This window comes from Dendropsophus ebraccatus, chromosome 3 (assembly GCF_027789765.1).
Source record: "Dendropsophus ebraccatus isolate aDenEbr1 chromosome 3, aDenEbr1.pat, whole genome shotgun sequence".
Lineage (NCBI taxonomy): Eukaryota > Metazoa > Chordata > Amphibia > Anura > Hylidae > Dendropsophus > Dendropsophus ebraccatus.
In genome coordinates this window covers 25,341,318-25,413,406 of record NC_091456.1, presented here as the reverse complement: position 1 = coordinate 25,413,406, position 72,089 = coordinate 25,341,318, and the positions used below count along the sequence as shown (strand labels likewise).

The window sequence follows — 72,089 nt, the reverse complement described above, 5'->3', positions numbered from 1 at the left end:
AATCTCTGGGGTGGATCCTGAACATGGAGAAGTCAAATCTAACTCCCAGTCACGAAAAAGTCTTCCTGGGGACCCTGCTAGACTCCCGTCTCCAGATGTCCTTCCTGCCAGCAGAGAAGCAACCAAACCTTCAAAGTCTCATAAGAAAGTTTGTATCTCAAAAAACTTGCCCGATACGTCTAGCCATGTCAGTTCTGGGTCACCTGACATCCTGTATCCAGTCGGTGGCATGGGCCCAGTTCCACTCAAGGCCACTCCAGAAGTTAATCCTGTCCAAGTGGGACAAGAAACAAACGTCCCTCGACAAAATAATTTGTCTTCCAAAAGACACGAAGTTGTCTCTTCGTTGGTGGCTTCTAAAGGAAAATCTAGAGAAGGGAGTACACTGGCATCAACCCGACCTAATCGAGATAACGACCGACGCAAGTGCCACAGGATGGGGAGCTCATCTACCAGGTCTGTCGCTTCAAGGAACATGGAGCCAGTCGATTCAAGAAAGATCCTCAAACTTCAGGGAGCTAATGGCGGTATGGAAGCAACTAAAAGCATCAGAACATCTCACAAAAAATCATGTTCTGATACATTCCGACAATGTGACGACAGTGGCATTCATTCAGCATCAAGGAGTGGCTCGTCACAGTCCACTCCAAGATCTAGCACAGAAAATGTTCGAGTGGGCAGAACAAAACCTAATATCCCTCAAAGCGGTTCACCTAAAAGGGTCTTGGAACCTAGAAGCGAACTTCCTCAGCCGTCAGACCATAGACCCAGGGGAGTGGTCCCTAGCCCCTTGGGCCTTCGACATGATAAAGGTAAAATGGGGATTTCCGATACTCGACCTGTTTACCACAAAGAAAAATGCAAAGGTAAAACTGTTCTACTCCCTCAATCCAAGGGACTCTCCAGCAGGGATAGATGCGTTAAATCAACAGTGGCCGCAGGGACTTCTATATGCATTCCCTCCGATTCCACTAATATCCCGAGTACTAGCAAAGTTCAGGACTCAAAAGACCACGCTAATACTGGTAGTACCGGCTTGGCCAAAAAGAGTGTGGTATCCTCTTCTAAAAAGCCTGGCGACAGAGGATCCCATATTGTTTCCAGCAAAACAAGACCTTCTCATGCAAGGCCCGGTCCATCATCCCTCAGTCTAGAGCAGTGTTTCTCAACCTTTTCAGGCCAAGTACCCCCATGTGACAAGATGCTCCAGCCGAGTACCCCCAACGATGCCATCCATTAATAACATTGCCCGGGGTAGATTTACATGTACGTTTCACAGCAAAATCCACTGCGATACTCTGTACTGTTATGGCCTATGGCTCTGCATTCTCACAGAGGATTTCAATCTGCTGCGAGAATGTAGCCGCTGCCTATTTACCTAATTAGCTGCCGGCCCCTAACAGATCCTGCTTACCTGCCTGTACTTCCACCTGCTTCTCTGGCTCCCAGCTCACTGACAGCCCGCTCATCCAATCAGTGGCTACGGTGGGACTGTGCACTGATTGGCTGAGCAGGCTGTCAGTAAACCGGGTGCCAGAGAAGCAGGTGGGATATATCCCACAGAGATGGATATGTCCCCCTGGAGCCAGATACCTCCCCCCATGTAGTCAAGAGGCCTTCTTCTATGTAGCCAGATATCTCCCCCATGTAGTCAGATACCTCCCCCATGTAGTCAAGAGGCCTTCTTTTATGTAGCCAGATATCTCCCCTATGTAACCAGATACCCCTTTTATGTAGCAAGATATCTCCCCATGTAGCCAGATACCTCCTCCCCATGTAGCCAGATAGCTCCCCCCATGTAGCCAGATAGCTCCCCCCATGTAGCCAGATAGCTCCCCCCATGTAGTCAGATACCTCCCCATGTAGCCAGATACCTCCCCCATGTAGCCAGATACCTCCTCCCCATGTAGCCAGATACCTCCTCCCCATGTAGCCAGATACCTCTCCCCATGTAGCCAAATACTTCCTCCCATGTAGCCAGATACCTCCCCCATGTAGTCAGATATCTCCCCATGTAGTCAGATACCTCCCCCTATGTAGTCAGATACCTACCCCCTTGCAGCCAGACATCTCCCCATGTAGTTAAGATACCTCCTTCTATAGCCAGATACCTCCCCATGTAGCCATATATCACTTTTCCTTTTCCTCTCTATCTTGCCCAGACCACCATGATGATTTCTTGCAGCTACAATTTACCTCTTGCCAGAGAACCTGCCAAACATCTTAGGCATGGTGAGGATAGTTGATCCGTCACCTATTGGGAGGTAATAATTAGTTGTGAATCTAAATCTGCCGTGGCAGAAAAAAACCTAAGCAACATAAGAACTAAGACGGAAACAAGTATCGCCCGTCACATGAATGCACAACACAATGGAAATCCAAAAGGCCTTATCTTCTGGGGTATACAACAAATCAAGTTGGGACCCAGAAGAGGCAATTTAGACCTAAAACTGTTACAAGAAGAAGCGAAGTGGATACATAGACTGAAGACCTTATCCCCAGGCGGCCTGAACGAAGGCTTTACCTACACCCCTTTTCTATAAAAGATGCAGCCAATACATACAGTATAATGGAAAGTCATCACTGGAAAGTATAAATACCAATATATTGCATTACCACTATAACAATGTACAACAAGTACAACGATGTACAATAACGCACAACATTAACATACAACATGTGCAACTATTACAATAACGTAAAATTACAATATGTAGTGTATCTGTAGAACAAAATATGATATATCTGCATAAAATGTGGTACATTTACAGAACAAAATGAGGTACATCCATACCAACATCCTTATCATCCACACCAAAAGGCTAATCTCAACTCATCTGTATCAGCTGATCTTGCCACCATAAAAATAAAAATAAATAAAAGAACAACTATCTTCAGAATACACGTGAAGAAAAGATATGTGATAAACTAGTCATAACAACATTAGATCTCTCACAATAGATCAGTATAAAAACACCAGATTACGTATAATCATATCATCATAATGCATCACATCATACCACACCATATCATAACTAGATCATACTGCAATCACATTACCACAATGTATTAGAATTAAAACATCGGATCATGTAAAATAAATATATTCATATTACTACGATCTACCCAGGATTGTTGAGCCCCTCCAAACAAAGTACCTCGAAAACGTGAGCAAATACATCCATAAATGAGCAGTGCATCATCCGTATCACACAAAGAACGACTAAAGCGAAGTCTCAATGAGTTTAAGTTCTCTAACATGCGAAGTAAGCACAATCAGGCGTATTTCCAAACGTATAAGTACATTGTCATGCGCAGAAGGATGAAAGCACTCCTCTCAAAAATCTAAGTCCTCAGTCATGCGCAGAAGAATGAAAGCACTCCTCCAAAAAATCTAAGTCCTCGGTCATGCGCAGAAGAGTGAAAGCACTTCTCCAAAAATTCTAAGTCCTCTGACATGCGCAAATACCGCGGATTTCGGACATGCGCAATAGAGACCGTAACTTGAAACTTAAGAGGCGTCCCTTTTCACCTTCTGGCGCCATTTTCAAACGGACACTACTTCAATTTGCTCCAATCAACTACAGACACCACCACAACAACCAAGCCTCATTATCAACACCAAACACAATAGGCAAACCCAGTGATGACCGGGGGTTACCGACAAACAACAATCTTATAAATAAGACAGATAGCTCCACCCCCTCCCAGATGCCTCCTTGAAAAAGCCAGGGTCACTGGCGAAACTAGTTGGGTCTCAAAGGCACGACTTTTAATAATAGTTTTCAAAGATGACAGCTCACTCCAAAATGAAATGATTAATGAAAATATCATATATAGACAGGTAGAGGTCTGACTACATAAGCGAATAGCCAAGCAGCTTAAAGCATTACAGGAGCAGTTAGCTCCGATAGAACATATAAAAAACTAAATAGCGCTGAGTCCGGTATTAAAGCGGGACGCATCACCGCATTAATCCATCTTACGGACCCACTGCCAATATCGCGATATAATACAGTGTACCTGAGCAGAGTATACAAATAGCGATAAATTATATATCTGTCTGGCGCCACCGTAATAAGAGTCCGGTGAAAAAGCGGGACGCACCGCCGCATCAATTCACCTTACGGACCTACTGTCAACATCGCAATATAATACAGTATACTGGAGCAGAATATACAACAGCGATAAAACTATATACCTCTCTGGCGCCACCGCAAATAGACAGTATACTAATGCACAGTACACAATAGCGACAAATCACGCTTCATTCAGCGCTACCGCAACTAGGGCTAGAGAAAGCGCGTGTACACACCGCAAACTAGCCATATAACAATAGGCGAAATATACATCGCCAATAACCGACATGCAACAGACCAACATCTGAGAGAGATAGATGCAGTGTTGCCGGCACCTGCATCATAGTACTCCTTAGTGAAAGCCTAATCTGAACTAATAAATGAGACATTGAAACTACTGTTACTACTTCATACCTGTCTACAAACACGTTGTGATATAAGTACTTTGCAGTCATCAAGAAACTATTTTTTACCATAACACTGTATATAGTAATCTGCACCCAATTGTTTAAATCCCAATAATAAATAAAAGTTAAGTTTTATCCCTATGGGAAAAAAAGGTTTTTTTCTGCCACGGCAGATTTAGATTCACAAACATCTTAGGCATCACAGTTTTCCTTTAACTTCCCTCCCTTTTTCCTACCTATAGGCTCCCATACAGTAATAATTTCGCTGTTTGGTGTAATGCGCTGTAAAGTGAGTAGGTGTGTGGGTTGTCCCCGTATTTAGGATCCCTCATTTAAAAATAATATCCCCTTCTATGACCCCCCATATAGTAATAATGCCTCCTGCCCTGCCCCCATAGTAATGCCCACCATTCTACTCCCTCCCCCTCCTGCCCCAACAAACAAACAAAAAATCATACTCACGTTATCCGCCCATGGAGGGGATCTTCCTCTATTCTCCAGCCTCTGAGCCACAAGGAGATTAAGGGGAGAGTAAGGTCTGAGGGGGAAAAGAAGGAAAGAGGAGGATAGAGGAGGTAAAGAGGGAGAGGAAGAGAGAGAAGGTGAAGGGGGAGAGGAAGAGAGAGGAGGTGAAGAAGGGAGAGGAAGAGAGAGGAGGTGAAGGGGGGAGAGAAAGAGAGAGGAGGTGAATGAGGAGAGGAAGACAGGGGAGAAAGGAGGTGATGGGGGAGAGGAAGACAGGGAAGAGAGTAGGTGATGAAGGGAGAGGAAGAGAGAGGAGGTGAAGGGGGGAGAGGAAGACAGGGGAGAGAGGAGGACAGAGGAGGAGAGCGGTGATGGGGGTGAGAGAAGGTAATGGGTGATGAGAGGTGAGAGGAGGTGGTGGGGGTACAGAGGAGATGATGGGAGTAGGGAGGAGATGATGGTGGCAGAGAGGTGATGATGGTGGTAGAGAGAAGGTGGAGGGGTACAGAGGTGATGATGGGGGAAGAGAGGTGATGATGGGGTACAGAGGTGATGATGGGGGTACAGAGGTGATGATGGGAATAGAGAAGAGGTGGAGGGGGGAGAGAGCTGATGATGGGGGTACAGAGGTGATGATGGGGGTAGAGAGGTGGTGGAGGGGGGAGAGAGGTGATGATGGGGGTACAGAGGTGATGGGGGTACAGAGGAGGTGGAGGGGGAAGAGAGGTGATGATGGGGGTAGAGAGGAGGTGGAGGGGGGAGAGAGCTGATGATGGGGGTACAGAGGTAATGATGGGGGTAGAGAGGAGGTGGAGGGGGGAGAGAAGTGATGATGGGGGTACAGAGGTGATGATGGGGGTAGAGAGGTGATGATGGGGGTAGAGAGGAGGTGGAGGGGGGAGAGAGTAGGTGGAGGGGGGAGAGAGGAGGTGGAGGGGGTACAGAGGAGGTGGAGGGGGGAGAGAGGTGATGATGGGGGTAGAGAGGAGGTGGAGGGGGAGAGAGGTGATGATGGGGGGAGAGAGGAGGTGGAGGGGGGAGAGGTGATGATGGGGTAGAGAGGAGGTGGAGGGGGGAGAGAGGTGATGATGGGGGAGAGAGGTGATGATGGGGTAGAGAGGAGGTGGAGGGGGGAGAGAGCTGATGATGGGGGTACAGAGGTGATGATGGGGGGAGAGAGGTGATGATGGGGGAGAGAGGTGATGATGGGGTAGAGAGGAGGTGGAGGGGGGAGAGAGCTGATGATGGGGGTACAGAGGTGATGATGGGGGTAGAGAGGTGGTGGAGGGGGGAGAGAGGTGATGATGGGGGTACAGAGGTGATGATGGGGGTAGAGAGGTGGTGGAGGGGGGAGAGAGGTGATGATGGGGGTACAGAGGTGATGGGGGTACAGAGGAGGTGGAGGGGGAAGAGAGGTGATGATGGGGGTAGAGAGGAGGTGGAGGGGGGAGAGAGCTGATGATGGGGGTACAGAGGTAATGATGGGGGTAGAGAGGAGGTGGAGGGGGGAGAGAAGTGATGATGGGGGTACAGAGGTGATGATGGGGGTAGAGAGGTGATGATGGGGGTAGAGAGTAGGTGGAGGGGGGAGAGAGGAGGTGGAGGGGGTACAGAGGAGGTGGAGGGGGGAGAGAGGTGATGATGGGGGTAGAGAGGAGGTGGAGGGGGAGAGAGGTGATGATGGGGGGAGAGAGGAGGTGGAGGGGGGAGAGGTGATGATGGGGGAGAGAGGTGATGATGGGGTAGAGAGGAGGTGGAGGGGGGAGAGAGGTGATGGGGGTACAGAGGAGTTGGAGGGGGGAGAGAGGTGATGATGGGGGTAGAGAGGAGGGGGGAGAGAGGAGGTGGAGGGGGAGAGAGGTGATGATGGGGGGAGAGAGGAGGTGGAGGGGGGAGAGGTGATGATGGGGGAGAGAGGTGATGATGGGGTAGAGAGGAGGTGGAGGGGGGAGAGAGGTGATGGGGGTACAGAGGAGTTGGAGGGGGGAGAGAGGTGATGATGGGGGTAGAGAGGAGGGGGGAGAGAGGTGATGATGGGGGGAGAGAGGAGGTGGAGGGGGGAGAGAGGTGATGATGGGGGTAGAGAGGAGGTGGAGGGGGGAGAGAGGTGATGATGGGGGTAGAGAGGAGGTGGAGGGGGGAGAGAGGTGATGATGTAGTGGTGCGCTGGGTTACCCCGCCGGGGGCTTCTGCTGCACTGGATTGTGGACCGGGAGATGGGGCACACCACTTCCACAGGCAGCAGCGTCAGCCGTAGGGGAGAAGCGGCGGCAGGTGGACATGGGGGCCGCCCTATATCCTGGTCCACAATCTACTGCAGGAGCCGCGGACAGGGTAGCACCACTACCCCCTCGCAACTCACTGAGGCCCTGCTGGTCCGGCCGCCTGCGGGGACATCAGCCTGCCGCCGCCGCCGCATCTCCTCTCGCCGGGTCACCTCAGGCAGCCTGTTCGGGATTCGTCCCCATGTTGCCGTATATCCTCCTGGAGCCCCCGGCTGGACGCTGCAACCCGATCCGGCAGCCGCGGGGGAAGAGCGTGAGGCTGCCGGATCGGGTTGCAGCGTCCAGCCGGGGGCTCCAGGAGGATATACGGCAGCCTGGGGACGAATCCCCAACAGGCTGCCTGAGGTGACCCGGAGGAGAGGAGAGGAGATGTGGCGGCGGCAGGCTGATGTCCCCGCAGGCGGCCGGACCAGCAGGGCCTCAGAGACAGTCAGTTGAGAGGCTGCTGGTTTTTGACCTCGGACTTCATCCTTCCCCCAGCAGCCTCACCATGTCCTGTACCCCACAGAAAGCTGGTAAGGTTGCTGCTGGGGGAAGGATATGAGAGCAGCGGCGGGGATAGGTGCCGGGACACTGCTGGCACCCAAAATATTTTTTTTTTCCCACGTCCCGGCGTACCCCCTCAACCTGCGGTGCGTACCCCCTGGGGTACGCGTACCGCAGGTTGAGAAACACTGGTCTAGAGGATGCACCGATCAGCATGGCTACTGAAAAATCCATACTAAAAAGGAATGGATTCTCTACAAAGGTTATTAATACCCTTCTCCTCAGCCGCAAGGACTCTACCAAGAAAATTTATTTAAAAATCTGGAAAAAATATTCTTCCTGGTGTGGTCCAAAATTCTCCCTTGACTCTCCAGATATCCCACTCATTCTGGACTTCCTCCAATCAGGCTTGGATCTTGGTCTTGCCCCAAGTACTTTGAAGGTGCAAGTATCTGCTCTAAGTGCCCTATACGATTCTAAGCTGTGTGAAATCTCCTGGGTAACTAGATTTCTGAGGGCGGCAGAACGCATCAGACCCAGAATCAGGAATCTTCATCCCCCATGGAATCTCAATACGGTTCTGTCTGGTCTATCTAGCCCCCCCCTTTGAACCAATAGATTCCATTTCACTCAGACAACTTACCTTAAAAACTATATTTCTGGTAGCTATTACGTCGGCACGTAGAGTAAGTGAACTCCAGGCCCTCAGCATTCAAGAACCCTTCTTGAGAATTCTGGATGACAAACTAGTCTTTAAATTAGACCCTAACTTTTTACCTAAAGTAGTGACATCATTTCACAGGTCCCAAGATATTGTGGTCCCCTCCTTCTGCCCTAACCCAAAAAATGAAAAAGAAAGGTCTTTTCATAACTTGGATGTTAGAAGGGCTGTACTACAGTACATAGAAGCTACCAAGTCCTGGAGGGTAGATAAGAATTTCTTTGTCCAGTTTGCGGGGGTGAACAAGGGGAAAAAAGCATCTAAGAGCTCCATCTCCCGATGGATTCGCCTCGCTATATCTGAAGCCTATAGTGTCATGAAACAGACCCCCCCTATTTCAGTCAGGGCCCACTCTACCCGTGCAATGTCCACCTCTTGGGCAGAAAAGGCTTCAGCCTCAGTTGAACAAATTTGTAGGGCAACTACCTGGACGAATTTGCACACTTTCTCTAAGCATTATCGTCTAGATGTCTCTTCTGCTCATGACACGGCTTTTGGACGTAAAGTCCTTAGTGCTGTTGTCCCACCCTAGGTGTTTCTCTGTTAGTTCTCAGGTGTGCTGTCGTGGAGACGAGGAGGGAAACGGTGAATTATACTCACCGATAATTCTCTTTCTACGAAGTCTCCACGACAGCACCCTAACATCCCACCCTATTCACTTGGTTACGGTTTTCATTTAATATTATAATTCACGTCTTCCTTCTCGGTGTTCTTCTTTAAAATACACTGGTGTTTGGAGGAAGGGGTGGGGTTTTTAACCTCTCTGGTGTTTTTCCTGTCCCTGATGAGGAGGAGGCAGTCTCAGGCAGGGATCTTGGGATGCACTGATCGCTTCGATGTTCCGCCCGCACAGTGAGCGGGCGGAACATTAAAGCGATCAGAATGCAGGAGCAGGACCTGCCAGCGTCGTCCTCCTGTATTCTCTCCCATAGGCTGCCGGCACTTCATGCCAGCAGCCTATGGGAGGCCGGGCCGTGACCTCTCCGGCAGGCGTGATGATGTGACGTCATCACGCCTGCCGGAAGTCCCGTCCCTGCGGCTCGCGGATTAGGTGAGTAGGATGTTTGTTTTTTTAGGGGCACCTCTGGGGGCATTATTAGTGTATGGGGGCACCTCTGGGGGCATTATTAGTGTATGGGGGCACCTCTGGGGGCATTATTAGCTCATGGGGGGCACCTCTGGGGGCATTATTAGTATATGGGGGCACCTCTGGGGGCATTATTAGTGTATGGGGGCACGTCTGGGGGAATTATTAGTGTATGGGGGCACCTCTGGGGGCATTATTAGTGTATGGGGGCACCTCTGGGGGCATTAGTAGTGTATGGGGGCACCTCTGGGGCATTATTAGCTCATGGGGGGCACCTCTGGGGGCATTATTAGTATATGGGGGCACCTCTGGGGGCATTATTAGTGTATGGGGGCACCTCTGGGGGCATTATTAGTGTATGGGGGCACCTCTGGGGGCATTATTAGTTCATGGGGGCACCTCTGGGGGCATTATTAGTATATGGGGGTACCTCTGGGGGCATTATTAGTATAAGGGGGCACCTCTGGGGGCATTATTAGTATATGGGGGCACCTCTGGGGGCAATATTAGTGTATGGGGGCACCTCCGGGGGCATTATTAGTGTATGGGGGCACCTCTGGGGGCATTATTAGTGTATGCGGGCACCTCTGGGGGCATTAGTAGTGTATGGGGGCACCTCTGGGGGCATTATTAGTTCATGGGGGCACCTCTGGGGGCATTATTAGTATATGGGGGCACCTCTGGGGGCATTATTAGTATATGGGGGCACCTCTGGGAGCATTATTAGTATATGGGGGCACCTCTGGGGGCATTATTAGTTCATGGGGACACCTCTGGGGGCATTATTAACTCATGGGGGCATTATTAGTGCATGGGGGTACCTCTGGGGGCATTATTAGTTCATGGGGGCCACCTCTAGGGGCATTATTAGCTCATGGGGGCACCTCTAGGGGCATTATTAGTTCATGGGGGTACCTCTAGGGGCATTATTAGCTCATGGGGGCACAGCAGGGAATCCTACATACAGGGGGCATCCCACACAGCGCAGTTACTATGGGAGTCTACAGGGGGGAGAAAGGAAAGGAAGTTGCTAGAAATGTGCGGAGCCTAAATTGTTTGTCTCGCAGGTTCTAAGGGGATGAAACGTATCTGGAAGGACTCATCATGGAGGTCTGGGCCGGATAGAGAGGAAAAGGGAAAGTGACGCCTCAGATCAAAGAAGACGTCACCTGTGAGTCCCTGTATGACACTTTTCTTATTTTGTAGAACATCATTTAGTAGGGGCGCCCCGAGGTGACAGCTACTACATTATCTGTACTCAGAGATATCACTGTGTTATCTGTTGTGTTACATAGGACTGCAGGTGACTACTACATTATCTGTACTCAGAGATATCGCTGTGTTATCTGTGGTGTTACATAGGACTGCAGGTGACAGCTACTACATTATCTGTACTCAGAGATATCACTGTGTTATCTGTGCTGTTACATAGGACTGCAGGTGACATCTACATTATCTGTACTCAGAGGGATATCACTGTGTTATCTGTGCTGTTACATAGGACTGCAGGTGACATCTACTACATGATCTATACTCTGAGATATCACTGTGTTATCTGTGCTGTTACATAGGACTGCAGGTGAAATCTACTACATTATCTGTACTCAGAGATACCACTGTGTTATGTGGTGTTACATAGGACTGCAGGTGATATCAGGTGATTTCTCCAGGTTGCAGAAGTTCAAACTTCATCGTGCCCTGGTGTGCTGGTGTCTGTATGTCTGTATACATGTGTGCTGGTGTCTGTATGTCTGTATACATGTGTGCTGGTGTCTGTATACATGTGTGCTGGTGTCTGTATGTCTGTATACATGTGTGCTGGTGTCTGTATACATGTGTGCTGGTGTCTGTATACATGTGTGCTGGTGTCTGTGTGTGAGATCAATTCTAGAGAACTGGCTCATATATCCCATTTTCCCCAGTGGCTTAAAATGTAACCTCTGTTATACAGTTATAAAATTGTAGAACCTAAATGTGAACAAGGTGCAATTCAAATAGACACTTACTTGTATAGCTGCCTCTTGTGCTCTGTATGCAGTGCATTATATTCACCCTTGCAACGTACAATTTATAGCGTGTCTACAAGCCCAGGGGGGCTCATTATGATGGAGACTAAAACTTATACAAGAGTGGGGTAGGGGTTCCCCTGTATTCAGAATGCTGTTGAGTGCTAGGCAATGCCCCGTCTGGGATTATTGAATTTCGAGGGTCTATGCAGAGCAGGATAAAGACACCTCTGCTGCACAAACAGGATCTCCTAGAAAGCGTTCTCACCGCCATGTATTCGCTATCACTGTCTTGGGTGAGCTAAACTAGTCTGCCTGGGGGGGGGGGTGATTTGTATATGCTCACTAACATGGAAAAGCCTCATTATATTAGCCTTATCAACATATTCTATGTTAGTGAGCATACCGGGGGGGGGGGGGGATATTGGTGAACATATACAAATCAAACAGCCCCCCAGACCCTCGAAATTCAATAACCCCAAACGGGGCATTGCCTAGTACTCAACAGCATTCTGAATACAGGGGAACCCCTACCCCACTCTTGTATAAGTTTTAGTCTCCATCATAATGAGCCCCGCTGGGCTTGTAGACACGCTATAAATTGTACGTTGCAAGGGTGAATATAATGCACTGCATACAGAGCACAAGAGACTGCTATACAAGTAAGTGTCTATTTGAATTGCACCTTGTTCACATTTAGGTTCTACAATTTTATAACTGTATAACAGAGGTTACATTTTAAGCCACTGGGGAAAGTGGGGTATATGAGCCAGTTCTCTAGAATTGATCTGAACCAAATTATACCTCCCAGCAAGGCGTGGGTCGAACACACAATTTTTTTTATTTTTTATTAATGTCGGGGGCCCAGACACTTTGGTTGTATGGGGCCCCGAAATTCCTGATGGCGGCCCTGGTCTCAGGTGTGCTGTCGTGGAGACTTCGTAGAAAGAGAATTATCGGTGAGTATAATTCACCGTTTAGATACATCTCCATCTTATCTAACGCATAGAATATAAGCAGACCTATATAACTAAGGACATATTGTGAGATACCAGCCTCAGGCAGCTGCGGGCAGCAGTACATCTTTAGAAACCCTGAGCTCAGATCAGCTGTCACTGACAGGGGAAGTTACACACATCCTGTAATGAATGTGACACTACTGAAAAACAAGCTGGCGTTTTCCGCAACCATGAAACATGATATGCAGCGCAAATGTCCGATTTTTCTTTTTCTATTTTTATTAGCTTGCCTTGTTCGAACAGCGTATTTTTGGTCAATTACATCTTAATTAAACATACTTATAAATCTGCCCCAATGTACGCTACACAAATACAGTGATACCTCTGCACTCAACCACTATCCATTCTGGAAGGCTGATTGCCTTATAGTAAGTGTGTTTTATTGGTTTTGGCATCCACCATCAGCCCCCCATCCTGTATACTGCACCACTACCTCACCCCGGGGTGTGGGGGCATTTTCTGCATTATGAAGTATAGAGGGTAAAATAAGCACAATTCCACCATGCTCCAGTCTAATCGTTCACCTTTTGAACATCAGTGGCTGAAGAACTTGGATGCAGTCCTAGGGAGTCTGGGAAAACATGGATACAGTAGACTTTTGGGGGGAAGATTTATCAAACAGTTGTAAAGTAAATTCTACTTTACACTACTTTGATAAATCTCCCTCTTTATGTTTTCCTGGGTTCCCCATGATTCAAATGGTGAATAATTGGACTGGCACATGTCCAAGTTGTGCACACCTGTAATAGAGAGGGTAAGGGCCCTATTCCACAGTAATGATAATCGGGCGGATCGGCCCCATTTGGCCGATTATCGTTCGGTGAAATAGAGAGAACGATCGGCCGATGATCGTGTCATCGGCTGATCGTTCATTTAGGGCCAGACCTAAAATCATCGTTCCCCCATCGCGCATCGCTACGGTTGAATAGCGGTGCGCGGCGGGCGGCCGACGTTTTGACAAGCAGCAGCAGCATACATTACCTGTCCAGGCTTCTTCTCCGCGCTGTCTTCATCCCCGGTTCCCGTGCGCTCTATCTTCAGAATGGCCGGTCAGCTGACGGAGCGCTCAGCCAATCACAGGCCGGGACCGCCCATTCTGAAGATAGAGCGCGCGGGACCCGGGGATGAAGACAGCGCGGAGAAGAAGCCTGGACAGGTAATGTATGATGCTGCAAGGACATCGGTAACGATGACATTGCAGCCCTCGCTCAACGATCATCGGGCCGAATAGGCCCAGTAAACGAGCGGCGATCTAGCAGATCGCCGCTCGTTTACATTGTTGATCGGGCCCTCCTCGGCTTGTGGAATAGGACCCTAAGGCTGCATTCACACACATTCAGATGCCTGTAACGGTCAGCATCTGTGATATGATGCTGAGAGCGGGGGAACTGTACAGATATGCGCAGCGCTGTAATGAATCAGCCGCGCGGTGTTGTCATTACAGTGCGGCGCATATCTGTACAGTTCCCCCGCTCCCAGCATCTTATCACAGATGCCCGGGCGGGGGGAAAAGTCAGTTTCTGGCCTTCCTAGCCCACGTTCCATGCAGAACACGGAAAGTGTATATGCAGCCAAATGCTACGTTTACACGGAACAATTATCGGGCGAATTTTCGTGATAACGATCGAATTCGAACGATAATCATACGTGTAAACGCGGCGTTGCGTGTAAACAGTCGTGCACTGATTTTACCTAAGTGTGAGATAGGCTTAAGCGATCGCAAAGCGAATTTTCTGTACAATATATCGTTCCATCTAAACGCTGATCGGTATAAAAGAAAAAAATCGTTACTTCGAAATCGTTAATCGTACGATCGGGCCAATTATCGCTCCGTGTAAACTTAGCATAAGGGTCCATTTACACAGGAAGATTATCTGCCAAAGATTTGAAGCCAAAGCCGGAAACAGACTATAAACAGAGATCAGGTCATAAAGGAAAGCCTGAGATTTCTCCTCCTTTCAAATCCATTCCTGGCTTTGGCTTCAAATCTTTGGCAGATAATCTGTCAGATAATCTTTCTGTGTAAATGGACCCTTAGGATGTGTTTAACACCCCCAAGATTATCCTTTACAGTGTAAAACCTCAACCACTCCCCATTTTTTCTGTTGCAGCATTATGATACATGCGTTCACCTGCCCAATGCCATTTCCACTATGAAAAGTTTGCTAGATGTGTAGCTGCTGCCAGTGTCGGACTGGAGTGCCTTGGCCCACCAGGGGAAATCATTCTTGGGGCCCACCCTTCTGCCACCACACTTATCTATGGTAACATTAATAAGGGTCCATTAACACGGCGTGATATGGGGCAGCATAGGGCTGCAAATGATTGCTAATCAGCAGGGCAGGAATATATAGAGATGTGCAGCCGACAGCAATGATCTTAGCCGCACAAAAGATCAAATCAGCCGACTATGGGGCATTTGCTTGCATGTCAGCCAATCTCTGGCACTTTTACATGGGCCGATCATCGGCTGAATAGACTTCCTAGGAGCACTTGTTACCGATTATTGGCCGGTGTAATCGCGCTATAAGACAATTTTCTTTGCATGATAACACTGTATGCTACCAATAACACCAGTATATAAAGAGCAAATATCCCCACACATATTACCGCTATACTGTTACTGACCAAATCCTGTATACTGAGACCAAAATTACCAGTACACAAGGGGGAAATATTACCGCCACACCACAACCATCACCACCATATTGTTACTGACCAAATCTGGTATACTAAGACCAATGAACACCGCACCAGATTACAAGTAACAAATAATACCCCCACATACTGACTAACACCCCCACATACTGACTAACACCACAGCTGCTACTGAATAAAATCCTCTGAACAAAGATCAATATCCCCTCATACAGTCATATAGAGGTGGCCCCAGCTCTACACCATATACATTACGGTGCACATAGATTTAGTGACTCACAGGGGACGTCTTCTCTGATCGGAGTTCTTCCCTTTTCATCTACTTCTCCATCTGCCCTGGGCCGTTATGAGAACTTCTCCGAGCCACGAATCCACAGAATCTGCCAGACAGACATATTAGGCTCCTCACTCTGTCACCATCCTCATCTCTCTACAAACTGCACATCTGTATTGGCCTCTTTACACCTTCTCTCAGTGGTTAGCCCTGACTATTGTGTGTGTGTGTGTTCATATATATATATATATATATATATATATATATATACATATATATATATTGTGCACACACCTTGTAGATGGCCCCTTGTTCAGTCCTCCATATAGATGGCCCTGTGTCCCTGTGTGCCTCTACTATAGTAGAGATCCCCCTCTGTGTAATCCCTTTATAGTAGATGACAACCTCTGTGCATTCCCTATTATCAGGGGTAGGGAACCTTGGCTCTCCAGCTGTTGCAAAACTACAACTCCCTTCATGCCTGCAACAGCTGGAGATCCAAGGTTCCCTATTCCTGCCCTATAGTATATGGCCCCCTCTGTGTAGTCCCCTTATAGATGACCCCTCTGTGTAGTCCACTAAAGTAGATGCCCCCTATAGCCTATTGTATACACACCGCACCCAGTATAGTTAACCTTATAGATGCCCCCCATTGTTGTCCCCCTCTGTGTAGTGCCCTTTATAGATGCCTCCTCAGTGTTGTCCTCCTTATAAATTGCCCCCATCCAGTGTCCCTTATAGATGGCTCCCTGTGTTATCCCCCTTATAACTGGCCCGCATGTGTTATCCATCCCCCCATATAGATAGCCCCCTTATGTTGTCCATCCCTACCCCCCATATAGCCCCTTATGTTGTCTATTCCCCCGTATAGCCCCCTTATGTTGTCCTTGCCCCATATAGCCCCCTTAAGTTTTCCTTCCCCTGTATACAGCCCCTTATGTTGTCCTCCCCTGTATACAGCCCCTTATGTTGTCCTCCCCCTGTATACAGCCCCTTATGTTGTCCTCCCCTGTATACAGCCCCTTATGTTGTCCTCCCCCTGTATACAGCCCCTTATGTTGTCCTCCCCCTGTTTATAGCCCCCCTTATGTTGTCCCCCCCCTGTATACAGCCCCTTATGTTGTCCTTCCCTGTATACAGCCCCCCTTGTGTTGTCCTCCCCCTGTATACAGCCCCCCTTATGTTTTCCTTCCCTGTATACAGCCCCCCTTATGTTGTCCTCCACCCTGTATACAGCCTCCCTTATGTTGTCCTCCCCCTGTATATAGCCCCCCTCATGTTGTCCTCCCCCTGTATACAGACCCTTATGTTGTCCTCCCCCTGTATATAGCCCCCCTTATGTTGTCCTCCCCCTGTATACAGCCCCTTATGTTGTCCTCCCCCTGTATATAGCCCCCCTTATGTTGTCCTCCCCTGTATACAGCCCCCCTTATGTTGTTCTCCCCCTGTATACAGCCCCTTGTTGTCCTCCCCCTGTATATAGCCCCCCTTATGTTGTCCTCCCCCTGTATACAGCCCCCCTTATGTTGTCCTCCCCCTGTATACAGCCCCTTGTTGTCCTCCCCCTGTATATAGCCCCCCTTATGTTGTCCTCCCCCTGTATACAGACCCCCTTATGTTGTCCTCCCCCTGTATATAGCCCCCCTTATGTTGTCCTCCCCCTGTATACAGACCCCCTTATGTTGCCCCCCCCCCTGTATACAGCCCCCCCCCCCCCTTATCTTGCCCCCTCTGATAAAAAAAAAACCACAAGACAACTCACCTAACCACACGATCCCCCGTCGGTCGCCGGTGTCCTCTTCTCTGACAGCAGCTCCGATGTGAAGTCCCGCCGGCGCCATCACTGACCTCAGTGTGCGCCGCGGTGGCTGGGACTTCCGGTATGCGCTGCATGAACCGGAAGTCCTAGCCGCCGCGGCGCACACTGAGGTCAGTGATGGCGCCGCCGGGACTTCGCAACGGAGCTTGCGTAACTCTTGTGATCGCAAGCAAATCTCTGCTTGCGGTCACAAGAGTGATTGACAGGGCGGGAAGCCGTAGGCTTCCCGCCCTGTCAATCACAACACTGCTTACATTTAACTGGAAGCGATTGTTGCGATCGCTTCCAGTTAAAAAGGGAGGAGCAGGGGGCCCACTCCAGCTCGGGGCCCACCGGGGGTTTCCCCGGCCCCCCGGTGGCCCAGTCCGAGCCTGGCTGCTGCAGTTTTTACTTAAAGAAGCAGTCCCCCCCCCCCGGTGCAGGCTTGCACATATACTTACCAATGATGACTGGAGTCCTGCAACACGGCTTCAGTCTGGTCTTGCGGTGCTATCCAAGTCCCGCAGGCGCCCATGTTGCCTCAGCTCTGCAGCTAGGGAGACCGGAAGTCAGAGTCTCCAATGCATCTCTATGAGAGCGCTCTTATAGAGATGCATTGGAGACCCAGACTTCCCGCTTTGAATAGCCCTAGAGAAAGAAGGTTATGACCTCACCGGTTGCAGGATTTGAACGGTGCCGCAGGACAAGGATCATCATTGGTAAGTATATGTGCCAGCCTGCAGCAGGGGGACAAATAAAAAAAAATGTCAACTGCTTCTAGGGGTTGTCCAGCGAAAATCTTTTTCTTTCAAATCAACTGGTGTCAGAAAGTTTATACAGATTTGTAATTTACTTCTATTAAAAAATCTCCAGTCTTCCAGTACTTATCAGCTGCTGTATGTCCTGCAGGAAGTGGTGTATCCTTTCCAGTCTGACACAATGCTCTCTGCTGACATCTCTGGCCCAGACAGGAACTGTCCAGAGCAGCAGCAAATCCTCATAGAAAACCTCTCCTGCTCTGGACAGTTCCTGTCTCGGCCAGAGATGTCAGCAGAGAGCACTGTGTCAGACTGAAAATAAAACATTTCCTGCAGGACATACAGCAGCTGATAAGTATAGGAAGACTTGAGATTTTTAAATAGAAGTAACATACAAATTTATATAACTTTCTGACACCAGTTGATTTAAAAAAAAAGATTTTCACTGGACAACCCCTTTAAGCGTGCCCTTTTAACAACTTATACCTCCCACTGTGGTCACACTTTCTACAGGACATTGTGGTATGTGAGGCCGCTGCCAGGATGCAGGATGATACACAGCGGCACTTCACCTCTAGTTTCTGAGACATTTAAGGCGTATGGTGTCAGCAGGAGGAGCCGGCCATTACAGACAATATGGTAAAGTGGGAGTGGGAGGCTTATGTTGCGTTTACATGGAACAATTATCGTTCGAATTTTCCCAATAACGATCGCATTTGAGCGATAATCGTTCTGTGTAAACACAGCAAACGATCAAGCAACGAGCGAAAAATCGATCATTTTGATCTTTCAACATGTTCTCAAATCGTCGTTCATCGTTCGCTAAAAATTTGCAGATCGTTCCGTGTAAGCAATCTTTCAAAGATTCACCCTATGTAAAGGATGGGGTTAAGCGATCTTAAAAACGATCGCAATAACGATTGTTCTTACGATTTTTCTAACGATTTATTCGTCTAAACGCTGATGGTCATAAAAATCAAATCGTTGCTTCAAAATCGTTAAACGATCGATTGGGCGAATTATTGCTTTGTGTGAATGCAGCATTAGGCAAGTGGCAGACAAGAAAGAATACAAAACAGTGCAGCAACAGTAACTCCGACTGCTGTGCGCAATATGTGAGGTGTGTTACAGCATGGCTTTACACAAGACTCTGCATGCTCGGGTGCTCTGCAAGTGGTTGAGCACAGAAACAAACAAAATATACTCAAAAATGTTATATATAAGTACAATACTGTAAATATAACTTATTGCCACCTCCAATTTTGTCTCTTCTAATATCTGGTGATACAGTTTAGCTAAATATGCATGCTGGAAGAGAGATGACAACTCGTGACTTAAAGGGGTTGTCCAGCAAAAATATTTTTCTTTCAAATCAACTGGTGTCAGAAAGTTATATAGATTTATAATTTAAAATCTCAAGTCTTCCCATACTTATTAAAGGACAAGTGCCATGAAAACCTTTTTCCCAGTAATTGGAAGCACATTACAAAGTTATATAACTCTGTAATATGCTTCAATCACATATCTGCCTCCGTTCCCTGTCTTTTCCCCCCTCCACCCCCCACCAGGAAGTGTCCTAACTCACACAGACCTAACGACTGTCGTCACCATCACCAAGCAGCTCCTTCTTGTGAGGATGAGTCATAAGCAGGAGGTCCTGTTACAGCAGCCCCCCCCCCCCCAGTCCAAGTGATGGCTTGCAGTTGTTCAGCCAATGGGAGCTGAGCAAGCTGAGTCACCTGACAAGGAAGGGGAGGGGGGGCTGCTGTAACAGGAGAAGGAGCTGAGAGAAGAGCTTGGTGACGGTGAGACAGTCATTAGGTCTGTGTGAGTTAGGACACTTCCTGGTGGGGGGTTGAGGGGGGAAAAGACAGGGAAGGGAGCCAGATAGGTGATTGAAGCATATTACACAGTTATATAACTTTGTAATGTGCTTTAATTACTGGGAAAAAGTTTTTCATGGCACTTGTCCTTTAACCCCTAGGCGACCTAGGACGTACTGGTACGTCCTGGAAGTCTGTCCCCAGACGACCCTGGACGTACCGGTACGTCCTGAGCTATGAAGCGCGCTCCGGAGCGCGCTTTGCTGCCACCTTTGATAACGCCAGAGTGTCTGGCGAAACTAGTCAGGCTCCTTTAGGCATGTCATTTTAAGATAGTTAGCGTAATGGAAAATCAGACCTATCATTGCTATTAATACTGGTGAGCACACCAGCTAAAATTTGATTACCAGAATTAGTGTTGCCATTAATTTGGAACGGTGTAACTTTACCCGTGCCCGCGGGAGGCATCAACCCCGACCGCCTCCCCACGGAGAAGCTCAACCCGCACTTTATATGCAGTAGCATCTGAACCGCTGTTAATACAGTACTGCTCAAACGAGCCCTGTTACTTTTGCTGTGCAGCACTTCTGGCTGACAGCTATTGGTGTATATTTCAGCGCAAGTTTATTATCGTAGAGCAGAGGAAAGAATCAATCGCGATTACGCGCTATAAACCTCTAATCTGTGCTGCACATATACACACCATTTCCAAACCAGATGCCAGCGCTACACATTGCTCCACTATAAGAGCACAATTGATATAAGACTGGCCGGCGGTCTTATTTAACTGTAAAGTAGCTCAAGTCAACGAGCAGTGTACGCTAGCGTTGTTTCTTGTTTAAGTCACGTATTGTTCATATAGCACCTAAACGCTACACCCGCGGACACCTTACCAGTGCTGTCACGCACGGACCAACGGTGTTTCGTTTGCATGTGAACAACACACAATGACTGATGCACACTAATTCTACTTCTGGGTAATCTGTGTATCCACAGACGCTACTATTTTTACATATAGCACTGTAAATACATTCACTCTATTTTTTTGTAGTTATTAAATGCAGATCATTAAAAGTTAAATTTTAAATTCCATAGGGAAGTTGGTAATCGTTGTATCCGCAACAATATGTCGACTATTCTATATTACCGCCTATTGGGATAGGGATCATTCACACAAGTCAAGGTCCTGGCAGGTGTCTGTCAATACACACTCCCAGTAGTCTGAAAGACCGTTGCAAGTATGTAATGCAGCCACCCCCTTAACCCCTTCGGCTCCCCCGCTGTCTGTATACATTACCTTTCTCCTTGCTGCAAGGGGTCCCGGCGTCCTGCTCTGCCGCCCAGCCAATCAGTGTGTTGCCAAGCCGCGGCCACTAGTTGGCTGGGCGGGAGAGCAGGACGCCGGGACCCCGTGCAGCAAGGAGAGAGGTAATGTATATACAGACAGCGGGGGAGCTGAAGGGGTTAAGGGGCTGCATTACATACTCGCAGCATATTGACAGACACCTGCCAGGACCTTGACTCATAGCGGATCTAGCTGCAAAACCCGCATGTATATGAATGTACCCTAACAGAGTAAAGCAATACAGATGGGGAATTTATATAGAGAGGTTGGTACAAGAGCCTATAATGTTTCTCTGGCAGATTCTGTGCAGACAAGTTGTGGCCTGATGCAGAAGAAAAGGAAAGGTGAGTGACTTTAACCCCTAGACGACCCAGGGCGTATAGTTATGCCATGGAAGTCTGTCTCCAGACGACCTAGGGCGTAACTGTACGCCCTGGGTGTTTCTCCCGCTATGAAGCATGCTCCGGAGCGGAGTGCGCTTCATAGCAGGTGGGGGCTGGCTGCAATTAGCAGCCGGGACCTCACCGGTAATGACACGCTGCAGCGATCGCGCTGCCGCGTGTCATCAACTCCTTAAATGCCGCGACCGCGGCGTTTAAGTGTAAGTGACAGGGGGAGTCCCCTGTCACTTACCGATCGGGACCCCCGCAGTGTGACTGCAGGGGTCCCGATCGGTAAAACGGGCCGCCGGAGGTCTCTCACCTGCCTCCGTGCGGTCCGATCGGCGATCTGCTGCACTAATGGTGCGTTTACACAGAGAGATTTATCTGACAGATTTTGAAGCCAAAGCCAGGAACAGACTATAAACAGGGAACAGGTGATAAAGAAAAGACTGAGATGTCTCCCCCTTTCAAATCCATTCCTGGCTTCGACTTCAAAAATCTGTCAGATAAATCTCTCTGTGTAAACGCACCAGGGGGCTGGGTTCACACACTGTATACTTCAGGCAGTATTTGGTCCTCATGTCAGGTCCTCATAGCAACCAAAACCTGGAGTGGATTGAAAACCCAGAAAGGATCTGTTCACACAATGTTGAAATTGAGTGGATGGCCGCCATATAACGGTAAATAACTTCCATTATTTCAATATAACAGCCGTTGTTTTAAAATAACAGCAAATATTTGCCATTAAATGACGGCCATCCACTCAATTACAACATTATGTGAACAGATCCTTTCTGTGTTTTCAATCCACTCCTTGTTTTGGTTGCTATACAGCCTCAAATATACGTAGTGTGAACCCAGTAAGCCTGCACAGGCAGGCTCAATGAGCAGATCGCCGATAACACTGATCAATGCTATGCCTATGGCATAGCATTCATCAGTGTAGAAATCAGACTAATCTATGTACAAGTCCCCCAAAGGGACTTCAAATGTGTAAAAAAAAAAAGTTAAAAACACTAATACACAACCCCAAAACCCCTCCCCCAATAAAAGTTGAAATCACCCCCCTTTCCCATTATATAAATAAAACATATAAAAATAAACAAATAAACATATAATATACCGTAGCGTGCGTAATTGTCCGATCTATTAAAATATAACAAGCATCATTGCGAACGGTAAACGGCGTACACGAAAAGAGGGAAAAAAGTGCGCGGATTACCGATTTTATGTTACATTATATATAAAAAAAAATTAATAAAAAGTGATCAAAATGTCCGATCTTCACAAATATGGTATTAATAAAAACTAGAGATCATGGCGGAAAAAATGACACCCCATACAGCCCCGTAGGTGAAAAAATAAAACCGTTATAAGCGTCACAATAGGCCCATTTTATTTATAATTAATTGCCAAAAAAAAGGATTTCATTTAAAAAAAAAAATATATAACATTAGAGAATCTGTGTAACCTGCATATGGTTGTGTTCGGACTGACCTATAGAATAATAGTATCATGTCGCTGTTACCATATAGTGCATTACGTAGACACAGGAACCCCCCATACGTTACCATATTGCATTCTTTTTTACGATTTCACCTATTTATATCTTCATAAATAATATATTTGGAATTCCATTATATATGTTATGGTAAAATGAATGACGCCATTACAAAGTACAACTATTCCTGTAACAAATAAGCCATTACATGGCCCTGTAGATAGAAAACTGAGAGTGCTAGAGCTCTTAGAAGGGGAGGAGGGAAAAACGGAAACACTAAGATCAAAATTTGCGCGGTCCACTGGGTCATTTTGGGCCTGGTCCTCAAAGGGTTAATCAGAGAAGATGCCCCCTGCGAGTCACTGGATGTAACTGCACTGTAATCTGGAAAAGTTAAACAAAGAGGCTATGGTCCATAATATCTATTATATTCATACAGTTATCTCAATTATTGGTAACTAAAGTCTGTACCACATATTCCAGAAATAAAACAGATTTTCTGCAGAGCAAATGAGGCAAAACCAGGTGCGGGTATAGAAGAACTGGAGATATAAGAAAAGGTGTTATACTAGTATTTGGGGCGTGGCTACACTATAGGTGGGTGGGGCATATCCATGGAGGCGGGGCAAGTTGCCATGAATGTTCCTCTTTGCTCTCCATAATACTTGTTAGGTCTTGACTATATTTTCTTACATGTTGGTCAATAGAGAACAGCTGTGGTTTCATAGTGTGCAGACTACTATGTATTTCCACACACAATGAAAACAAGTAAACATAACGCACGGTGTGAACGCAGCCTGAGGCACCCAGCGCGCGTTAATGACGCGGCAGGTAATAGGGCGAGGGAATGTCCCGGCTCGGCTTACAAACATAGCTGACCTATATGTGCCCTGTTCTTATAGGAGACAGTGGCCTCAGCGCTCCACACAGGTGCGGACACGTCTGTGCCGCCTGAGGAAGGAACTGAGGGACCGGCCAGAGCAGCCCCGCCCATGGGCGGGGCCTGCCGGGGAGTGATCACAGGGGGGCGGGGCTTACACTCACTGCTTACACTCACAGGAGGTGTCTGAGGGAAACAGGTACAGGATTGAGCCTTACCGGTATCCATACTGTGATGTCACCGGATGATGTCATCGACGGTGTGTGTATGAGGCGGGAGCGGCCGGAGGAGACCGGAGTGCTCGGTAGGTGTGGGAGGAGGTGACACACACAGGGCTATGGCTGCGGGATGGGGTCCTGTACTTTTACACTATTATTGTTGGTGTCAGCCTTATACTTATGTGTTATCCTCATCTACACTGCTGTGCATTAGCATGCAGACTATTGCTCCCTGTTATCAGCCATTAGAGCAAGGGGTAAGGGGCCCAGCTGTTGCAAAACTACAACTCCCATCATGCCTGGACAGCCGAAGGCTGTCCAGGCATGATGGGAGTTGTAGTTTTGCAATAGTTGGAGAGCCAAGGTTCCCTACTCCTGTCTTAGAGGATGAGAAGCAGTGTGAGTCTATAATAATAGTGACAGGGGAAGGTCTATGCCCATCAGCTTCCCTTATTTAGTAGAGGAGCCCTTGAAATCCGATATTAGTGGAGTATCTGTCTGTTCTCTATGATACTTTTAATCCTGATAGTATAGGGAGATTATTTGCCCGTGTTTAGTTGTATGGGGACAGTTTTTGGGTGAGTTTATTTTTGGTGTAAGGGTGCGTGCCGTGTTATGGCGCAGTGTAGCGTTTCATCCTCACTATCGCCTCAACATCCTAGTTTTCAGGAACAAAGTGAAAATCTTGATGTTAGAAATATGTGGTGTCAGCGCCACCTGCTGGTACATTCCTGAGTCACATCAGGTCGGCCAAAAGATAGGCAGGCTATAGTTTTTTTTTTTGTGCTTGTGATTTGTATAGGATGCAGTGCTGGCTTTAGATGACTTTTATGTTATGAAATTACTGCTCATGGTCATAATATGGCCCTGTACAAGCTATGATACGTTACCCCTACGTAGGGCTGGGCGATTAATCGAATTAATTCGATTAATTTGCCCAGAATGTTAGAATCGATTAGATTTTTTTTGTGAAAATTGTAAATTCACAGCGCGGTACAGTGGCGGACGGGCAGTCCAAAGAGGGGCGGTGCGGGTCCAGCGGGGTAGGTGGCGTGTACTTCAGTCCCCCTCAGTCACCCTCAACTGCCTCTTCGGTCACCCCCAGCTGCCCCAGCCCCCCTCGGTCACCCCCAGCTGCCTCAGCTCTCCTCGGTCACCCCCAGCTCTCCTCGGTCACCCCCAGCTCTCCTCGGTCACCCCCAGCTCTCCTCGGTCACCCCCAGCTCTCCTCGGTCACCCCCAGCTCTCCTCGGTCACCCCCAGCTCTCCTCGGTCACCCCCAGCTCTCCTCGGTCACCCCCAGCTCCCCTCAGTCACCTCCAGCTCCCCCCTCAGTCACCCCCAGTCTGCCCTAGTCACAAGGGGAGCACTGTTAAACTGGGAAGCAATACAGTTGTTGTCTCAAACGTCATTAAAATAGTATCTGACGCTGCGAGGAAACTTTTCTGCTTATTTAGCAAAAAATATTTAAAAAAATGTTTTTAAGAACAAAATGGTTTTTGGCCATATCGCCCAGCCCTACCCTATGAGTTCAGTCTGTGGCTTTGTTCACACTGTGTTTATTCTGTAGATAGAATTCCGTGACTTGCCATACATTAGTCATTGGGCATAAGGCAAATATGGTATGCATTTTTTTGTTTAGGTTTTTTTTTTCCTGTTGCATGTGCTGTCTACTGTGTTTTCCTATACAGTGAATAGAAGGCATGCCAATGCATCAGACACCAGGAGGACCCTCTTTTGGCCTCTGTGTTTGCAGTGGACGTCTAAGGGTACTATCACACGGAACTATAATCAGCCGATTATCGCTCTGTGTTATAAATACATAGATCAGCCGATGACAAAGATCATCGACTGATCGTTGATATAGGTTTGAACCTATAATTGTCGGGCGCCTGACGTTATACATTACCTATTCAGGATGCAGGGCTCTTCTTGTGGTCTTCTCCCCTGATCCTGCGCGCTCCAGCTTCAGAGCAGCCTGTCTCAGCTGACAGGCTGCTCAGCCAATCACTGGCCAGGTCCGCTGCGGCCAGTGATTGGCTGAGTGGCCTGTCAGCTGAGACAGGCCGCTCTGAAGCTGTAGTGTGCGCGACCTGGGGAGAAGAAGACCACAAGAGGAGCCCTGCAGCCTGGACAAGTAATGTATAAAGTTAAGCAATTGCTGCAAGGACATCTGTAATGATATGCAGCCCTGCAGCCTTTGTTAAATGATTATCGGGCCGTGTAATAGGCCCAGTAAACTAGCTCCTTTACAGTTATCGGGCCTTCATCGGCCTGTGTAATAACCTTGTTCACACGTCCATCGTTCTGTCTGCAGTTGCAGACAGAACATAGGACCAATATATTTCAATGGCCCTATTCACAGGGGCCACGATCTGTGCCGCAAAAAAAAAAAAAAAAAAAGCATGCTATCTCATTGTTCTCACGGAAGGGGCAGTGTCAGATAAGATCATCCCGGCCGGTACTGCAGTCCTGGCCGGATGATCTTTAGCGCTGCTGAGTTCTGATGCGAGCGCATCAGTGTACGCCCGCATCAGAACTCCCCACTGCACACAGTGGAGCGTGCGGCCGGAGCCGTGCGCTTCATTGTGTGCACTGACAGGTTTTCCGCGGCTACTATTCAATAAATAGCGGCCGCAGAAAACCGACATTTCAGGTTTTTGCGGTGCCGCTAGAGATTCCAGCCGCAGTGTATACTATGTGTATACGCTCCGGGCGGGATTCAATAGACTGCAACGTAACGTATATTTTTGTATTAATCACGACCGTTGTTGCAATCGGCAACAACGGCCGTACTTTTACGAAAATATACATTGTGTGAACATTGCCTCATAGTGCGGTCCGCATAGTGCACTAGGCCTTCAGAGGAGGAAGAGAATAGACTATAGCCGAGAGTTTAGCATGGCCTCTACATCTATACACCCCTCTGGCACCAGCTTCTCTTTTGGCTGCACTTCCTGACATCTACCCTGCGCTCCATAAACCTGCTGGGCCATCTCTCCATGCAGCACATGCGATACCGCCAGCCTCACCTGCTGTGTCCTGAGAGAGCGATGGTGCAGCTATAAGAATAGAGGAGACACTGCAGCCAACTAAGTATGTAGAACAAAGAAGACAGAGAGGAGAGAGATTGGCGTACAGTGCTGCCTTCTCTCTGTGCTCTTTACATTAGTCTCTAGTAGAGAAGACAAGCGATTGCCTGGTATTTTTAGACCACACCCCCCGACCCTTAAAACATACCTGTACTTTCAAAATTATTTAAAAAGTCTTTTTGAATGCAGATAATGGCATATTTGCCTAATAAACCCAATTACAAAGTTTCTTAAAATCGCCTGTACTATTGATTTTGCAAATAAATAAATAAATTAATTTTAAAAAAATGACAGTGACACTTGAAATCTTCTAGTAGAGGAGATGAAGATTTTAGGGCTCTTACTGCTGTTATTGAGCCACTGAGCTCCCTTCATATCTGTTGTTCGCTCCATTTCAGGGGGCAGGATGAGAGGCAGGCTGTTTGCCAGCAGCACACACACCTGGACTTCCTTTCTCTTATGTTTCTGGCCAATCACAGGACAGCATCTATTCTTCTCTTTCATGCCATTACATAGTGCTGGAGAAAGTGAACTGAACCTAACAGACTGAAACTGAGCCGGGGGATGTATTGGTTATTGATGCACTGGCTTTGCAAGGTGCTAGCTATGTAAGCATAAAAGTTAACATTAACAGCTTCACAGCAAAACAAGGGCTTAACCGTATAAGCTGCCCTGATGTAAGCAGTAAGAGACATAAACAAGGGATAGAGGGGATTACAGCAATGTACAGGTTACATCACAAAAGCAGCCCTGGTCTAAGTAACATGATGATGATGACAAGCGAGGGACAGCTGGGAGAACTTCCCGGTCAGTGAAAAGAGGGAGTGTTGACAGGGTGGACCCTCTGGAGTAGGTAGTCATGATCAGCTTGGATTCACACAGTCCTGTGCATAGCAGTAGCTCAGCCCACCACCACTTCCTCTGCCCAAGACAGGAAGGTTTTTCTATGGGGATTTGTTACTGCTCTGAATAATTCATGACACGGACAGAGGTGGCAGCAGAGAGCACTGTGTCAGACTGGAAAGAAAACATCACTTCCTGCAGGACATACAACAGCTGATAAGTACTGGAAGACTTGAGAAATAGAAGTAAATTACAAATCTTTATAACTTCCTGACACCAGTTGATTTGAAAGATTATTTTGGCCAGAGTACCCCTTTAACTTTTATACTTATGTCAGACTTCTGCACCCCTCTTGTCACATGACACACATGGCCTTTACACTGAACATCTTCCTTCTCTGTACAGTAGGAACAGCTGGTAAAGATATCAGTCCTAGCAGATCCCACAGGGATGTAAAGCTGTTTTGCGTAACCAGCACACGTGAGCGACTTACAAGGAAACCACGTGGAACTTCACTTAAACATGTGCAAGACTTGTAAAGCGACCGAAGTCGTGTAACTGGGCAGTATTCCAGGGATGACAGTAACATATGCTGCAGGGGGCAATTATATCCTGGCATGTCAGATGCTATTCAGGAGAAATGTCAGTACATGACAGTCTAGCACAACGTTATATAATAAGCCATGTCCTAAGGCTTCATTCACATGAGGAGATTTCATGGCTCATACTGTAATTAGATGGATCCTAATTCTATTACAGAATTTTTTTTATTTATTTATTTTTTACATTTTTCTTGGTAATGCTAGGTTTACACGGAGCATAATAATTTTAATAGGTTATAATTCGCCCAATCCATCGTTTAACGATTTTGAAGCAACGATTTGGTTTTTAGAACGATCAGCATTTAGACGGATAAATCGTTAGAAAAATCGTTATTGCGATAGTTTTTAAGATGGCTTAAGCCCATCTTTCGCCTAGGATGAATCGTTGAAAGACTGCTTACACGAAGCGATTTGCGATTTTTTTTTTTTTTTTTTTTTTTTTTAACGATCGACCAATGACTATTTGAGAACATGTTGAAAGATCACAATTAAAGATTTCTCGCTCGTCGCTTGATCGTTCGCTGTGTTTACACGAGCCGATTATCGATTAAATGCGATTGTTATTGCGAAAATCCGAACGATAATCGTTCCGTGTAAACGCAGCATATAGGTTGTCAATGTTTGATACTGGAGATCTGACCCCTGCCAGTCAGCACAATGAATGATAGGCAGCTGTGCCGGGTTCTGCATGTATATTTTGCTTGTGTGAAACTGTTATTAAAGAAGGTACTTTGTATGGCTGAAGTATGACGGAGAATGACGGCTCCATTCATTCTCTATGGGCGTCGGACTCATCTCATCGGCGTGCACACACGGCTTCGGGCGCTGATATATTCGTCCCGGGACCGGCTCCAGGAACGGGACTCGTTGGAAAGGGTAAGTACCCGGGGGCTGCACCGGGGGGGTCGGGCGGGCGGGCTCTTTGCCCGCGTCCCCGGTGACAGGTTCACTTTAAAGAGGAACTATCATCAGGTTAGACGAATCTTACCTGCTGACATGTCCCTATTGGCCAGGAGAAGCCGAGGATGAAGATATGTCTCTTACCTTCATCCTCTGCGCCATTCCTGTGCACTTAGGGGGAGATTTATCAAACATGGAGTAAAGTGAAACTGGCTCAGTTGCCCCTAGCAACCAATCAGATTCCACCTTTCATTTTCCAAAGAGTCTGTGAGGAAAAAACGGTGGAATCTGATTGGTTGCTAGGGGCAAATGAGCCAGTTTCACTTTACTCCATGTTTGATAAATCTCCCCCTTTAGTCTTTGCTCCTCCGTCCAGTAAGATCATTAGGAGCACTGCCCCACCCCATAGCAATGATCCAGGCCGGCCCATCCCTGTCATTGACAGAGGTGGCAGCAGAGAGCACTGTGTCAGACTGGAAAGAATACACCACTTCCTGCAGGACATACAGCAGCTGATAAATACTGGAAAGAATACGCCATTGCCATTTGCATAATAATGTGCCAAAAAATTACAGAAAATAGAAAAAAAAATACATTTACTTTAAATTAACAAGCCAAGAGTAGTGAAAGTCCTTTCCTGTTTTGGGGGCTAATGCTGCGTTTACACGGAACGATTATCGTTCGAATTTGCACGATAACGATCGATTTCGAACGATAATTGTACGTGTAAATGCGGCGAACGATCAAACGACGAGCGAGAAATCGTTCATTTTGATCTTTGAACATGTTCTTAAATCGTCGTTCATCGGTCGCAAAAAATTCGCAGATCGTTCCGTGTAAACAGTCGTTCGCTGATTTTACCTATGTGCGAGATAGGCTTAAGCGATCGCAAAACGAATTTCCCGTACGATATATCGTTCCGTCTAAACGCTGATCGTTATTAAGAAAAAATCGTTACTTCGAAATCGTTAATCGTGCGAATTATCGTTCCATGTAAGCGCAGCATTACACAATCCAATTGCCTGTTAGTGTAATTATCGTCTTTTCCTATCACCTCCACAAGGAGGAACAAACCAGGGTGGGGCCGCTGCTGATAACTCATTGCGGCCAGAGGAGAAGCCCTGATTAGCCACATTAGCTTGGACTTTCTTAAGTTGTTTCCTTTCCCATGAGATCTGTATCCTCACATGCTGCAGGAACGGCCTCCATGCTTCCCCCCCTCTGCCGAGAGCAGGGGGTCTAGGGGTCAATGGCACATCCATCCCTTGTCTGTGCCAGAGATCCTCTCCTGTGAAGACCCATCCCTGAATTATATTCCTGACCCCTGGACTTAGCTGGATGTACACTGATGCAGAAAAAAAGAGGATGAAAACTGTCCTGGCCTTTAAGGGGTTAAATAGACCTAAAGGAGCCGGAGGGACATTGACATGTTTTTCTCCTTGTGTACGATTAATAGTCCAGAACGCATTGCCTTGACCGCTTATGTTTGCAGAGGAAGGATTAATAAAGCTTGAAAGTATTTTATGGAGCTAAGAAGTCTTACTGAGTTTTTATTCCTTTTGAAGAAGGAAAAAAATAGGTGACTTTAACTATAAGAAGGAGCTTGAAGGGGTTAACCAGCGAAAATCTTTTTCTTTCAAATCCACTGATATCAGAAAGTTATATAGATTTGTAATTTACTTCTATTAAAAAATATCAAGTCTTCCCATACTTATTAGCTGCTGTATGACCTGCAGGAAGTGGTATTTTTTCCCAGTCTGAAGAGCAGGAAAGGTTTTCTATGGGGATTTGCTGCTGCTCTGCACAGTTCTTGTGATGGAAAAAGATAGCAGCAGAGAGCACTGTGTCAGACTGAAAAGAATACACCACTTCCTGCAGGACATACAGCAGCTGATAAGTACTGGATGACTTGAGATTTTAAGATAGAAGCAAATTACAAATCTGTATAACTTTCTGGAATTGGTTGTTTTGAAGGAAAAATATTTTCGCTGTAGTGTCCCTTTAAATACTAGTACTTTAGACATTCACATGGTCACATTGAATGCTTTTTTGGACTGTAACTGTAAGCCCCATATTAAACCATCCTGGAGGATAGGATTGCTTCCAGACCTCGTCCTTCTTCTTTTCCCAAGGGTAATGCCACAATTTTCCCTTCCTCCCTTCTGTGCTTAAGCAATCTCCTGAGAAGACGTGATAAACCCATATGCTGGACATACAGAGATGTGTTCTCACTTAACTTCAAAGATCCAAGGAATTTAGAAAGCCTGACCTACTGCCCCCCTTCAGTTTTAGGGTAGAAACAGAAAGTTATATAGATTTGTAATTTACTTCTATTTAAACATCTCAAGTCTTCCAGTACTTATTAACTGCTGTATGCCCTGCAGGAAGTGGTGTATTCTTTCCAGTCTGACACTGTGCTCTCTGCTGCCACCTCTGTCCCAGACAGGAACTGTCCACAGCAAGAAAGTATTTCTATGGGGATTTGCTACTGCTCTGGACAGTTCCTGTCTCGGACAGAGGTGGCAGCAGAGAGCACTGTGTCAGATTGGGAAAAAAACAACATGACATACAGCAACTAATAAGTATGGGAAGACTTGAGATTTTTAAATAGAAGTAAATTAAAAATCTATTTAACTTTCTGAAACCAGTTGATTTGAAAGGAAAAGATTTTCGCTGTACCCCTTTAATAAATACACATTCACTACTTTTCAATATCTGGCTTCTGTAAAAAAAAGTACCGTAGCAGCAGAACTATCAAACCTGAGCATAATAAAAAAAAAAGTGCCCTTTTGGGAGTGTTATGGCTTTTTCATTATTATATCGATGTTTTCTCTGCAGAACAGCAGCTTCTTTGTTTCACCATTAAGCTAAATTTAAAACACACATGTTTACTTAGTTTTTCATTTCCAGCCTGCTCTGACCTCGGGATGTCAATAGATTCCCTCATAGATATAAGTAAATGACCTCTGAGCAGGGCGTATGTCTGCTCTATACATAACTGGGCCAGGTTCACATTAAAGGGAATGCGTCACCTACATTTTCTTTTACTGATTAGAGTCAGACACTTGTTCTTTTTATTCTAATTTGTTTCTATTTTATGACTGTAATTTTGTTTATTTCACTTATTGCACGTTGTTATGGGGGCTGCCATATTGCCTGGGCTGCTGTTAAAGGGAACCAATCCCCTCCAAAATGCATATATAGCTTTTTAAATGTGCTGTTAGAGCCCACAGCACACTTTCCATACATGTTTCTATATACTCCCTGCCTCCCCCATGTAATCCATAAAGTAACTTTATAAAACTGGCGCCCGGTATGCAAATTACATCAGGTAGTCACCTGGGCGGTGTTCGGCTAGATGGTAGTCACAGTCAGTCCGGGTCCCCTGGGCGTTCTTCGGTGGTAATCACGCCCCTCTGGGCGTGATTCAAATCACCCAGTAGCTCTGACATCACTCGGGAGCACGACGTCAGCGCGCCTACGTTCTTACGCCGACGCGCATGCGCAGTACAGCCGCTCCCATTCTGGCTGTACTGCGCCTGTGCAGAATAGCCTTGAACTCCGGCTCACACTGAGTTTGCGGCTGTACTGCGCATGTGCAGCAGCCTAAGAACGTAGGCGCGCCGACGTCGCGCCCGGCGCGCTCCCGAGTGACGTCGGAGCTACTGGGTGATTTGAATCACGCCCAGAGGGGCGTGATTACCACTGAAGAACGCCCAGGGGACCCGGACTGACTGTGACTACCATCTAGCCGAACACCGCCCAGGTGACTACCTGATGTAATTTTCATACCGGGCGCCAGTTTTATAAAGTTACTTTATGGATTACACGGGGGAGGCAGGGAGTATATAGAAACATGTATGGAAAGTGTGCTGTGTGCTCTAACAGCACATTTAAAAAGCTATATATGCATTTTGGAGGTGATTGGTTCCCTTTAACAGCATTTAGTGACATGCTTTACAGCAAGCCTCATGGACATAGACTAAAATAGACAGAGTCTGTCCCCTTGAAATGAATATAAAACATTCCTGAGTGCGCTCTGTGACCTGTGAAGAGGTCATTCCCCAGGGAGCTGCTATTGTCTCCTCTATCTACTGGGGTCACATGACACTGCAATGCTGTACAGATCACTTTACAGCAGCCTCCTCTTATCACAACAGACACAACAGCAAATCTCGCCTTAGGTTTATCCCCAGTGGTGAGAATGAAAACTGCAAGATTTTAGGATTATTTTATAATAAAGAAAAATGGAAAATTAGAAAAAATGTCAAAATGTTTAACATAAAAACATTATTTAAACAGTAAGTCATTTTTCATGACACATTCCCTTTAAGGCTGAGTGTCCTGGCCTGGCTCTGGGATTAACTCACTGGAGCTTGGTTGCCTCATAACAGCCATAGATACCAGAAACGGAGAAACCTCTGATCCTGGTAGTTTAACCCCTTCAGCCACATAAATACATCAGTATCCTATATCTGAGAAATAACATGCAAAGGCATCAAAATACAAAAATAATGCCGTGGCTTGTGTAAGGCCCCATTCACACGTCCGTAATTTTATCTTGATTTCTTATCAGGAAATCCAGGTAAATTTCCAGACCCATAGGATTCTATTGGGCATGGATACCCTTCAGGATTTTTAGTGAAGGGTGTCCATGCTGTAACATAGAAAATATAGGACATATATTTTGTCCAGAATTCCGGCATTGATGCCTCATAGAACCTATGAGGGGGAACCAAAATTTCGGACAGCTCCAGATCCATTGCATGGCAGCCCAGTCAGGTGCTGGAGCTGGCCCTTTAACTGTATGCGTTCCTAAGAAGCACATACAGTTAAATGCGTTGCTGTGATTAACCAGGCTTCCGAACCTGTCAGTCACTCTTGTGGCCGAAGGTAGTATTTTATCTCTGGCCCCAAGAGGCCGCTAACCCCCCCCCCCCCCCCCCCAGCTTTGTAGTGCACGGAAGCTAGAGGAGGAAACTGCTGCAGACTGTAACCGGTGAGTATGTTTATTTGTTTGTTTTGGTTTCGTTTTTTTTACTCCTCCATCCATCCACTGGATGGTCTCCTGAAACCGCCTTTAAGCTATGTTCACACTGCGTATATGTCCGGCCGCATATTTTCACGGCCGGACATATACGCGTTAAACTCCGGCCGGGGATTTACGCTACTTGCGGCCGGCTACGTACAGAGCGCGAACTTACGCCCGCAGTCTATTTGCGCTTCCCGAGCGCCCTACGTAGCGATCTGACAGCGGTCTTTTACTTGGAAATCTTCGCCTAGCCTTGGACACCCCACAGAACCTTTTGGATCGGCACAAAAAGCTTGAAAAATGAAGAAATCACCACTACGTACGGGAGCGCATGTTACGCTACGGGCGTAAGTTACGGCATTTTCGTCCTCAAACAATGGTCTGGTTCATTTTTTATGGCGCCGCGTACGATCCTGGCGTAAGTTCTTATGTAGTGTGAACTGTGCAGCCGTATATTGTATACTGTCTATTGTACGCAAACTACGTAAGTCTCCGGCCGCTTATTTACAGAACGCGCTACGTCCGAAGACTTACGTAGTGTGAACATAGCCTTAGGGTACGTTCACACTTACCAGATCCGCAGCTGATTTCATTTAAATAACTGAACATAGCATCAAATCTGCTGTGGATCCTGTAGGTGTGTACGCACCCTAAAGGCTTTTTCATCAGTTTTCCAGACAGCCAGAAGTCATCTACTTGCAAGACATAGGGCGGGTTCACACTACGGAATTCTCGCAAACAATGTCCGCGGAATTCCGTCAGCTGCCCGCCCGCACATCTGGGCGCCTTTCTGCCGGCCCCATAGACACCATTCTATGGGCCGGCGTATTCCGCTATACGCTGAAAGAAGTGTCATGCCACTTCTTTTAGCGGATCGCGGAATACGCCGGCCCATAGAATGGTGTCTATGGAGCCGGCGGAAAAGCGCGTGCCCGTGCGGGCGGACAGCTGACGGAATTCCGCGGACGTTGTCCGCGAGAATTCTGTAGTGTTAACCCGCCCATAGAATGAAAATATAGGGTTGTTATTTGCATTACCAGGGAAAAAACAGATCTGATTTCCTCTTTTGTTATCTGCAGAACACCTCTGTCTTGGCTCAGATAAATAGCTTGAATGAGATCCAGCATAGCAGAGCCTGACCTCATCTAGGAGGTTGAATGAGACGCCTCCTCTGTACGATGGGGACAGATTAGAAAGCTGGGGACACAGACCATGTCAGAAATACACTGCTGACAGCTGCATTTTTTATCCCTTTTATGAGTCAGCCTGTATAAGGCCGGGTTCACTCAACGTTTTTGCAGTCCGTTTAACAAATCCGTTTTCAAATAGTTACATTTAATGTACACAAAAGTGTGGCCACGTTCTTTTGTATGCTAAAAAAAAAGCATCATTTTAAATCCCTTTTTTTTTTTTTTTATAATGGAAGTCAACAGCAAAACGGATCCTAAGGGATAGCATACGTTACCCGGTCTGTGTTCCGGCTTGTTTTGTGGCTCCCAGCGTCCTGACATCCCACTCAGTGTGCCAATCAGTGGCTGTCCCGAATGCGGCTGAGCGGGGCATTCAGACGCCAGGAGCCACAGAGCAAGCCAGAACGCAGACCAGGAAATGTTTGCATCGGGCCGGGCTAAGAGGGTTGCCGCTTACATACTCGCAGTGGGTTGACAATTCCGCTACCAGTATGTGACAGGAGGGAAATCGCAGCGGTTTTCGCATAAAAACCTCAGCAATTCCGTTACGTGTGAAGCTACCCCTAAAGGGATATCCCCCTTCCTGTAAAAATATAATGCATTTAGAAATCTGCATAAGTGCACTTTTTGTACTACAGTAATACCTCTGTTCTCAAACGCAATCGGTTCTGGAAGGCTATTCTAGAACAGAACTGTGTGTTCGCATAGGGAACAATGTAAATGTGTTTCATTTGTTTTTACACTCAATGGGTCAGGTGCAGAGCACCTGGTTGACACCATAAAGAGTTAAGTGGTGATGCAATAGCATCACCACTTACCTCTCTGGACTAGCAGTAAGTAGTTTTTCATTGTGCACCGCTGCTTACTTTAAAGGAATCCCTGCTCTAAATGGGTGTTCCCCACCGCAGAGGCGGGGAGTTAGGCTGGGGCGGGCGGCTGGTTGAACTGGCCACTGTTAGAACTCATCATCCTTATCCTATCCTGCCCTCTCAGTGGGAGAATAGAACTCCTGGTAATAGCGCCCTTCCCCTGTGTCATTACTGTATACCCATCTTTAAAAAAATGATGAGGTATACCAGCCGCAGCAGGCTTTAGGACCATGTGGGATCCCGGCTTGAAAAGGGCGCAGGTGTCCGATAAACCACAGATTAAGGCGGTTGTTTCATGGAAAGGATATTTATTAGGGTCACGACGCGTTTCGGCCGCCAAGTAAAAGGTGGCCTTTCTCAAGTTTTAGAGTACCCTTTTAACTATATTTACTGAGCATAAAAGATCTATTGTACAAACAGTGCAGACAGATAGCAAAGTACATGTCAACCAAGAATGGTTACAAAGTTGACATATGTAAGCGAAAGGGCACAGACTTGAGAAAGGCCACCTTTTACTTGGCGGCCGAAACGCGTCGTGACCCTAATAAATATCCTTTCCATGAAACAACCGCCTTAATCTGTGGTTTATCGGACATCTGCGCCCTTTTCAAGCCGGGATCCCACATGGTCCTAAAGCCTGCTGCGGCTGGTATACCTCATCATTGACTGTACGACTCCCTTGGACGTACCCCGGCAGGAGCTGCGGTGTTCTACCTATTATGCCTGATATAGAGTTGTGCCTATAATTCAGCACAACTCTACTAGGTGAGTGCTACACCTTTCTTTCCTTGTGTTTGCTACTCTTATCATCTTTTATTGCACCAGGAGGCGCCCCCACCCCTCCCCTTCTTCTTTCATCTTTAAAAAAATGTATAGAAATAAAGAATTAAAAGAAAATTTGAATAAGTGCAACTATCCTTTGTACTTTGCAACCATCTGTGAATGTCTGTGCCCTTTCGCTTACATATGTCAACTTTGTAACCATTCTTGGTTGACATGTACTTTGCTATCTGTCTGCACTGTTTGTACAATAGATCTTTTATGCTCAGTAAATATAGTTAAAAGGGTACTCTAGAGAAAAATATTTTTTGACTCAACTGGTGTCAGAAAGTTATACAGATTTTGTATTTTTTTATTTAAAAATCTCTAGCTGCTGTATGTCCTGCAGGAAGTGGTGTGTTCTTTCCAGTCTGACACAGTGCTCTCTGCTGCCACCTCTGTCCATGTCAGGAACTGTCCAGAGCAGGAGCAAATCCCCATGGAAAACCATTCCTGCTCTGGACAGTTCCTGACATGGACAGAGGTGACAGCAGAGAGCATTTTAAAGAATAGAGAGACTGGAAACAATGCACCACTTCTTGCAGGACATACAGCAGCTGATAAGTACTGGAAGACTTGAGATTTAAAATCTTACATTTACACATCTGTATAACTTTCTGATACCGGTTGATTTCAAATATTTGTCTTAAGTACCTCTTTAAAATGAATGATGCAATGGGTTGTAAGTCTGCTCGTCATGCTTGTTACCTACATGGTATTCAGTGTTGGGTATATAATTAAATACATGTGTAATATGTTGCTCAATAGATGTTACAGGCCCTGCTGTTAGTGTTTTATGTGCAGGTTAATAAGTTCACTGGTGTACATCGCCAATTTTTTGCCATCTTCAGCAGTCAGTTTAGGCTAGATATGGGTAGTTTTATATGTCACCTATAGGTCAGCATATGAAAAGCCTTTCTGTGGGCTTTTTATTCTCTTGTAATATATTTTATTTATTTTAATAGGTTTTTATTTTATTTTTTTCTTTTCTTTTTTATTTTCCTTTTTTTCTTTTTTTTTTTCTTTTTTTACATTGCCTGAGCTGTTTTTAACAGCAAGACTTGTGGACATAGACGACAGTAGACAGTGTCTTTCCCCTTGAGATGGATAAGAAACATTACTGAGCATGCTCTATGACCTTTGAAGAGGTCATTCCACAGGGAGCTGCTATGGTCTCCTCTATCTACTGCAATGCTGTAAAGATCACTTTACAGCAGCCTCCTCTTATCCCCACAGACACAACAGGAAGTCTCAGCTTAAGGCCCTATTACACAAAGTGATTATTGGTCGATATCGACTATTACGGACGATAATCATTTTGTATAATAAAAGACAACGATGTGTTTCAGCAGGCTAAAATGGCAATGATCAGCCTGTTAACAGACTGCCGCTGTCTCCTGTGGGATGCCTTGATGATCGCGTGGGCAGCCTCCCTGCAGCTTATAAAATATGTTTAACATAAAAATATTATTTAAACAATAAATAATTTTCTGATGACACATTCCCTTTAAGCTGGGAAGACCGATTGGCTATCCGTATGGCTGCCATAACAGTCCCAGATACTTGTGATCAATGGCATGGTGCACTCTCATCTGCTGTGAACAGAAACCAAGCCACAATCTGTACTGGATCACTAACAGGATTAAAGGGAACCCGTCAGCCCAGTTTAGCTCCTATAACCGCCAGCAACACATAAGCTGTTATAAGATTATATTTCTTACCTGAATCAGGCAGTAAAAGCGTTGGCTTAATTCTCCCACTGCACCTGTGCCATAGCCAGCAAGACCTGATGCTTCTAGGTATGTCGGACCTTTGCTGTCCATCACACTTCAATAGGTCGTAAGTACAGCCCAGGACATGGTGACTAAGGGCCCTATTACACCAAACGACTATTGGCCGTATTTGGCCGATAATCGTTTGGTGTAATAAGAACAGCAGCAGACCTCCACTGACTACAATAGGCAGCCTCTCCCGCTGCTCCACGTGTCCCCTCCTGCTCTCTTTGCATGTAATAGCACAGGGAACGAAGGGGAAGCGAGCGCTGATCTGACAGGTCGGCACTCTCTTCCTCCTCTATATCAGCCTTACTTCTCAGAGGTGTTTGCCCGCATGACTAGTTGTTACATACAGTGTGCCACTTGTAAACATTGCTTTCTGTACTCTTATGGATTGGACTTTTTCTATTTGGAAAACAAATTGGTTCTGGTGCTGGGGGTTATATGAAAATAAACATGCTATATTTGCCTCCTTTGGTTCCCTGAAGGTGCTAAGCTGACAATCTGGTCTGGTCCTTCCCTGGTCTCTGCTTCTTCTTGTTGTTTCCTGTCCCGCCCCCACAGGACCTGCCTGCTCAACCAATCAGCGGCTGCAACAGTGTCCTGCACTAGTCACTGATTGGTTTAGCAGGCAGGTCCTGCCTGATTGGGACAATACAGAACCTGGAAGTAGCAGAGACCAGTGAAGGACCAAAAGCATTGGCACTGCAGGAGCCCGGAGGTGAGTATAGCACATTTATTAATTTTATAAACAAGCCCCATTAGACTGCTTATGTGTTGGTGCTGATTATACAAACTGAATTAGACTGACAGAAAAGCTTATTCTGCTTACATGTTCAGAAGTGGTTTTAAGCGAACTCCCCGAACTGTTCGGTAATGTTCTCTGGACCTGAATGCTCAGCATTTGACCTCCAAAGTTGGATGTTGCCCCTAGGGCTGCAGGAAAACATGGATACAGCCATAGGACTAGGGTGGCATCCAACTTCTCCAGCCTTCGGGAGTCAAATGCTGAGCGCTTGAGTCCGGAGAACATTAAGGCCAAGCAATTACACCAAGCAATTATTGGCTGTATTTGGCCGATAATTGTCCATTACAGACGATAATTGTTCGGTGTAATAGGTAGTGTTAGAAGCCAACGATCAGCCGTCATAGACAATGTCGGCTGCTCATTGTCTTTCAACACCTTGAAATAAAACGATGCCGACAGCGACTGTCTGCTGGCCGTTGTTCGGTGTAATAGGAGTGGCGGCTGCAGACTGTCACTATTTTCTATGGGCCTCCCGGCCTATCATCCAGGCAGCCCTCACGTAGCTCTCCTGCTCGCTGTTGGTGCGTGTAATGGCACCGACAGAGAACGAGGAGCAACCGAACGCTGATCTGACAGGTCGGCACTGGCTTCCTCCTTTTAATATTGGCCGTGTTATAGGGCTTTACTGAACCTATGAGTTCGGCAAGGTAGCTCAACACTATTCAGAAGCCTTAAAGTGTTACTGTCACTAAAAAATGTCCGACGCCCACTGCTCCAGTCATTCTCTACGGGCATCGAACTCATCTCTGGGAACGTGTGCGCGGCTTCGGACGGGGATATCCGCGGCGGGAGCGGGTCCAGGAGCGGGACTTCTCTGAAGTGGAGAGTATATGGGTCTGCATCGGGGGGTCGGCCGGGCTCTGTCCCGACACGGGGGGTGATAGGTTCCCTTTAACTAGTCAAAGGGTTTTTTTAGTGACATTGGACCTCGAACCTTGTCCTATATTTGCCCTCCAGAAAGCCCATCCAGCTGGTTCAGCTCTACATTAAAAGGTGTTGGTAGAAGAACTTCAGTAGTTTTATACAGTAGGTAGGATTCCTGACCACCTGTCCTGCTTCATATAATACTTTCAAGATTTACCATTAAGACAAGCAGATTAATTTCCTGCATACTGTAAACTGAAAACTTTTTTATCCTCAGATTCCTGCAGTGTTTATACCTCTAAACTGACTTGTGCTTCTGCTTACAGGAAGGACACTCTGTAATAACAACAGTGTAATCCCCCAGGATGCAGAAATGGAGGAAAGTGTATCACGGTTAGTGTTTTTACACACAAATCATTAAAATTAAAAGGTCATGCCAAAAACTTTATGTCCCCTGAAAATGTACAAATAACAGCATTAACATGCACCATGCATTGTATACATAAGGCAACTTTTTTGTCATGTGGTCACTTTATATACAGTAAATAACAGGAAGTGAGACAAAGGGTGAGAACATCTGTGAAATATAATATCACAGTAAAATAGTTATAAAAGCCACTTAAAGGGAATCTGACATTGCCCAGTCCCTATCGAGGTGCTGTAGTTGACAGTCCCTCAGTGAGCATGTGAATTTTTGGTAATTTGTCCCTGGATGGGTTATGGGCAATCTCAGGCCTCCCACTGTAATGAAGAGTCAAAGAGTAGCTTGACACAGCATTTGTGCCGCACTCTGGCACTCCTCAACACTCCTTCCTACTCCCTCTTCTTCATGAATAATCTCTGCTGCCTGGCCTCCTGCTCACTCATAAACTTCCTACAGAGGACTGATCTTCAATCAGGTACAGTTGTATCTCCTAAATTAAGTGTGTATGAGCTGTAGTCTAGGGGTAAATCCCTTGTCTAGAGGCTAGCAACAATTTTTTTTCTTGGGGTCATTTCCCCTAATGGAAATGAAATGGTTATTTATTTATTTTTTTTCTTATTGTTGTATGATTTTTAAAAGTGCAAAGAATTCCTAATTAGGCCCAGATTAGTTTTAATATACAGTTTTTAATACAATATTGAGACAAATGAGAAAAAAAAACTTTTTTTATTTCCATTAGAGGAATCAAACCCAGGGAAAAACCTGTTGGTGGTATTAAGACAGATGAGTTATCCCTAGACCACAGCCCCTACACAGTTAGGCTGGGGGATTCAACTATATGTGATTGCAGATCAGTTCTTTTGTAGGCAGTTTATGACTATAATCAACACTTTGAGACACTGGCTAACAGCTGAGCGAACAGGAGGCTGGGCAGCATTGATTATTCATGAAGAAAAGGAAGGAGGAAGGAGTGGTGAGGCGTGCCAGAGTGCGACACAAACACTGAGCCACAACTCTCTTTGACTCTTCATTATAGTAGGAGTCCCAAGATTGCGCAAAACCCATCCCAAAGACAAATTACCTAAAGATAACTTGCTCACTAGGGGACTGCCAGCTACAGCACACTGTCAGCACCTCAGGTAGGGCCTAGGTAAGATACAGTTTGGGAAGGTTGATGCAAGCTCCACCCAAAGCTGACTTTGCAGAAATATTCCCTAAAGTCTGTCGCTGTTTCACTGAGCTAATTCCACTTTAAAGTGACTGTACCACCAGGCCCAGGCTTAAGCACTGGAGGCGGGCCGACCCACCCTTAGTAGGGGGAAACCCCAGCCCCTCTATGGTAGGGTTCCATTGATTCTAACGGAGTCACGTCATGAAGGGGCTGGTACAGTCACTTTTAAGGGGGAGATATGAGACATTCCAGCTTGCAGCTAGTCAGGAGCTTGGAAAAGCTTCTTTCACTCCTAGTACCAGAGAATATAAGCATTTTTCTACATTCTGGAAGCACAGTTGAAATATATGAAAGGTACCATGTGTCTTCTTGTCCTAACAATGTCAGAAGTTTGGAAATGGCAGCCAACAGATTCCCTTTAAGTCCTTAATAGGTGGACTTGTAGACAGTCCTGCTTTGTATGTGTCCCTCACACTGTATACCTGAACATATAGAAGATATTTTCTGAATGAAAGTATAATTGCTTAAAGGAGAAGTCCAGCCAAGGGGAATTTGATAACAAGTAGGAACTCACCTTTCCATGTTCTCACAGTGAGTGGCAGGTCCAGCCTTGGGACCCCTGCTGGAAGGTATTTACCCCCCTAGTTGTGATGATGTCACGACTCGGGTAGGGGGAATGCCTGTCCCGACTGATGGACTGGCCGCTCAGCCAATCAGTGACTGGAGTGGCTTCCCGCCCCAGTCCATCAGCTGGGTTGTGACATGTCAGAGCCGGAGATCCCAGGGCTCCCAAGGCTGGTCCCGACGCTCACCACCGGCATGGGGAGAGGTAAGTTTGTACTTGTAATCAGACTTCCCTGCCGGCTGCAGGATTTTACAACAAGCTGCTGCAAGATGAGGAAGATGCCAGTAGCTTATTTCAGATTTATCAAAATAATTACAACATTCAACATTGTAAGGTTATCCTGTAACGTTCCAAGGAGCAAGCTAAAGGAAATCCTGTGAAATCTCCAAAGGATTTAATCAGAAATGTTGTTGACTGTAAGGCTGAGGCGGTTCAGGTGAGATTTGCTTGTGTTCTCTCCCATCTGTCAGCATCGATAAGTTACACAATCCAAACACACAGCCAACAAATAGGACGTTACAGAATCACTATACTAAAAGTACTCTGGGTCACCTGTGCTCTGTAACCCTGCACCATTTAGGACCCATAGAAGTAGATGAAGAGCGGCTTAATTTTTCAAGCCATCTATGTTCATAACAAGTAAAGATCATAGTTTTGCTGTCTTTTAGGAAGAGAATCTCGGGGTTGAATAATACATGCCAAATAGTTGCACGCTTGTAGATCTTAGAGGAATGGCGGAACAATGGCTGGCAGTCTCCTAGGGAGTCCTTATTCATTGCATGTTTTTCTTTTATGTTACAGGAAGTCTGACTCAACTGGACTCTCTCCTGTGGAGCCCTGGACTGTACAAACCGAGCAATGTGTCAGCTGCAAACTGTGCCTGACAGGACCGGCCATGGTAAACCCTGCCGCCACCACTGGCTACCATTTCTACAATGCATAATTTGATTTCTTCAAGTGCATATCTATCCAAAATCTGAACATTTAAAGTGAATGTACTAATTTGCTTCCTTTTTTTTACACTACCTGGTCGGCGCCCTTGTGGAGAGCCCGGTAGTGTGGTCCATTTTTTGAAATGCCACTCGGTTCCCCTGATCGGCGCAGGTTTCTCCATGTGCACTTCGGCCCACTCTATGCAGTGAAGGTAGTCCCAACGCTCCCAGAGTTATATTCCTATCCCCTCGGTGATGCGGCCAGACTTGATTCTAATGGAGGCGCGTCACTGGGGGAGCTGGGCCCACTTCCAGTGCATAGAACGAGCCAAAGTGCACATGAAGAAATCTACGCCAATCAGGGAAACTGACTGAGCAGCATTTTGAAAAGTGGCCCGTGCCACTGGCATCTCCACGCCGCCACCGACCAGGTAACAAAATAACCTTTAATTCTGCATCTGGGGCTAGGTGAAAGGGCACTTCTCTTCAGGGTTTATTGGAACGTTTCTCAATTTTAAGGAACCAGTTGCAAGTCGCCATGCTGATTCCTCTGTTACCTACAGTATACTCCAGCTCAGTGGATAGGATCGATGATCATTGTAGAAAATATAGCCTGTATGTGCACAACTTTAACATATTTTCTGGAAATAAAAACTAATACCTGCCCAAAATGTTTAAGTAATAAACTTACAGTTCTGTCACTATATTCTATATGCACATTAGGCCGATTGATGCACTGGGGGTGGGACAAGCACCCTTAATGCAGTGGGTTAGCCGCCCCCTCCTAATGTGGCAGTGCTCATCACTGCAGAGCGCCAGATGTATATGCATTAGGAGGGGCGGATCAGTGCCAAACTGCCTGATTTCCTGAAAATGGCGCTCAGGATCCAGGTAAGAAAATTACCTTTATTCTCAGCACCCCGTGCCCTATGGAAACAAAAAAAAGGTGAACACAATAGCTCAGTGTCATTAAGAATACAAATCACTGGGTTTTAGGGGATAGTGATCCCATACATGTTTATGAACTTTGAAACTTTTAATTTTAAAATCACATATGGGATACAGCATATAAATAGTACTAACTGTGGCCTTACATTTTGAACACTGTACTTTTTCTTATTATAAAAATTGTTCTTGTCAGTACAGTGCACTGCTGTGGATTATTACTTAGCAGGTTTAGTGTTAACCTTGTGTTCCTTACGTTTTTGCACTTTCCTTCAGGTTGTGTCTCAGTACAAGTTCCACCCTGAATGCTTCTCATGCTCCGGGTGCCATGCTGTGATTGAGGATGGAGAGTCGTTCAGCTTGGTGGAGAGAACAACTCTGTTTTGGTAAGAACCCTCAGACATTTACTTTGTGAAAGGTTAAGAACCTGTGGCTGACGTAATATCGTGCATGTTTTATAGGTGATACCTTTCTACTTCAAATTATAGATGGTTATAGTTTCATTATCGTTAGGTAGATTAGTCAATGCAATCTAGATAGATACAAATATACACGTCATTGTCTACATAGATAAATATAGTAATGTGAAAGGATTTGCACTAGTGACAAATTAAATTGCCCTTTAAAGGGGTATTCCAACATGGGGTAAAAAACTAAATATACTGTAGAAGCATATAGCATTGCTTATCTGTCAGTCCCAGTTCTAAAACACCCAAACATTCATTTGTTTTGGGGTTATTAGTTCTGTATTTCATGGTTGTACTTCCTGGTTGAGCAGTTGGTCATTACTACTATTCCCAGAATGCATTGCATTCTTTCATTTCTTCATCACAGTCCTCTCACCCCTGCCTACTCCCCTCCTCCAGCAGTCCTGCCAGTTCCCCACCAAAAGTTGCAGAATATCTAATTTCATTGCAGACAACTAGTGAAGTTGCAGCACCTGCTGTATATACTCCCCGTCTGCCTTTTTGGTAGCATCATTCATAGGAAGCATATGATATGATAGCAAACTGGGGAAGTAGGCTGGATGGTGTTAGAGCTCAGAATCAAAATCCAATCAAGCCTCTTGTGACATCAGATGATGATGCGTTGTCTACGGAGAGAGGGAAGAGTCAGGAAGCTGTAGACAATACACCCTTTGTAGTTCTTCTATTGTCATCTTCCTGTCGGGTAATCGAGCAAAACAAGCTGAAGCCAGTCTTATTAGTGATAACACTGTATTATAAATTTATATGTCTTGGGAGAAATAATTTTATTTGGATAGAATTTCTGATACCAAAATAAAGCAGAACGGTTTGCACCTTGTACAGAACTAGCGTGATAGAATAATGTGGTCAGCAAGTAACATGACTTCTGGATAACTCCTCCGCTGTGATAGGATACAGTTTGTCACACTGTACTGTTATATCATCGATGCTTGTTTTATTGGTTTATTGATATTCTCTCCTATGACTTCTCCCTATTTCTAGTGGGCCATGTTACAAGCTGCTGCTTCTGCGACCACAGTTTGAAGGACTCTGCAATGAATCTGCTAAAGAACAGCATCCTCACACACTAACCCTGTTACGGCTGCCTCCTCATGCAGGGGGATGTAGGGGCTTCTTTGTGTCAGTGGAAGACATGAAGGTCACACAGTGAGTTTAGATCACATGTCTGCCTTAAATCTATTAGCCATTTTTAGCGTATCTAGCGTATGTACAAGGAAAAGCTCCCAATATAGACAGTGGTATCTCACCCTGGTCCGACAGTTCCATTTGTTACCACTGTAGTGATAAAGGTTTCACTGTCGTGTTTTGTTTTTTTTTTTGCTTAAATCAATAGTGCAGGCAATTTTCAGAAACTTTCTAGTTGGGTTTATTAGGTAAATCTGCCATTATCTGCATTCAAAAAGTCTTTCCCTAGGTCCCCCCCTCCCCCCTCTCTCTCATTCACTGCTCATCAGGAAATCTTGACTGTTTTACATCAGTCCAGCCCTGTGTAACCTATGGAGGGGGAGGAGGGAGATAAGATGGCAGCAGAGAACAAAGGATTACACAGTGGGAGCTGTGTGAAAGCTGGTATTAAGAGGTCAGAGAGGTTAGTGCTGACTTCAGAGGAGATAGCCCGGTGATGTAGCTGTAAAACTCTTTGTTGTCCTGTTTTGGTGCCTCATCTCCCTCCACCCCTCCCCTCTCCATAGAAAACCATGAAGACAGGGGGGAGAGCTTTAAACTGCTTTTTCATGATTAAAAATGCATTTTTTTTGCTAATAAACCCAATTGCAAAGTTTCTTAAAATCGCCTGTACTATTGATTTCTGCAAAAAGAAATGCAAACAACAGTGACACTTTAAGTAAATTTTGTTTGGCGCCCCGTCTTTCAATCTTGAGTAAAATTATGCTGCAACACATCACTGATCGCACACAATGACACTGACAGGGTGCAGGTGCTGTCAGCGTCACTGTCTCACTGTTGTGCTTTGTGTTTAATACCAGCCTGAGCCCTCTGATCTATTCATCCCTTCTCTTGCATTGTCTGTACAAAACAGTTGATTTAAAAAAAAATTATATTTGTCAGACTGCCCCTTTAAGCATATGATTGATTTCTTTCTTACAGGGTAACAGTTGAAGCTCGTAACATTCTACATCCAGGGGATCACATTTTGGAAATCAATGGCTCTCCTGTCAGTACAATGCCACCAAAGGAGGTAAGGTGTTGTTTTATGGCCTGTTGTAAAGATAAAGGCTCATGTATGTGTTTATAATGGTGTGCAAGCAATAATCGATCAATAATGGAGTGGTTTAGGTGATTTACTGGCTCCTCATTCCTTCACACTTTCCTCAGGCTGATAATTTGCTTAGCTGCACAGACCGGACCCTGCAGCTTCTGGTAGAGCACCACCCCCCACTGACTGTCCCTGTGACTAGAACTGTCCCGAAATCTCCCTCCTTGCACCCACGTGAAGGAAAGGGCATCTCAGAAACTAACGCCAAGCGTGGTTCCATCCGGTTAGACTTCACTCTCCGTTTAATCGCTTTACTGCAGTGTCTAGGCTCAGATTGGCTTCTTTTAGGTTTAGAAACCTTTTAATCCAACTATTTCAGTCTGACTTTTCTAATCCCCTAACTATATTGCTGTCCTCTACTCATGCTCATGCCTCTCCATTCTTGTACATGGATCATATCACTGAATTTTCTTGAGCTGCTTGTATGCTGTCACTCTCTTTCACAGTAACTAGCTGTATTAAAGGGGTTATCCAGCATTAGAAAAACATGGCCGCTTTCCTCCAAAGATAGCACCGCTCTTGTCTCCAGTTTGGGTGCAGGTTTTGCAACTCAGTCTCATTGAAGTATATGGAGCTTAATTGCAAACCGCACCTGAACTGGAGACAAGAGTGGTGCTGTCTCTGGAAGAAAGTGGCCATGTTTTTCTAACACTGGATACCCCTTTGAGGTTTGGCGGTGCATCAGGATCTGTGTACTCTTACATTTTTTGTGCACTTCTTGCTCTCTTCTTTTTTTAAAAGATACTAGTACAGCCTATTACTTTCAGTGAACCCCAAATGTTTTTTTTTCCTTCCGCTGCTTATGCAGGCGTAGTAACAGCAACACTCGCACCCCAGGACCCTGTTCTCCCAAGGACGCTCGGTTTGTTTCTCGGTCAGAGTCACTTCGCTGTGCTGTAGGTGGACCCCAGCAGATCTTTCGGCCATGTGAACTCCTTCACGGTGAAGAACTAGGGAAAGGTTTCTTTGGTCGTGCCATAAAGGTCTGTTTTTAAAGCATTTCCCGTAAAGCTTATTTAGCCTCCTGCAGATACAGCTGCTGTACAATACTATGCACTTTTTGTGCCCACAGGTCACACACAGAGCCACAGGGAAAGTGATGGTTATGAAAGAGTTAATACAGTTCGATGAACAGACACAAAAAACATTCCTTACAGAGGTAAGTAGAATAATAGAAAAACACTGGATAAGACTACATTCACCCGTTCCGTAGTTTTGTCCGTAGTTGCGTATTTGCAGTTACGGACAAGTTTAGTGCCCATTGATTTTAAATAGGCTTTTCACACTGTCCGTATATTTACAGATCCGCAATTTTTGTGGATTGCGGATCTGTAAATATACTGACAGTGTAAAAAATTACTGACAAGCTCTAGTACGCATCGTAATTACCCCACCGATTCTCCCATAGAAGTCTATGGGAGTGTCTGTAATTTTTGCGGACTTTTGCAAATCCGTAAAAGATGCGAGTGAGTAATCATTTTTAACAATACCCACTTAGTTAACTATCACCTTCCTCCTCTTTGCTGATCCGCAAAAAAAATGAAAAATTTTAAATGCATTACGGAAATTTTTTTGCAGATTGCAGACATCATATATGGTTCTGAAAGACTACTGAATGTGTAAATGGAGCCTAAACCTGGACATGGAAAATGACTTCAATATTTTAGTTAACAGTAAATTTAACTGTGACAACCTGGTCAGGGAGGGTCATATGGGTTATTATAAGTGGCCTAGAGGCACACAACAAAAACATAGTTCTGTCACTTGGCAAATCACTAGGCAGAACAGACATGGAATATTATGTACGGTTTTGGGCATCGGTGTTCAAGAGAGACATAGTGGAGCTGAATTGGATTCAAGCCCCTTACTGCACGTGGAGCACTAAGGAGGACGGTATATCTCTTATCTTCCTCCTTGGCACCATTCCTGTGCTGTTAGCAGTATTATCCTTGGTCTGGAGCACCGTTAGGAGCACTGCCCCACCCCCATAGCACTGAGCCGGCCCACTCCATTGATTATCACTATTGGGAAGGGGGAGTGCTCCTAACAGTGCTCCCGACCAAGGAGTGAACTGCTAACAGCATCGGATTGGCGCCGAGGAGGAGGGTAAGAGACATTCCATCCTCCTCGGCGTCTCCTGCACACTAGGGAGCTATCAGCAAGTTAGATTTGTCTAACCTGTTAATAGTTCCCCTTTAATACTAGAGTTCAATAGAGGCCTGGAGTGTAATAATATTACACATTATAGTTACTAGGTTCTGGAGAAGGGTAGTTGTTCCATGGATTTAGTCTCAGTACTAGATTCAGCATCAGGATTAAGTTTTTTTCTTCTCACCTAAAATGAGGAACTACCTCTAGGCATTTTCTGCCTTTCCACGGACTGCAGGATAATGGGCTAAATTGGATCTGACATTGAAGAAAAAATTATTTTTTTCAGCCTTACAAATGATGTAATCCTTAGAAATTGCTGAAATCGTCCATTTTCTGTCTTACAGGTAAAGGTTATGCGGTCCCTAGATCATCCCAACGTGCTTCGGTTTATTGGGGTTCTCTATAAGGATCGGAGGCTGAATCTGCTGACTGAATTTATAGAATGTGGAACCTTAAAGGATTTCCTAAGAGGGGTGAGCCATAGTTAGGTTTTATATAGCTATGGATATTTTATGTTTTAAGGCTAAGAATTTTTGTTTCCTCTCCTCCATCCGGCCTTGTGTAGGACACTTGTCCCTGGCAGCAAAAGGTCTCATTTGCTAAGGACATTGCATGTGGCATGGTAAGTTTCAACTCTTCTGCTATATTTCTATGGTTCGGTAGTACCTCTTTAAACTATTGTTATAAATTATAATGCTAAAAATTAATATATTTTTGCTTTTTTAGGCGTATCTTCACTCTATGAGCATAATCCATAGGGATCTCAACTCGCACAACTGTCTTATAAAACTGGTAATGTTTTAATTTTAACATTATTCTCGAGTTGCCCTCAGTCCTGTATATATATGTGTGTGTATGTGTATATATATATATATATATATATATATATATATATATATATATATATATATATAATGTCTTTCAATTTTTTTTATTGGGTTTCAAGAGATATGCAAATAATTGCAAGTTTTTAAAAATATTTTGGAAGTAAGATATACTTAGAAACAAGTATGAAAATATGGAGTACAGGAGTAGTAACCAGAAGAAAACATACAAGTATGACACATTTAAGAATAGTTGGTTGGTATTTTTACGGATCATTACAGTCGGATAACAGTAAAAACTTACTTTATTACCAATAATGGGCAAGGAGGAAAGTTTATGGCAGATAAGGGCTAAGGCAAATACATGTTATACTTGCATTGGCCGCACTGGTCGGTGGAGATTAAGGCTGTGTTCACACTACGTATATTTGAGGCTGTATGTTTGAGGCTGTATAGCAACCAAAACCAGGAGTGGATTGAAAACACAGAGAGGCTCTGTTCACACAATGTTGTAATTGAGTGGATGGCCGCCATATAATGGCAAATATTTGCTGTTATTTTAATACAATGGCTGTTATATTGAAATAATGGAAGTTATTTACCGTTATATGGCGGCCATCCACTCAATTACAACATTATGTGAACAGATCCTTTCTGTGTTTTCAATCCACTCCTGGTTTTGGTTGCTATGAGGACCTGACATGAGGACCAAATACAGCCTGAAATATACGTAGTGTGAACCCAGCCTAAAGGTGTATGGCCACCTTTAGGACCCATTCACTGGCCCTTTATAAATGGGAAAAGAATGGTAAAGGGAACAAATGTCCCCCCCACCCCCCATGTTTTCATCTAACACACAGGACCAGGAGAGATTTGAACCCCACAATGGGAAAGGATTTCATGAGAGCCAATAGGTTGGGGGGGCTTGCAGGTGGGTACATATTTGCTTTAAAGGGTTTTTCAGATTTAACCTAGCTCTTGTCCCCTATTCACAGGATAGGGGACAAGTTTGAAATCACAGGGGGCGACCTCATTTTTCCCCCAGGCACCCTGTCTTCTTTGTTATGAATTGAGCCACAGTTCTGCGTGTGACCCGCAGCTCCATTCATTCTCTATGGAGCTGCTGCAAAGAGCTGTTTGCTGTACTCTGTCCATAGAGAACAATTGGAGCTTCATTGATAACAAAGGAGCCAGGGTACCGATCTACAGATCCGCAGGGGTCACACAGGTCAGACCACCCCTGCAATCTTATAGATAAGAAACAAGTAAGGAAAACCCCTTTAAGACAGGTGGACCTAAGCCTTCAACCCTACATGTAAAGAAAGATGGTATTCTTCGGCAGACAACCAGTTACATTTTTAATAGATATAATGTGACGGCAACATTAGCTGAGATTTCTTTGGCAGCGGCGTATATTGGCTGGAAGGAGGGTAGGCTGCTGGTTACATTGAGTCAGGCTGTTCAAGTTAGGATTAGAGATGAGCGAACCTCGAGCATGCTCAAGTTCATCCGAACCCAAACGTTCGGCATTTGATTAGCTGGGGCTGCAGAACTTGGATAAAGCTCTAAGCTTGTCAGGAAAACATGGATACAGCCAATGACTATATCCATGATTTCCACATAGCCTTAGGTCTTTATGCAACTTCAGCAGCCCCCGCTAATATAATGGCGAACATTCGGGTTCGGATGAACTTGAGCATGCTCGAGGTTCGCTCATCTCTAGTTAGGATACATCCACAAAGCCCATTGGTCTCCACTGAGTTTATGTAGATAGAGGTGTATCTAGAAGGAGTCTCAGCTTGAAAGCAGTATTTTTAAGGGTAAGAGCCACTGACGTCTGTCACCCTTTCCTTGCCGCCAAGCCATACCTCCGTCTCTTATCTAGTATGTGACCTTTTCTTGTAGGACGGCACTGTGGTTGTAGCAGATTTTGGACTTTCCAGGCTAATTCTGGAAGAGAAACCCAGACCCCCACCAGAAAAACCACCCACAAAAAAGAGAACGCTGCGGAAGACTGACCGCCGGAAACGGTATACTGTGGTGGGCAACCCGTACTGGATGGCACCAGAAATGTTAAATGGTAATGGGAAAGGTTAAGCTATTTGTGCTATAGAGTGAAGAGAAGAACATTTTGCTGATTTAAATCCTATTCTCTATTATTCAATACTAGGTAAACAATACGATGAGAAGGTGGACGTGTTTTCATTTGGGATTGTCCTGTGTGAGGTAAGAATACCGCGGCTGGAAGGGGTAAAAAGCCGGAACATGATCATTTTCATCATGCGAAAACTGTAAAAGTAATTTATATTGCAGTTCAGTTAGAACAGGGGTAGGGAACCTTGGCTCTCTAGCTGTTGCAAAACTACAACTCCCATTACGCCTGGACAGCCAAATCTTTAGAATATTAGAATGTAGCCAATCCAATCCTACTCCCAAAACCTTTGAGATTTGATTATTTAACAAAAAGCCTAAATAAAAACGGAGACAAAGAACCTGTAGACCTCTGCAGGTCTCGGTTCCCTGGTCCTGTCTGTGACGGGAAGATTAGAATTCAGTGGTGTCACATGACATGCATGAAATTCCAAAGAGGTCAGCATCTTTCTGCCCACAGCAAATACCCTGGAGTCGTGACTTAGGGTCCTATTACACGAAGTGATTTTTTGACGATTAACGATAAACGAACTTAAATGACCGATATGGCGAACGACCTGAAATCGTTCACCCAATTACACGGAACATGATCGTTATTGCATTTGTCCTGTCGTCGACACTGCGTTCGCTGCTACTGCGAACTTCCAGACGTCGTCTTATTATTTATGAACGATCAACAATAAAAAATAGGTCCAACTTCTATTAAACGACCAACGATTTCTCGTTGGTCATTTAATCGTTGTCTGCTATTACACTAAACGATTATCATTAAAATCCGAACGATTTTTCGAACGATAATCGTTCCGTGTAATACCACCCCTAGTAACAGAGAAAAAAATGGCATTAGAAAAAGCATTATTTCTGTTAACATATATTACAGGTTTATTATATTGTAAAAGGGTCGCCGATCAGCCGAGGAGTGTGAAAGCGCCCAACCCTCGACTGATCGCATCTTTGTGGCCGGGCTCAAATATATTGCTGTCAGCGGCACATCTCCCTGTGAAAACTGGAGACGTGCGGCCAACAGCAATGTATTTTAGTGTCCGCACGAACGATGCAGGGATCGTTTGTGTGGCCCGGCAGCTTGACTCATCATGCCTTCTGAAGGTCAGTTAGTGCTGATAGTTAGTTAGTGCACAGCCCCATGTCGAGCAGTGTAAAAGGACCCCCCCCCCCACACTCACTGATGTTATTGATGACTTTTGAGGCTGCGTTCACACACATTGGTGTTTTCATTGTAGTATTGCTCTGAAATGATGCAGTAACACAGTGAAATGATGCAGTAACACAGTGAAATGATGCAGTAACACAGTTAAACTACAAAGCCAGGCCTACACTGAAGCTTTGTAATGCTATTAATTGATTTTAACTATCGATATCATTTATTTTTTTTTAACAAATCAATAGGGGTTGTGATTGCAAGCATTTTTGCAATTTACTCTTTTTTTTTAAGTTTTCTATGTTTAAATCAACATTATACATATGGCCACTAGATGTCTCCCTTTTTGTCTACAGTTTATTGCTTTGTCCTTGCAGATATTTGGTCTTTTCTTTGTTAAAAAAAAGACCAAACACAGGAATTCACATTCTGCAGACATGGCTTGCTATTGATTGACAGCCATTTCTAAACGTGCACGGAGCGGGACAAGTCTTCACTGCTACACACTCATATTCAGTAGCTGAGAATCATGGGGGTGCTCACATTGTATGGTCAGCTCTCTGTAACACAGCACCAAAACCTCTGTAACCACACAGTGACATTATACTGGCTGAATTGTTACATAACAAAGAGCATTGTCTCCTGGTAAGCTGCAGAGCTATAATTAGTGAAAGTAAATCAAATAACTAGCCCCAGGTAATTGCTCTCAGTTGATATACAACCTGCAGGATGAACAGGTGTCTTTCCTTTTGTGATCGCCCAAAGGACAGGGACTTCCTGTGTTTGGTCTCTTCTTTTTGAACAAAGAAAAGTATGGAAAGGGCATGGAGCACAGTTTGGCCATAGGTATAACATTGATTTAAACACAGAAAACTTTAAAAAATAATAATAATAATAAAAAGAGTATATCGCAAAACTGCTTGTGATCTCTACCCCTGTTGATTTTTTTAAAACAAATGATTGCGATTGTGCCTCTTTAAGCTCAATTCACTTCAATAGAGCTGAGCAACAAACCCAAACTGAGGACAAGAGTAATGTTGTTTCTGGAAGACAGCCGCCATATTTTTCTAAGCCTGCCACATTGCGTCCATGTGAAATTGGCTTAAAAGTCATATTACATGGCACGATTTCCTGGGAGAAGCGAGAGCCAAGCTGTCAGCTCATCGCTCGCCGCCTGTACTATTACATGCACAGACAGCAAGTGTGAGGGGCTGCCCAAATGATCGTTGGATCGTTCGGGCTGCCCATTGAAGTGAGCGGCTGCCCCAGCTCCTGTTTCACAGAGCAAGGAGCAGCAGACCGTCACTGATATAATTGTTTTTCAACATGCTGAAAGATCAACAGTCTGCTGTTCATTGCTTTTCAACATGCGCTACTATACTGAACAGTCAGTAAGGCCGATAATCATTTAGTATAATAGGGCCTTATGTCTTCACACTCTTATTCCATATGTGTCTGGAGTTAAACCTCCCATGAACAGGAAGGAACATCAGATCAAACTTTTTGTTTTCCAGATTATTGGGCAAGTGTATGCTGATCCAGATTGCCTACCGCGCACCATTGACTACGGCCTCAATGTCCGCCTTTTTTGGGAGAAATTTGTTTCGGAGGATTGTCCCTCAGGATTTTTTCCTCTTGCAACATCCTGTTGTCAACTTGAGCCTGACTTAAGGTAATGGATCCCTTTCCTACCCTCTTCAGTTGTCATACCATTCCACTTCCACAAGCATTAGAATGTTTTTATTGCCTTGGTTTGCCATCTATAACCTTGTTCCTTGTTTGTTCTACAGGCCAGATTTTCCATGTCTACATGATACACTTACAGCAATATCTCTGTTCTTGGGGGAGCTGGCGATCCCTTTACCCTCTGAACTAGAGGTCATGGAGCACAATCTAAGGTTTCAGTATGGTTTGACACGAGAGCCGCCATCTCCAGTGGATAGCATAAGCCAATGATCTCAGAAGATCACTTTATGGAAGCAATGTTTTTATCCACCCTTTTCTTACATGTGAAAATCTTACCTTCTCTTTTTTGTATTGGTGTTAGATATTTTTTTTTATTTGTTGATAAGTTAATTATTAGACAGGTCATGAGTTTGAACTATAGGGTCCAAAGCTATGTGCACATTTCTGCAATCCTTAAAGTGGTATTCCTATCCTGAACAGTTGTGGTATAGCAAATGCCTGAATGCCTATACTCCTCATATAGTCAGATAGCTCCTTCTATAACTCCAATAGGCTTACATATATAGGCCAACCTGCAAGCTTGACTACCTCTCCATTTAGCTGTATGAAGAGTGTGGCAGACAGAAATTGGTGGTCATCAGCTACCTTTGGAATCAGCACCTATGAGGCATTAATAGTATATCCTGCGTATATACCATACATACTTAGGCTGGGTTCACACTACGTATATTTGAGGCTGTATGTTTGAGGCTGTATAGCAACCAAAACCAGGAGTGGATTAAAAACACAGAAAGGCTATGTTCACATAATGTTGTAATTGAGTGGATGGCCGTCATTTAATGGCAAATATGTGCTGTTATTTTAAAACAACGGCTGTTATATTGAAATAATGGAAGTTATTTACCGTTATATGGCGGCCATCCACTCAATTTCAACATTGTGTGAACAGATCCTTTCTGGGTTTTCAATCCACTCCTGGTTTTGGTTGCTATGAGGACCTGACATGAGGACCAAATACTGCCTGAAATATACATAGTGTGAACCCAGCCTTAAAGGGGAAGTCCGGTCTAAATAATTTTAAGATATGTTATTGCCCAACAAAAGTTATAAAAATTACTAATAGACACTTATTATGGGAAACGCACCTACAGTGCATTTCCTCTGCGCTTACTACAGCATGGCTGTTGGTGATGTCATGAACACACCATGCTGTAGTAAGTGCAGAGAAAATGCACTATAGGTGCGTTTCCTATAATAAGTGTCTATTAGTAATTTTTATAACTTTTGTTGGGCAATAACATATCTTAAAATTATTTTGCCTGGACTTCCCCTTTAAGATAGGAATACCCTTTTTAAAGGGGTACTATGGGCAAATGTAAAAGTTCATTCAATGCCTCCTGCTGTTTTAGTAAATAAGTGCATACTTACCCCCCTCGCTTTCCCGCTACTCCTGCTATAAGATCTTCTGCTCCTATAGGGCCGTTGCACACTACGGAAATCACACGGAGCCCTTGCACGCTTGACTCCAGTAGTGTGCAAGCGCTCATACTGTCCAATGGTCATAGAGTTGAACAGGAGCGCAGCCAGGACCAGATGGTGAAACAAGGGGGATGTAATATTGCAAAGTGAAGCAGGAGATTGACTTTGACATTTGCCTGGAAAACCCCTTTTAAGGGGTTATCCCCAATCCTGTAACAAGCTGATTGCTGGGGTCTCACTGTACAGACCACCCACAATCCCGGAAACACAAACGCCCCCTGCAGAGAATGGAGCGATGGCTGCACAGTTGTGCTCCATTCACTGAGGATCGATTGTGTCCCTGTTCTTTGTATCTAAGTGGGGTCCCAGCAGTCAGACCCCCCCCCCCCCCAGAAAACAGCTTGTTATCCCCTATCCTATGTATAGGGGATAACTTCCTCAGATGAGAATACCCCTTTAAAGACATTTAGGCTTCATGCACACAGCGCTGCTATGTGCATGGATCCTTAGTGGCGGCATAGAGAGTCCATATGTACCACTGTATGGTGCCTCTGTGAGACACTGAATTCTTCCCTGGATGAATTACTTGTAGGGAAGAATAAATTGCTCTGTAACATGGCATGCAATGGGGGATGCCATGTTTTTTTTTCTGGCCACAGATTTATTTAGAAAACAAGAGAAAATGAACTGTGCACCAGTATTATGGCTCAGTACTACATGAATCTGTGAAAATCCTAAATGCACGATGCTGTCGTAAGCATATCTCAGGGGGATAGATGTCCTTACCACTTCTACATTCTTACCTATAAAATAAAAAACTTGAACAGATTTCCCCCTTACTGCAGCGACGTAATAGTAGCCGGAAGATTGTTACATATTTATGGAACCAAAATATGTTCATGTGATTCTGCAAGCTAAAAAGATTGAAAACCACTTCTTTTTTTTATTTTTTACATAGCACTTGGTGTAATTGCTGCACTTTTACATACAAACTGGAAATTCAATTTTATATATTTTTTATTGTTTTGTTTTTTTTTTTTTTTAAAGAAATGTAGACTGTATAATTCCTCTTTTTATTATTGTTATAACCTGTGTATGGTGCTTCCCGAGCACCACTGGAATTCATTTGTTTCTTGCCAAACCTGTGCTTGATTTCCCACTTGCTTCCAACATTCATCGGCAACTGGTCATAGAGTTAGACTAAGGGTTAGAATACAGTACTACTGTGATATACATGTGGTGATAGGGTAGTAGATGGGGTACATGGCTGCTGCAGTCTGTAAATGGTAGTTTTCCTCCTGCAAATTTAGCATTATCCATCAGTAAGTTGAGAGACGGATCTTGCGTTTCATGCTTGGAGTTGAATATATTTGTAAAACCAATGGGATTTGGTTTGTAGTTAGTGCAGAAGCCTGCAGCCATTATGGCATGCTGGGAGTTGTAGTTTCATTGCAGCTGTAGGTCATTCTTTTATAGCAGTGCCACCCCTTTGTGAGCTTAGGGTATGTGCACACTGAGGAATAGGCAAGAAATTTGAAAAATCCGCTTTTAATTTCCTCCTGTAATATATGAATAGAGCAATATCGCATTGTGTTCATTGGGATTTCCGCTCTGTTGTTCTGCCGCGGACATGTCAATTATTTGGTCGGATTACTCTAGAGCAGGGATGGGGAACCTTCGGCCCTCCAGCTGTTGCAAAACTATAATTCCCATCATGTCTGGACAGCCAAAGCTAAAGCTTTGGCTGTCCAGGCATGATGGGAATTGTAGTTTTGCAACAGCTAGAGAGCCGAAGGTTCCCCATCCCTGCTCTAGAGGAATCCTATAAGTCAATGGGGCTCAAATTCTGCCAGAGCTGAATAAGGACGCATTCAGACTACGGAATCCACGAGGAGACTCTGCGGATTCCACCGTTGACCCCGTTCGCATCTCCGCCCGTCCCATAGAATCCATTCTATGGTGTGGCGGATTCCGCCGTCCGCCCAAATAAATTGCATGTTAATTCTTTGGGCGGATGGCAAAATGTGAGCGGCGAAATCTGCGGGGGCTTCTCAGTGCGGATTCTGTAGTCTGAACGCGCTCTTACCGAGGAGTTTCAAGCGGAAAATTTTCCTCTTCAATTCCTTAGTGTGCACATACTCTAATAGTGAAGTTTATATTGGTTTTGAGGCTCCTTCTCATGGCAAAATCAGTAGATGAGCACGACTCGAGCACGCTTGAGTCGGATCGCTCAGCATTTGAATACCAATGGCTAGAGAATAGAGATGAGTGAACCTGGAGCATGCTGGAGTCGATCCGAACCCGAACTTTCGGCATTTTATTAGCGGTGGCTGCTGAAGTTGGATAAAGCCCTAAGGCTATGTGGAAATCATGGATACAGTCATTGGCTGTATCCGTGTTTTCTAGACAACCTTACAGCTTTATCCAAGTTCAGCAGCCACCGCTAATCAAATACCGAACGTTCAGGTTCGGTTGGACTCAAACCCGGTTCGCTCATCTCTACTAGAGAAGTTGGATGTAGCCCTAGGGAGTCCACTAAAACATGGATGCATGCTCGAGTTGTGCTCATCTCTAGTAACCAGTTCTAGTAAGAGCTTGATAAACAGGATCAATGACTAAGTACCCCCAACAAGGTGTGTATCATGATTTATAGGAGAGTAGTCAGATTAGTTGTAAGATACTCACACTAAATCTGCCTGGAACACTGACCTTACACTGGTTTTGGGACCAATCGCACGAACATGTGTGTGTATTAGGGTCTCCTGACTACAGATGTTGGGGCAGAGAAGGGGCAGACATGTTGGACTTCAACAAGCCCAATCATTTTGTTCTCAGGGAGATAAGCCACTAACAGGGGTGTCTGGTACTGGTTTTCTCCCCATTTGAAACACATGCACATTGGTCAAACATGCCAGTGTATAGGGAAAGGGTGACAATTAGCTGACTGCTATCTGAAATGTATGGCTAGATTTAGTCCTCATGTTCGGGTGTACCCTCTTAAATATCTAGGACATAGTAGTAAGACACAGCCCAGACACTACGGGGGGGGGGGGGGGGGGCCATTGAAGAGTATCACAAAATCATATCATATATCCATAGGGTAGGTGATAAAAGGCTGATCACTAGGGACCTCAACACAAGCATGAGAAGTTTGAATGGAATGGTGGTCAGTTACATACACTCCTGCCCCGTTCAAGGGGTTATCCAGAGCTACAAAAACATGGCTACTCTTGCACCACTCTTGTCTCCAGTTAAGGTGGGGTTTGAAACTCAGTTCCATTGAAATTAATGGAGCTTGAAGGTGTTATCCAGAACTACAAAAACATGGCCATGTTCTTCCAGAGACAACATGACTCATCTCCAGTTCAGATGTGGTTTGCAATTAAGCTCCATTCACTTCAATGAAACTGAGTTACAAAGCATCACCCAAACTGGAGCCAAGAGTGGTGCTGTCTCTGGAGGAAAGTGGCCTTGTTTTTGTAGTGCTGGATAACCCCTTCAATTGCAAACCACACCTGAACTGGAGACAAGAGTGGGTCAAAAGTGGCCATGTTTTTATAACACTGGGTAACCCCTTTAAGTATCCATGGGGCTGATGGAAACAGCCAAGCGCTTATATCCTTGACCACTACTCCTAAAGGGGTTATCCAGTGCTACAAAAACATGGCCACTTTTTTTCCCTCTCGTCTCCAGATTGGGTGGGGTTTGGAACTCCGTTCCGTTGAAGTAAATGGAGCTTAACTGCAAACCAAACCAGACCTGGAGACAAGAGAGGGAGAAAAGTGGCCATGTTTTTGTAGCGCTGACCTCAGGCTCCCCCCTTTCTAATAATAGTCAGGGCTTCTGCAATCACATTTATTGCCTATCCTGTTAAACCTTCATTGTGGGACAACCTAGCGCATCTTAGGTCAGGATTAGAGATGAGTGAATTTACAGTAATAACTATGCCATATCTCTGCCATCCGCTCATCAGCCAGCTGCCTTATAACTCAGTGCCGCTCCTTCCCGGGTGATGGGAAAAACTGCATCCAGTCCTGGGAAAATTCTCCCAATTTTCCAGGACTAAATCCAGCTTTTCCAAGCACCCACGTAGATGGGCTGATGAGCAGATTGCACAGATAATAAGGTGCTTCACATAGTTATTACTGTAAATTCGGATCAACAATCACTATATATGTTAATAGAGTGGATGGTAAGATTTTGTCACTGTGTGCAACCTCCAAGGCAGACATAGAGAACCTTGGCTCTCCAGCTGTTGCAAGACTACAACTCCCATCATGCCTGGACAGCCAAAGCTTTAGCTGTCCAAGGCATGGTGGGAGTTGTAGTTTTGCAACAGCTGGAGAGCCAAGGTTCCGATTTTCTGCTCCAAGGCAATAGGTCGGTATGTTATATTACAGAAGCTGGGAATAATCATTACTGTTCTGTTCATGAGATGTCTCCACTGGATTTACATTAGACCGATGTGATGGCCAGGCACTGCCTGAATTTTTTTTTATTTAAAAGAAACAAAAACACTTATGTACAAAAAAAAAAAAAATAATAAACAAATTTCTTAAGAGTTTGTACATCCGTTTCTGTCCTTTGAAATACCTCAGCAGCACATTTTTATAGAAAGAATCTTCATGGCAAACAATAAGCAAGCACTATATGGTAACTCTACTGGAAGAAACTGGTGCTGAAAGAGTTACCAGCCAGAGCTTGGCATCGATGGATGATGGTCTGGCGCGAGCGCTTTCTAATGTGCAGATTTGTCGTCAGCTTTCATAGTTTATGATAGTTTCATCTCCCTGGATTTCCTTTTCTTTGGAGTCTATGAGACTTAAATGCATAAAAATGAAAGAAAAGCTGCTACAGGCAGCCGTATCGATACAGTAGAATTGTACAAACAACCCCCACTAACTCCTGACAAAATGGTAACACTGCCAAATTCTTGGCCTTCGGGAAACAAAGGGTTAACCATATTCATCTGCAGTTGTTATAACAACAGGTGCGATTCCAGGTCCCTTTTCCTCCGAAGAGGAAACAGTGGTTTATGAATACAATTCTCCTGCCACAGTCCGCTGGGCCAGTGCCGTGGCGTGATGACATGTATGACACCCTTGACACTGCCATTATTGAGTCAACATCCAATATCACTATGACCCCCATCATCTCTTCATGCTCCGGGGGTTCCCGCACTATCCATGAGGGGGACGGTACCTTCCTGAACAGTATTGGGAGTGTGACTGGCTGACACCACGATGGTGTTCTCATCTATGAGGTCACAGGTAGGGTTCGAGAAGGCGGATAATGGAAGATTTATCCTCTGAAGCCGCCTGTCTTCAATCTCCTGGTCGTGCTTTTGCTTTAGATCTCTGCCCCTGTAAGAAAACGATAAGTTAGAAGAATGGGCGTCATGTTTCAGAAGCAAAAGTGACCAAGATGGGTGGGTCAGAAAGACATGGAGGGAAAAGATACCAACCTTTTGTATACGTATCCAACAATAATGCCGCTGCCAATGGCTATGATGATGACAACCATTAGAATTCCCAAGACGTAACCTGTAACATCAATTGAGAGATCAGGTCAGCAACACGTATTATGCTGCAGTCTACCTTCAGCTGTTGCAAAACTACAATTCCCATCATGCCTGGGCAGCCAAAGCTTAGCTTTGGCTGCCCAGGCATGGTGGGAATTGTAGTTTTGCAACAGCTGGAGGGCAGAAGTTTCCCCATCCCCAATGCATTGTTCCCTCACCTAATGTGCCCAGATCCTTCTTCTCCCGGGGTTTGACCTGGACTCTCTCGCTGATGCTGATTACAGGTTGGGCCACATTGACTCGCTCCGGAGCCTGGAAACTGTCTTGCTCAAGAGTTGTTGATTCCTCTGGCATCTGTGAAGGCTGCAGAGTTGCAGTTTGTTCTGGTTTATCCTGATTATCTGTAGGAGCTGCCAAGCAAAAGAGAGATACGGTTTACCGTGAGTGACCTTCCAATGAGACACAAGGTAAAATGACACCATCATCAATATGCATGAATCCATCTGCATAACAAAATGCTGCAAGAGCGGCTAAAACAGGGAACAGTATGAATTATTAGGGCTTGGTTCACACTGCGTTTTTCAAATTTTTTTTAACCTGTCTAATGCAAAAAACTGATTTATTCATGTGCATCGTTTTTTTCCATTGACTTCTATTATAATATAAATAAAAAAAAAAAAAAAAAAAAGATCAAAACTCAGTTTTTTTAGCATACACAAATACTTGGTCGACCACATTTTTGTGTACGCTACAAAAGGGATACGTTTAGATTTTTTATCCTTTTTTCTTTATAATGTAAGTCAATGGAAAAATGGATGCACGTGAATACATCTGGAGTTTCATTTTTTTTTTTTTTGCGTTAAAAATGGACTGCGAAAGTTCAGTGTGAACCCAGCCCTACGGCTGCTGAAAACTGCTAACCAATCCATACAAAAGGTGGCGTTAAAAGTTCAGATGTCATAAGTTTTACCGATGGCCCTGACCTCAGGCTAGGTCATTTATTGCTGACTGGCAGCGTGCCACCCCTGCTGATCAGCTGAGGCCAGAGGAGTGGTGGACAGGGCTGGAAGCAGCTGGCTCAGTTACTGCCTAGCGGCAGAGATTATCCTGGAGATTGGCCATTAGAGAATGCCTGGAAAACCCCTTTAAATGCACTTAGGGAAATGGATCTCAAGTAAGTGATCTCCAGAGCGTTAGGTTCAGTACACTAGCTAGGCATGGAAAGCATTACCAGGCTTAATCAGATCGTTTATGACAAAACAACATGTGATGAAGCCTGGTAAGGCAGATCACATGACAAAATAGTAAATTTAGACAAAATTGCAGAATCCACATAATAAACTAGTCTCGAATTAAGTGAACAAAATGGAACAAAGCAGCCTCGGAATTTCCCAGTAACATATGTTGTCTATGTTCACACCGTAAGGTTTTTAATTGCAATTAAAGAAAACAAAGCAAGTAATGGATTTAAAAAGAGGTGAAGCGACAGTGTGAGATGTATGATCTGTTTTCCATTTATAGGCTGTGTCATTTTGGACGGCCGTAATTTAAAAATTGAAAAATGGCCGTATTATACAAATTACGGATATAGTTTCACTTTGAAATGACAGCTGTCCAAAAAGACGACCGTAAAACGGCCACATGTAGACTAACTGTTTCTGGCTTTGACTTCAATAAAAAAAAACATGAATGTGAACACATCCTTATAATATCCAGTCCACTATGATCCACACCTGGTTCTGGCTGCACATTGTAAGAGCAGCCTCTGGCTGGGTTATCACTTATGCGGTCACAATTCAATCTCAATGCTGTGAAAACCAAACACCCGGCTCTTCCCTCAATAAAAGAAAGAAATGATACAGACTATTCTAATAATTTATACCATGTTGCAAGCCAGTCTGCATATCCAAAGTCAGGAGGTTACAGGACACAACTGGGGGACCTAGTGCTGAATTGTGGATTTTTATGCAAGTTCTGTTAGTACTCTAAGCGGGGACAGATAAGAGTGTGTGTGTGGTATCCTATAGTCAGAATACAGACTGACACCTGAACCCTGCTGGTTGAAGCTCGGATCTTTCCATTAACGGCAGTAGATCAGACAGTCAGCCCTCTGATTCTCTCCAGTAACAGACATAGATGACAGAGTGAGCCCTTTGATTCTTTCTAGTAACAGAGGTTAATCAGAGAGTCAGTCCTCGGATTTTCTCCAGTAACAGACACAAATTAGAGAAAAAGCCCTGGTTCTCTCCTATAACAGCCTTAGAACAGAGAGTCAGCCCATTGATTCTCTCCGGTAACAGACACAGGTTAGAGAGTCATCCCTGGTTATCTTTTATAACCGCCTTAGATTAGAGTGTCGGCCGTCTGGTTCTCTCCAGTAACAAAGGTAGATCAGAGAGTCAGCCTTCTGATTCTCTCCAGTAAAAGACAGACTAGAGGGCATCAGTCCTGATTCTCTCTAGTAAAAGGTAGATCAGAGATTCTCTCTAGAAACAGACAGATTAGAGAGTCAGCCCCCCTGATTCTCTCCAGTCACAGACCAGCCCCCCTGATTCTCTCCAGTCACAGACCAGCCCCCCTGATTCTCTCCAGTCACAGATCAGCCCCCCTGATTCTCTCCAGTCACAGATCAGCCCCCCTGATTCTCTCCAGTCACAGGTCAGCCCCCCTGATTCTCTCCAGTCACAGACCAGCCCCCCTGATTCTCTCCAGTCACAGACCAGCCCCCCTGATTCTCTCCAGTCACAGATCAGCCCCCCTGATTCTCTCCAGTCACAGACACTGATGGTGAGGGATCAGGTTACACACCCAGGTAAATGCTGAGGACAATGTGACACCAAGTCTCTTTGTTTATAAAGCTGGAAACAACTTCTCGTCCACCAATAGAAAGTACAGCAGCATCTGAGCGACAAGCAGCCCCAATCCCTGCGCCAGCCCGGACAGGGGCGGGGCCTGGTGTCTCCCCACCTACCAAATCTTACAGAAAAACAAGGTCATGTGACCAGGTAGCCATGCAGGGGAGAGAGGGTTAAAGGGGGTGCGCAGAAGTGGGGTGCCCCTGCAGTGCCCGGCGCTCCCCCAGGCACCGCCTGTCAGCGCCTCTCTGCCATGTCGTGGGCTGCAGTGCAGCGGAAGCGGCCACTCACCCCCAGCCCCGGCTATGTGCATGCATAGAGCATGGTGACAGGGGGCCATGTACCTGGTGTCCCGCAGACCAGCTGGCAGCCCAGCAGCAGGACGAGGAGCCCGGGCAGCAGCATCATGTCTCCGCTCTGTCAGCCTCTGCACTGTGTGTGCTGTTGTTCTGAGTTGTTTTTCTCAGCAGTCGCTGCTCCTCCTCCTCCTCACATCATCACGGGGAGGCACCGGGAGCCGGAAACGTCTGCACTGCAGGCGGGGGAGGGGACGAGGGGGCACTGGACACATGTGTAGCATGTAGCCGCCATGTATAGACCTGCTCTACCGTAATAACGTGTGTGTATATATATATACAGCAGCAGCCGTTATCTCACTGCCGGCTGTAACCGTGTGCGCATGCGTCATACACTGCGCTTTACATGACTGCAGGGTCTCTAGCGTATCATATACATTTATGATATAACATTGTTTTAAACACAGTAAAGGCATAAGACGTGACCTTTCGGTGTCCCCGGTGCATGTGGCCTTGATCTGCACGGTATGTTCTGGTTTACTGCTCGGGGTGACGGCAGCGCCTTGGCTCAGCAGTCAGCCGGAGCCGGTTTGGACAGGATTGTTGCGCATGCGCAGTGTCTGGCGGCTCAGGGCAGCTGCAGTTGTTTTCTCCACAGGACTCCTGCTTGTTATAATCTATATGGGATGAATGGGATTTTTACACAGTACAACAGATATTCATAAGGCCCCTGTTACATAATGTTTTTCTTTATATATATATATATATAATATTTAATTTTATATTATAACTTTATTTTATATTTTTTAACATATTTAGGATTAAACGTCCATTAATCTTCAATCTTGTTTATTAACAAAACTTTTCATATTTTTTTTTAAAGTTGTAGACTTGCACATACAGTAAAAGCTGTTTACAGCCATGATAGTTCCCTTCACTGTAAGGCTACGTTCACACTACAGGATTTCTTGTCCGCCATTGCCGTCTATAATGATAATGATCAGCGATGACAGGCGAAAAATCCTGCAGTATTAACTTAGCCTATGACCCACGGCAGACGACCCACGGCGGATTTTGCAGCTCGCCCTCGCTCACAGCTGCGCGCATTTTTAACAGGTTAATTCTTTGGACAGACGGCGGAGTCCGACCGACCATAGAATGGATTCTATGGCACGGGCGTAAATGCACACGGCCATGAGCAGGGGCAACCGGCGCAATCCGCTATACCATGTCTTGTATTTGTAAACCACTTCTGCCTACATGTTTGGCATGCGGTCCATAACCCATGTGCTGCTAATTTGTACAGGATTGATATCCATTCCTTGTTTATTTTATTAATGTAAAAGCAAGTAAAAAAAATTAAATGTGTCATACAGCATGAGCCACTGTGAACAATCTGCAGAACATGTTCAATAAAAATATTAGTAATGTTAGCGTACATGGGACAAATAATACTGCCACACCATGACTACTACCATTACCACCACATAGTGACTGGATAATACCAAATACTGTAACTGATACCGCACAATGACCATATAGTGTATATACTAGCTCTACACCACTCTGCAGCCCTTATAAGCAATTACAGTGCAGTTACATCCAGTGACTCACAGGGGGCATCATCTCTGATTGAAGTGACATTTTCTCTAATTGAAGTTGTTCATTTTTCCATTATTTTTCAATCTGGCCCAGACCGTCATGAACATTTTAGGATCATCGCTCCAGCATCTTCATTTACAAACTCCCCAACTGTATTGGGGCTCACAGTAGTAGTGCCCATTTTGTGCCCTAAAATAGTAGTTAGGCCCCCACACTGTGCTCCCTTATAGTAGATACAGGCTTCTGTTTACTCATATAGTAGACAGGCCTCCTCTGGTTCCAGTATATATATATATATATATATATATATATATATATATATATATATAAAACAGGCCACCTCTCGCTCCAGTATATATATATAAGACAGGGCTCCTCTGTGTCCAGTATATATATATAAAACAGGCCACCTCTGTGTCCCTATATAGTAGACAGGCCCCCTTTGTGCCCTTATAATAGCAGTCTCTATTATAATCTGTGTCCCTATATAGGAGTTATGGGCCCTCTGTGCCCCCATATAGTAGACTGGCCCCGTCTGTGCCCTATATAGCATTAGGCTCCCATATGGTATTAGGACCCCCCTTTGCCCCATACAATAATAAGCCTCTTCTGTTCTTCTACATAGTATTAGGCCCCTTCATTTTCTCCATATAACATAGGCCTCCTCTCTGCCCCTATAGAGCATTATTTCCACGAAAATTGCACAATAATGGTCAACAAGAGCCCTATATTTACTATGCAACAAAAACCTAACCTTTACTGTTTGCTTACTGCATTCAGACTACAGTAAATGGCTTTATTAAGGGCAGAATGGGTACTTAGAAATAAAAAGATACACCACTCATAAAAATGCGTTCATAATTGTATGTATTATCAGTCTGATAAAGATGGAATATTCACGGAGTACATATCATATAAATGAAGTCTACTATTCAACCACTATACATCAATTTGATGACCACACGTTTACTATATAGATGAGTTATACATCTCATACATCATCCTGATGGGCGTTAGAAGCATCAATTATTATATGCCTCATATAGATAAACTATGCACAATTCTAATAAATTATACACATCATATTGATGGAGCATCTTAATGGATTGAGCATCCAATTATTGTAAAAAAAATATATCAAACAAATAAAAAAAAAATCTCATATATACCCTAGTATAGGTGAAAGTATATTATAATGATGGTTACATAACATGAATATGTCATGCCGGATATAATTCTGGTCTGGAATCCGGGTACGTTGTGTATCCGATTCCAGCTGCAACGTCACAGCGACGTTGAGCAATTGCCCGCACAGCGAGTCTGTGACTGGAGCAGTGTTCCGCCACAGTCACTGATTGGCTGAGCGGGCAGTCGATTACCTAGGTATGTGACGTTGCAGGTGTCCAGCAGCTGTCAACAGGACCCGGGAGTGGTGCCACGGGGCACAAGGATGGGTAAGGCTGAGTTCACACTACGTTTTTGCAAAAAACTGTGTGCATCCGTTTTTCCATTGACTTCCATTATAAAAAAAAGGGATCTGTTTTTTTTCACGGACACGAAAACATGGTCGACCACATTTTTGTGTCCGTAAAAAAAAAAACGGATCCGTTTTTTTAATAATGGAAGTCAATGAAAAAACGGATGCACACAGCATATGTATTTTTTTTTTGCAAAAACATAGTGTGAACCCAGCCTAAGAATACTTAGGAAATCTGGAAGGCCGTGTTCACACATGGATTTTTATTGCGTTGCTCCATCATTTGATTGAAGTAATTAATTATTTAATTGCCATCCATCCGCCCTTTATTGTGTTACGGCTAAGAAATGCCAACGTGGGCGAAGATACCCTTAGGTTATGTCCGCATAAGTTGGAGTCTTGATTGCAGTAACACAATGAAGGACGGTAATTATAATGATTAATTAATGCAATGAAATGATGTGGCAAAGCTATAAAAATGAATGTGTGAACACGGCCCTCCAGATTTCCTAATGTAATGGGGAGTTATATTTGTATTACCATCAATTGTCTTTGAAAGGGGTACTCCGGCGAAAATGTTCTTCTTTAAAACCAACTGATTTCAGAAAGGTACATAGGTTTGTAATTTACTTCTATTTACAAAAATACAAGTCTTCCAGTACTTATCAGCCGCTGTATGCCCTGCAGAACGTGGTGTATTCTTTCCACATCTGTCCATTTCAGGAACTGTCCAGAGCAGTAGCATATCCCCATAGAAAACCTCCCAACAGAGGGATGGGGGGGGGCAGAGGTTACGTGGAAGTGGGGAGAGTTATAAAGTATGGGGACTACCTGTAGAGGGGAGGATGTATACAGTATGGAGGAAGAACTACAAAGGGGGGAGGAAGGTATACAGTATGGAGGCCTAACTTTCTCTATTGTACCCCTGACATATGGAATCATTCTAACAACACAGATCATAAAACATCATTTACTTAGTATGCTTTATCTTTAAAATAAACTTATGGTCATTTTATTCTATTACATTGTATTATACAATTCCACACAGGCCCCGCCCCCAGTGCTCCTAAGGCTCCGTTCACAAAGAGCAAGAGCGTCCGAATTGTCCGCCGCAGAATGCTGGCAGCCTCCATGTCATAATGAAACTCTATGGGAGGCGCGCGCGGCTCCTCTCTTGGCGCTGAAAAATGAACATGTTCATTCTTCAGCGCAGAGAGATGCAGCGTGAGCCTCCCATAGAGTGTCATTATGACACGGAGGCTGCCAGCATTCTGCGGCGGACAAGTCCGCTCTTGCTCTGTGTGAACAGGGCCTAACGGCTTAACGGACGCAGGGTTTCACAGCTAACAGCACAGGAAAGTATAACACAAAAAAGTGAAAAAATGTGGTCAGCTCACCTCATCCTGATACTGGTATGACTTGTGATCCCGAAATGGATATAGGAGGGTGCACGGAAGATTCAGCGGCGGCCAGCCGTTCAGGTAAGTGATACGAATCCAGGTAAAGTGGGGGAATCCAGCACTCCAGGGAAACAATTTTCAATTAAAACGATTCTTTATTGTTCATGTTGTTAAAAACTTTATCTCTCCCAAGGAGAGACCCGTCACCAACCGGTTTCACGCTCGTGGCGCTTAATCATGGTATGCCCGGACAAGTAAACCTACCCCATTTAAAACCACATAAATTACCATGTTAACAGCACAGGAACAGCACCAAGGATGAATGTAAGGCACATACCTTCATCCTCAGCGCCCTGTGCTCACTAGGGAGCTTTCAGCATGTTAGATTGATCTAACCTGCTGAGAGTTTCCCTTTAAATGTGTTTGTAGAAAATGAAGCACCTTATGACAGACCAGAAAGCTGCTGCCTATGGAGGGCACGTGGGCTGATCATGAAAAGCTTTTGGAATCTGGCCAGCCACTTTAGAGTATTTCCTAATGTTTGACAAATGTTTGACTGAGAGGACATTATGAACAGTTCTATAGCGCCTGTTGACTAGAGAACACAGGACATTGGGTTTGATAACATGCAGAATATAGGCCACTATAACATCTATAATACCTCTCAGATTCCAGCGCTCTCGCAACGTCCTCTTCTGCAGCTTCACAATGGGCGACTGCAGAAACACGCTCCAGGTCCCAGGCCTATTTGGATGGAGGGTGCTAAATTATATATACCACCACAGCATTTTTTTTTTGTCCAAATCACCCCTTATTTCCTATCCCATCTATTGTATCATGGTCCACTGGCCAGCGGTACCTATTGAGTATATATATATATATATTATATACACATTGCAATGGCTGACAGCTGTTAGTTTGGATGGGAAATAGAGGGTCATTTGGTTTGAAAAGTCTACTGTGGTAGCACGAGGGCGCCGCATGGCCACATCACCCCCTTGGTAGCTTTGAATCCCGCTGCTGTCAGGTGTCTGTGACTGGCAGGTCTCCCGGACAGTCAGCATAGGTTATACAGGTGATTGCGCAGAGGATTAGGGGGCTGGTCCAATCACGTTCTGGAGCAGGCCCCTGACCTCCTATATAACGTTCCCTTGTTCTCTCAGTGCTCGCTGGCTATTAGACTAGTTTTCTAGCGTGCTTAGTGTCTCCATATCTATTTCCTGTATACCTGACTACTCTCTTGGATCCTGCTTTTGTACATTGCTGCCTGTTTGGTTTGACACCGGCCTGTTGATCACCCCTTATATGTAAGTTTGTCTTGTCCTCATTCCATGTTATTGCACGTAGGGACCATCTCAGTGGTTGTCCGCAGTTGCCTAGGACTGTTAAGGCAAGTAGGGGCCTGATTAGGGCTCCCTGTCTGTATCCTTCACCCCCCTTTCTCAGGCTACCCTACCTACCGTTGTGTCAATACCAAAGGAAACTGTGAAAAATATTATTTGCTTCAGTGGCATTAGATAGGTGCAGTGGCACGTCCACATGGTTGTGTAATGATAATTATAGTGCTTGCACCAACAATCTTTAATTAATTTCATTGCAAAATAATTTCTGTAAAAATATGACTGTAATATTGATTGACGA

General features: G+C 45.1%; 2 protein-coding genes and 1 long non-coding RNA gene across 3 annotated transcripts; 2 read left to right on the top strand and 1 right to left on the bottom strand.

Moving 5' to 3' along the window:
- Positions 1-24,143: 24,143 nt before the first annotated feature.
- Positions 24,144-56,603, top strand: LIMK2 (LIM domain kinase 2). The gene is made up of 16 exons (XM_069964070.1): positions 24,144-24,279; positions 41,314-41,380; positions 44,009-44,105; positions 45,361-45,470; positions 46,554-46,718; positions 47,679-47,769; positions 47,907-48,070; positions 48,656-48,830; positions 48,920-49,006; positions 50,343-50,471; positions 50,564-50,620; positions 50,725-50,790; positions 52,728-52,902; positions 52,993-53,048; positions 55,647-55,804; positions 55,923-56,603. Exons 1-16 carry the CDS (start codon positions 24,210-24,212, stop codon positions 56,086-56,088), a joined length of 1,833 nt encoding a protein of 610 aa, XP_069820171.1. The 5' UTR covers positions 24,144-24,209; the 3' UTR covers positions 56,089-56,603.
- Positions 56,604-60,347: 3,744 nt separating this feature from the next.
- Positions 60,348-61,858, top strand: LOC138785358 (uncharacterized). Its single transcript, XR_011362097.1, has 2 exons — positions 60,348-61,521; positions 61,650-61,858. It is a non-coding gene; the product is annotated as an uncharacterized lncRNA (long non-coding RNA).
- Positions 61,764-66,337, bottom strand: PIK3IP1 (phosphoinositide-3-kinase interacting protein 1). Its single transcript, XM_069961244.1, has 4 exons — positions 66,018-66,337; positions 63,037-63,228; positions 62,762-62,840; positions 61,764-62,660 (listed from the first exon to the last, which is right to left on the bottom strand). The coding sequence occupies exons 1-4, from the start codon at positions 66,079-66,081 to the stop codon at positions 62,456-62,458; spliced, it is 540 nt and encodes a 179-aa protein (XP_069817345.1). The 5' UTR covers positions 66,082-66,337; the 3' UTR covers positions 61,764-62,455.
- Positions 66,338-72,089: the final 5,752 nt, after the last annotated feature.

What these genes read in the sequence shown, in the direction of transcription:
- LIMK2 (XM_069964070.1), top strand. Translation starts at nt 24,210, where the DNA reads ATGTCACCGGATGATGTCATCGACGGTGTGTGTATGAGGCGGGAGCGG. An exon ending in GAGAGAACAACTCTGTTTTG is followed by an intron (nt 45,471 to 46,553) that starts GTAAGAACCCTC and finishes CCCTATTTCTAG; the next exon opens with TGGGCCATGTTACAAGCTGC. An exon ending in CAACTTGAGCCTGACTTAAG is followed by an intron (nt 55,805 to 55,922) that starts GTAATGGATCCC and finishes TTTGTTCTACAG; the next exon opens with GCCAGATTTTCCATGTCTAC.
- PIK3IP1 (XM_069961244.1), bottom strand. Translation starts at nt 66,081, where the DNA reads ATGATGCTGCTGCCCGGGCTCCTCGTCCTGCTGCTGGGCTGCCAGCTG. An exon ending in GCTGGTCTGCGGGACACCAG is followed by an intron (nt 63,229 to 66,017) that starts GTACATGGCCCC and finishes TTTGCTTGGCAG; the next exon opens with CTCCTACAGATAATCAGGAT. An exon ending in GAAGGATCTGGGCACATTAG is followed by an intron (nt 62,841 to 63,036) that starts GTGAGGGAACAA and finishes TTGATGTTACAG; the next exon opens with GTTACGTCTTGGGAATTCTA.